Source organism: Heterocephalus glaber, unplaced genomic scaffold (genome assembly GCF_053883595.1).
Source record: "Heterocephalus glaber isolate CG9 unplaced genomic scaffold, H.glaber_assembly_v1.0 deba00001479, whole genome shotgun sequence".
Lineage (NCBI taxonomy): Eukaryota > Metazoa > Chordata > Mammalia > Rodentia > Bathyergidae > Heterocephalus > Heterocephalus glaber.
Genome location: NW_028258316.1, coordinates 6,725,310 through 6,797,398, shown reverse-complemented (window position 1 = coordinate 6,797,398; position 72,089 = coordinate 6,725,310). Strand labels below are relative to the sequence as shown.

At 41.4% G+C, this 72,089-nt stretch overlaps 1 protein-coding gene and 2 pseudogenes across 8 annotated transcripts; 2 read left to right on the top strand and 1 right to left on the bottom strand.

The window, feature by feature from the left end:
- The first annotated feature begins 3,966 nt into the window (after positions 1-3,966).
- LOC101708649 (pre-mRNA-splicing factor SPF27 pseudogene) lies at positions 3,967-4,475 on the top strand (annotated as a pseudogene).
- Positions 4,476-34,876: 30,401 nt separating this feature from the next.
- On the bottom strand, positions 34,877-62,687 carry LOC101706847 (neutrophil gelatinase-associated lipocalin-like). 8 transcript variants are annotated; one of them, XM_004849255.4, is made up of 8 exons: positions 62,434-62,687; positions 38,671-38,824; positions 38,110-38,246; positions 36,722-36,801; positions 36,409-36,528; positions 35,954-36,055; positions 35,196-35,222; positions 34,877-35,111 (listed from the first exon to the last, which is right to left on the bottom strand). In XM_004849255.4, the coding sequence occupies exons 1-7, from the start codon at positions 62,472-62,474 to the stop codon at positions 35,203-35,205; spliced, it is 654 nt and encodes a 217-aa protein (XP_004849312.1). In that variant the 5' UTR covers positions 62,475-62,687; the 3' UTR covers positions 34,877-35,111; positions 35,196-35,202. The 8 variants fall into 8 exon arrangements, with proteins under 8 accessions (XP_004849312.1, XP_004849311.1, XP_004849313.1 ...); XM_004849254.4 differs by having other exon boundaries at positions 34,877-35,065; XM_004849256.4 differs by having other exon boundaries at positions 34,877-35,024.
- On the top strand, positions 57,393-57,945 carry LOC101706128 (calcium load-activated calcium channel pseudogene; annotated as a pseudogene).
- Positions 62,688-72,089: the final 9,402 nt, after the last annotated feature.

The following is a 72,089-nucleotide window of genomic DNA, read 5'->3' as shown; positions in this document are numbered from 1 at the left end:
CCTGCTGACTAGTCACAGTAGAAGCAGATAGTCTCTTCATCCAGGCCAGGATGACTTTCACTGTCTACATCACAGTTTATGATACAACAGGGAGCTACACCATGAGAGTAGTAATCACAGAACACAATCAGTATGCCATTGTGTTCTTCAAGGAGACTCTTGGAGACACAGATTACTGCAAGGCCAATCTCTATGGTGAGTCCTCTCTCCCTACCCTCAGGGACCTGGCTCTTGGTCACCCTTTAAGGAGGGAGCCCTTTCTCTCAAGACCTTAAAGGGTTCTCCAGTTTGAGGATCCTCGGGAAAGAGGCCATGTCATAGACAGTCCATGGGAAAGGGGTCTGAGACCTCATTCACTCATTCAACAGAGTTTATGGAGTGAGCCAAGGGTAGAGTGCACACCTGTCATCCCAGCATGTGAGAGGCTGAGGCAGAAGAATTCCAAGTTTAAGGCCAGTGTGAACTACATAGCAAGACACTGTTGCAAAATTTTTTTAAATATGAAGTATCTTTCTGTTGGACATTCACTGGCAATCTTGGCCACTGGGAGAACCAAGGAGCTGAGCCCTCCTTTCAAGAAGTACTTCGTCATCACGGCCAAGTTTCTGAGCTTCACAGAGGACAGAATCCACTTTTCTGCCCCCATAGGTAATGGCCAGCATACAAGAGAAGAAGGGGGTTTGGGATGTGTTCAGGCCTGATGCTGCTTGACCAGGAAAAGAAGACAGGAGAGAGTCTCCCCTCCTCCATTCATTGGGAAAATGGTGGTGAAAATCTGGGGTCTCTGGGTCCAAAGTGACCATGGTTCCAAATGCTCCCCATTAGAGTTTAATCCTTCCCTGCCCGGTTGATGATTTTAGGCCTAGATCTGCATTTCCCCACTCTCACTGTCCTGAGCAACCTCCTCTCCACAGTAGTTCTTGCTGTCCTGGACCAACTCCTCCATATACCTTGTATTTTCCTGTCCTGCCAACCTACCCCTTCAGCTGCAGCTTGCTTTTCCTGATGTAGGAGATGTTCTAACTTTCAAGTTCCCTAGGCTGGGAGTGGATTCCATCCAGGCCACTCAGGGCCACTGGCTGTGTGGCTGACCGGAATCTGCAGGCAAATAGGGCAGAGACCTTGGTTCAAAGTCACTGTGAGTCTCAGGCCCTCTTGGGGTCTCATCCCCATGTTCTGAATTCAGGGAAGTCCCAGATCCTCTACTGGACCAGGCAAGCCCTGAGGCACCCAGGGGAATGCAGGGGTCCTGGTAGCCAGAAGTCACAAACACACACACACACACACACACACAGACACACACACAGACACACACACACACACACACACACACACACACCTGTCTGCTCTAATGTTCTTTTTCCTCCACAGAGGAGTGCATCAATGACTGAAGAAAAGATGAGTATGGCTGGCCAGGGGCCTGATAGGAAATTAGGGTGGGGCCAACTGGGGTCTCAGGGCTACCTTTGTTCCTCCCTTCTCTAACCCAAAGCCCAGTCATCTTTACAGTGCTGTTCCCTCTTAGGTGTCTCCTGTCTCTTCACCCCCTGTTCTTCCTATCACTGCTTCTCAAGGTGCCATATGCCTGCCCACCAGCCACAATTCCTGTGAAAGAGCTGGAAGACCCTTCTTTCAGTACACCACTGCACACCTACCATCCCAATTCAGCCCACTGATGGAGCCCACTTTTCTGCCAAATAAAAACATGCAACAGGGTCTCCAACTCTGGGATTCTTTCCCCTGGCCCTTGAGAAACTGAAGAGCAAAAGGTGGGCTCACACCACCATCACTCCCAAGGCCTGCTGGCCCCAGAACCCAGCCTGACGTTAGCTTGGCAGGAGGTAGAGAGGAGAAATATCTGGAAGAGAGAGACTGAAGGGCAGGGGGAAAACAGGACTCTGATCTCAAAAACCACAGAATGTTCTCAATTCCTACTCCTAGAACTTAGCTGGGAAAGACAAGTAGGTTTACATGTTCTAGGCTTCTGGACAATAAGCTCTCTAAGAACTACAAAGAACAATTATCTCTAATGATGAAGCCATATCTCTGGAGGCACGGGCTACAGAATATCCTAAACAAATGAAACTGACCACAATCCGATGCTCTCTCCGGCACGACCAGCCAGCATAAACCAGTGAGACAAGAAGCGTGAAGCTCTGTGACCGTCCCGGGCCCTGCACGTGCCACGGTGAGGTCCAAGGTGTGGCTTGGAGCCCCACCTCCATCCGACGCTCTCCCCAGCGTGACCAGCCAGCATAAATTGTTGAGACCAGGAGCGTGAAGCTCTGTGACCGTCCCGGGCCCTGCCCATGCCGCGGTGAGGTCCTCTTAGTAGTGCAGGCGCCTCCGAGGCCCAATCCCCCGCCCCCCGCATGCCTCTGGCCTGCTGGCTTTTCTGCTGCCTGGTCCCACACTACAGAGGCACAGGGGACTATAAAGACCCTTGTCCTGAGCCCCATAAGATAGAGCAGAAGTTAGTAACAGAAAGAGGGCTTCTCAGGCTCCTCGATGAAAACTGAAGCTCAGTGGAAAAGTCAAGAGAATCCCTACAATAAAGGCACATCAGACCACTGTACTTGGTCTGCTGCTGGCTTGCTGAGACTCATTGACTCCTATATGCACATGAATTCCTACATTGCCTACTGTGACACCAGAGACATACCCTGAAGGAGACCCATAATTTTTTTTTTTTTTTTTGCTACATGCAAAAAAGAAAAAAAAATTTTTTTCTCTTATTTTTAATTCTTAATTTTTACTTTTTTCTAGTCTTCAAATTTTTACTTTTCCTTCTTTTCTTTCATCTTTTCTTTCTCCCTCTCTCTCTCAATTGTTCTCTCGCTGTCCCACATTGCTCTTCACCGCCTCATTTGTTCCTTTCTGCACTGAATTTGGATATCTCCTTTATTTTTCATTTCTTCTCTTTTTCCTTCTCTTATCATTAGGTTTGAAGGAAAGTAAATACGGCATCTAGCCTCCTTGTTGCTGTTAGGTGATTCTATTCACATCTTTGTTCTTTCACTCTGCCTTTTCCTCTTGCCTTTAACAACTTCTTAGAGTTTGTGTGATCTTTCTGTGTCTTCTGGCCTCACCATTAATCTTTCCTGATCGTTCTACCTGTCCCTCCCTCCCCAACTCCTTTTAACTCCCCTCCCCGAAGGGGAAAGATGCTATATTGAAGAGTTTATTCACTATAAACTTATGTTGGGTTGGTCCTTGGTTTTAATTTAACTCACATAGTTAAAAGCGATAGATTAATAACTGCCACAAATTGTCATTTTCTAAGCTGTGCTTGATGCTATGGTATTGCTGACTATGTCATTTGGGCTAACATGTTGTGATTGATCTAATTAGCTTTTCTTTCTGGGATAAGGAAAATAAAATAGCCTCAGAGTCATTAGAGTCTCAAAACACAAACAAAAGCTATATCTGGAAGACACTTCTGAAAAGCAATCATTCCACAAGGGTTTTCATAGCAGTGAATGCCCATATTCAGAGAGAACTCAGTTAAATAACCTAATCCAGAACCTCAAGCTCCTAGAAACAGAAGAGCATAACAAACCCAAAGCCCTCACAAGATAGGAAATTATAAAGATCAGAGCAGAAATCAATGCAATGGAGACTAAGAGAACAATTAAAAAAATCAATGAATCAAAGAGTTGGTTTTCTGAAAGAATAAATAAAACCAATAAACCTTTAGCCAACCTTATCAAAAAAAGAAAAAAGGCTCAAATCCATGCATTTAAGAATGAAAACGGTGGTCCAGACTCAAAACACAGGCAGGAGTGCATTCTGTGCCATGGCAGGTTGGTGGCCGGAGAGGTAGTGGTGGATGCGCTGCCATAAGGCTATGAGGGCCCAGGCGTGCAGGAAGCCACTGCTGCTCTGGTAGAGGAGGAAACTTGCAGATACCGACCTACCAAGAACTACCTGAGCTACTTAACAGCCCCGGGTTATAATTCTGCTTTTGAAACTGACATAATGAGAAATGAATTTGAAAGACTGGCTGCTCGACAACCAATTGAATTGCTCAATATGAAACAATTGAGGTTCCAGCCCCTTCCTCAGGTCAGAAAAATGACACTACTGCATGGCAAGAATGTGTAAACAATTCTATGGCCCAATTAGAGCACCAAGCAGTATGAATTGAGAATCTGGAGCTAATGTCACAGCATGGATGTAATGCCTGGAAAGTATATAACAAAAATCTAGTTCATATGATTGAACATGCACAAAAAGAGCTTCAGAAGTTAAGGAAACATATTCAAGATTTAAACTGGCAGCAGAAAAACATGCAACTCACAGCTGGATCTAAATTGAGAGAAATGGAGTCAAATTGGGTGTCCCTAGCCAGTAAGAATTACAAGATTGAACAGACTATTGTGCAACTAGAAAATGAAATCTATCAAATTAAGCAGCAACAGGGAGAAGCAAACAAAGAAAACAGCCAGCAAGACTTCTGAAAAGACTGACTTGCTGAGTAGAAAGGAAGGAAAGTTGGGCTCTTACAAACATCAGCCATCTAAACTATCCCTGAACCACGAAGGACAACAGCCTCTCACAAAAACCATTAGTGGGTAAATGCTTAGAAATCATAATGTATGGATTATTATAATAATTGTATTGAGAATTTTTGTGAAATAAAAGTTATCAACTTGGTTAAAAAAAAAAGAAGAATGAAAAAGGTGAAGCCACGACAGATCCAGCAGAAATCCAGAGGATCATCAATAACTACTACAAGAACCTATACTCTAATAAAATGGAAAACATGGAAGAAATGGGCAGATTCCTAGATACATACGAATTGCCAAAATTAAATGAAGAAGATATAGAAATTCTAAACACCCCAATTGCAATCAGTGAAATTGAAAATGTAATAAAATATTTACCAACAAAGAAAAGTCAAGGTCCTGATGGGTTCACTGCTGAAATTTACAAGACATTTAAAGAAGAACTATCACCATTACTCTTTAAACTCATCAGGGAAATTGAAAGGGAAGCAAGGCTTCCAAATTCCTGGAAGCAAGTGTTACTTTGATCCCAAAACCAGGGAAAGACCCAACCCAAAAAGAGAACTACAGACCAATCTCCTTAATGAACATAGATGCAAAAATCCTCCACAAGATACTGGCAAACAGAATACAGAGGGTCATCAAGAAGATCATACACCCTGACCAAGTTGGATTTATCTCAGGGATCCAAGGATGGTTCAACATTCATAAATCAATAAATGTAATACACTATATTAACAGAGTCAAGGATAAAAACAACATGATCATCTCAATAGATGCAGAAAAAGCATTTGACAAAATCCAACACCCATATGTGATAAAAACACTACAGAAAATTGGAATAGAAGGTCTTTATCTCAACCTGATTAAGGCTATCTATGAAAAACCAACAGCCAACATCATACTAAATGGTCAAAAACTGAAAACTTTCACGTTAAAATCAGGAACAAAACAAGGAGGCCCACTATCACCACTCCTGTTCAATGTTTTTCTGGAAGCATTAGCCATAGCAATTAGAAAACACAAAGAAATAAAAGGAATAAAGGTAGGAAAGGAAGAAGTGAAACTGTCATTATTTGCTGATGATATGATACTTTACATAGAAGATCCAAAAAAACTCAGTCAAAAGTCTTCTAGACCTAATTGACAGATTCAGTAGAGTAGCTGGACACAAGGTCAGCACTTAAAAAACAATAGCCTTCTTATATGCAAATAGCAGACCCATTGAGAGAGAAATTCAGGAAATAATTCCTTTTACAATAGCATCTAAAAAATATGAAATATCTAGGAATCAACCTAACAAAGGAAGCAAAAGACCTTTACACTGAAAACTGCAGCACTCTGAAGAACGAGATCGAAGAGCATATAAGAAAATGGAAAGATATCCCTTGTTCCTGGCTAGGAAGAACCAATATAGTGAAAATGGCCATACTTCCAAAACTACTATATAGATTTAATGAAATGCTGATTGAAATACCAACAATATATTTCACAGAACTAGATAAAACCATCCAAAAAATCATTTGGAAACAGAAGAAACCTAGAATAGCAAAAGCAATTCTAGGCAACAGAGACATGGCTGGTGGTATCACAATCCCCAACTTGAAACTATACTACAAAGCCACTGTGATAAAAACAGCATGGTACTGGCAAAGAAACAGACCTGAAGATCAATGGAATAGATTAGAAGATGCAGAAACAACTCCAGACATACCCAGCCACCTTATCTTTGACACATCAGGCCCTGGGATCCACTTTGGGCAGCTGATTCATTTGCTTACATTGACCCAAGCAAGGTAACTTCCCATAGTTCCTCACTCTGGCATAGCCTTTCAGGATCAAACTATCAGGGCACACTTTGTGTTTCCTTCCTGGGTAGCTATAGGCATGGGTTTCTTATTGCCATAATAACAAGTTGCCACAAACCAACAACTTCAAACAGCAACCATGTATTCTCTTTCAACCCACAGGCCAAAGTATTATCAGGATTCTGGGCTCCTTCGAGAAATTCTTCCTGGTTCTTCTCCTGAGCAAAGAATTGGTCAAAACAAGTGCAAAAGGTAGTGAGATTTTATATCTACTAAAGGTATTAAAAGTGGGGGGGGAGGGAGTATGTCCTCCAGAGTAAGGGTAAGCTTATTAAAAAGAGGAAAAGAAGTATGCTCTTCAGAGTACACAGTGGGCCACTGAAAAAGCTTAGAGTGGAAATAAGGTTAATGGTGGCTGTCTCTTGTATCCCCCATTCTGATGTCAGATCTAGGTTATCCTATCAAAAACATGCACTATCTCACACCAAAATTAAAGACACCATTCTCTGGTTGGTCCCAGGTGCAGAGCTTGGGCACATGTGTCCTGGAACTCCATGATTGACAGGTCATGCCCATTTCCCCAGCCACTGTCATGCCCAAATTTCCTGCCTCATTTCTCCCTGAGACATAGAAATCCCTACAATTATTTAGGAATTGATGAGATTGTGGTGGTCTCTGTCTTCAAATAGCCACTTCCAGCTGAAAGGGCCTGTATGCCCTACTACTGAGTATTATGTTCTAACTACCTGGGCTTAGAAAAACCTGTCAGGAGACAATGATAAAGGAGTCAGTACCTATATGTGAAGAACTGGTGAGCCGCCTGTTCAACAGTAGAAAGTTTGGTGAATTTATCAGGAGAGTCACAGGCTGTTGTCTGGATCATCAGCCTTTAATGAATAAACTATACTATTAGTTTAGGGATGCAGAGAAATTATCAAGAGCCTGAGAGCCATAGCCTTAGCAAGATGCCACACATTATGGATCTAATTAAAAATAGGAATCTGAATATAATACTCATTTAAGCTGTGGTGGATTAGAAGTCATTAGTGACTATTTATCTGAACCTGGAGGGAAAACCTGGAGTTTTTCTGTTTGAAGAGAAGTTTCAGATCTTCCAGAGGTTCACATGATTAGTTTTCTCCATTTTGGTGTTCTTTTTGCTCAGACAGTTAAGATGGACCTAACTTTATCCTCAAATGGTGAATCTAGAATGACAGCAATCTTCATGGAAAGATAGACTGTCTCTAAAAGTTGTAGACTTTCCTGTTTGTGCTTAATAGATGACTGTTTATTAGTTAGCAGGCACCTTTCCCTCCAGAGTGTTACATGAGTATGTAGCACCAGAAAGGTGTATTTGGAATCTGTGTTAATGTTTAGCTTTTTACCTTTTCCTAAAACCAATGCCTAAGTAAGGGCTATAAGCTAGGTTTTTGAGCAGAGGTCCCTGGGGCAAAGTGTTTGGCCTCAATGAATTGACAATAGTATAACCTGCTTTTTTATGTTCTTTTTGGATAAAGCTACATCACTGAACTACACCTCCTCCAGCTCTTGGAGAGACAGGACATTGATGTCCTGCTTGCTTGCACAGGCGTGGGAAATCACCTGTTTGTAAGAGTGGCTAAACTCTGAGCCTGTTGGTATTGGTGAGGCAGGATTTAATGTATTTCAAGTCTTTATGGTAGCTTCAAGAATGTCTAGAAGTATGGCCTGGCATTGCCCTGTCAAAATCTGCTTTAGCCTTTGTCAGAATTGGAGAACTGTCCCCATGTTTGCCAATAGATCTCTTCCCAGTAAGGGAGTATGACACTGTGGGACAATTTAAAATGTCATTAAACATTTGACCTTCTTTGTAAATAGGAAGGCATGGAGGGGTTGAAGGGAGGGCAGAGGAATGGGGGAAAAATAAGAGCCAAGATACATCATGTACAGATACAAGCAACCACTGATAAATGTAAAAGTATTGTATAGCTAAAATGTACCAATAAAAGAATTTAAGCAAAAAAAAAACATGACCTAGGTCTGCGGATGCCCTACCGGGGTTGTGAGTCATGTGGAACATGCCAAATCAGCCTGCTGCAGACAGGCAGGTCTGAGCACTCCCTACCGAGGTCACAAGTTGCATGGAACATGCTGAATCAGCCCAAGCCCTGGCAGCAATCCACTGGACACACCAACCCCCTGCTCCTCTGGCCTCTTCTTTGTACAGCCACCTGGTTCCACACTACAAAGACACAGAGGACACTGGACCACCAGACCATGGTACTGGGTAAGTTGGTGTCATCCTCACCTCCCATCAGGACTGGGTCTATCTTTAGGGGAAGGGCAGCTGGAACCTTCAATACAACTCTGCAGAGTTCAACCCTACAGGAGGACAGGGAGCTCAACTTGGGACTTGCAGCCAGAAATCTGCCTGAATCTAATGGGTCTCCAACTACCTTGCTGAGACCCATTGACTTATACCTACACACTGCTACCCACATTGCCTATTGTGACAGTAGAGACATACCCTGAAAGAGGCCCTACATCTTCACTGTTTTTTTATTCCCAAAATTAGTATTATTAGCTTGTTTTTTTCTCTTTTCTTTTGCTCCTCTTATCTATAATTCTTTTTCCTACTATTTGCAAATATTTGTTTTTCTCTCCTTTTTTTCTTATCTTCTTTCTTTTCTCTTTCCTTTCTGTCTTACACTCACTGTCTTGCTCTCCCACATTCTTCCTCTTCCCTTTTTGTCCCTGTTTTGGTTCTCATTTGGAGTTTTTCTTTATTTTACTATTATTCTCTTTTTCCTTCTCACCTGTGTCCTCTGGCCACACTGCTAACCTTCCCCTATCCTTCTTCCCATCTGTCCCTCCCTCCCCAACCCCTTCTAACTCCCCATCTCAAAGGGTAAAGTTGTTATATTGAAGAGTTTATTCACTATATGTTGGGTTGTTCCTCGATCTTGATTTAATTCACACAGCTAAAGGTGATAGATTAATAACTACCACAAAATGTCATTTTTGAAGATGTACTTGATGCAATGGTGTTGCTGATTGTATCACTTGGGCTAAGGTGCTGTTATTGATCTAGTCAATGAACCTTCCTAGTATAAGGAAAATGAGATAGCCTTAGAGTCATTAGAGACTCAATACTTAAAGACCAGCTATATCTGGAAGACACCTCTGAGAAGCAATCATTCCATTAAGTGTTCTAATTACAAGCAACAAAGATACATACAATAAGCAATTTCAAACTATCAACCCAGGACATATAAACCAAGGACAGTACCAAAAAAAAAAAAATGAGAAGACATTTAAGTGAGGCACAAACTTAGACTTCCACCCCACCAAGGGTAAATCCTGGGGAAAATGAAATAGAAAAGTCCCATAACCAACCACCTGGATACCCGGAACTGATAGCAGGGGAAGTAACAAAACAGGTGAATGAGGCTCTAGAAAACTTCAAAGCAGAAATAATCTCCCAGATATCTACAGAGATGGTGAGCAGAGTGAAAGACCTGATTAGAGGATCTAGAACAGAAACAGATAAAAAAAATAGATGAGCTCAGACACATGCTGGAAGCCACAAATACCCAGCATAAGAAAGAAATGGAAACTATGATCACCCAGCATAAGAAAGAAATGGAATCCATGAAACAGATTCAAACAGATATTCAGGAGATCAAAAACTCCATTGAAAGTATCCACAGCTGATTAAGGGAATCTGAAGATAGAATATCAGATATAGAAGACAGAAACATGGTTAGAGACCATGAAAATAGAGATTTCTTAAAAATAGTAAGGAACCACGAGAAATCAATCCAACAACTGCTACATGATGAAAAGAAGAATAATATAAGACTGATAGGAGTCCATGAGAAAACAGGAGAAAGCACAATTGACATAAAAAACTGTTCACAGAATAGTGGAAAACTTCCCAGACAGAGGTAGAGAATTGGACATACAGATAAGTGAGGCATATAGAACTCCAACTAGCCATGATCAAAAAAAATCTACATCTAGACATATAATAGTCAAGATCCCAGAAATCCAATAGAAAAACAAAATCCTACAAGCAGTTAGAGAAAAGAAACAAATCACCTACAAAGGAAAGCACATCAGAATCACAGCAGACTTCTCAACACAAACCCTCAAATCAAGGAGAGCCCGGAGTGAAGTATTTCAAGCCCTAAAAGAAACTAACTTCCAACCTAGACTGTTGTATCCTGCAAAATTATCTTTCAAAATTGATGGGGAAATTAGATACTTTCATGACAAAGAGCACTCAAGAAATTTCATGAACACCAGACCAGCACTACAAGCAATTCTAAACAATATCCTAGAAAAAAGCAATGAAGGTCACAACTCCATGAGGCCCAACAGAGGAAGCCACCAGGCAAGGAAAGACACTAAAGGGAAAGGGGGAAAAATAAGAAATAAAAGCCAACAACAGTAAAACATCATGACAAGGATGAGTCAATATCTCTCAATTATAACTATCAATGTTAATGGCCTTAATTCACCAGTCAAAAGAAATAGACTGGCAGAATGGATTAAAAAGGAAAATGCAACAATATGATGCATACAAGAAACACACCTAACTCAAAAAGAAACTCATAGACTGAAAGTAAAAGGATGGAAAACAGTTCTCCATGCCACAGGAACCCAGAAGAAAGCAGGGGTAGCAATCTTATTTACAGACAAAGTAGATTTCAAACCAAAGCTAATTAAGAGGGACAAAGATGGTCACTACATCCTTGTGAAGGGAACAATCCAACAGGAAGAGATGACAATCCTAAATATATATGCACCAAATACGAACGCCCCCAACTATACAAAACAAATATTAATAGACATGAAAAACCAAATAAACACCAACACAGTTGTAGTGGGGGACCTCAATACCCCACTATCACAAATAGACAGATCATCTAGACAAAAAATTAACAATGAAATTTTAGAACTGAACCAAGCTATTGAACAAATGGACTTAATAGATGTTTACAGAGTGTTTCACCCCACAAAATCAGAATAAACATACTTTTTGGCTCCACATGGGTCATTCTCCAGAATAGACCACATGCTAGCTCATAGGAATGTCTAAGTAAATGAAAAAGAATTGAAGTTACCCCCTGTATATTATCAGACCATAGTGCAATAAAATTGGAGATCAATAACATAAAAAACCACAAAACCCCAACAAACACATGGAAACTGAATAACACCCTCTTGAATAACCAATGGGTCACAGAAGTAATTAAAGAAGAAATTAAACAGTTTCTACAAGTAAATGAAAATGCTAGTACAACGTACAGGAATCTGTGGGACACAATGAAAGCAGTTCTATGAGGGAAATTCATAGCAGTGAATGCCCATATTATGAAAACAGACAAAGCTCAGATAAATAACCTAATGCAGAACCTCAAGCTCTTAGAAAAAAGAAGAGCAAAACAAATCCAAAGTTCGTACAAGAGAGGAAATTATAAAGATCAGGGCAGAAATCAATGCAATGGAGACTAAGAGAACAATGCAAAAAAATCAATCAATCGAAGAGTTGGTTTTTTAAAAGAATAAATAAAATCAATAAACTTTTAGCCAACCTTATCAAAAAAAGGAAAGAAAAGGCACAAATACATGCAATTAAGAATGAAAAAGGTGAAGTCACAACAGATCCAACAGAAATCCAGAGAATCATCAATACCTACTTCGAAAACCTCTACTCCAATAAAATGGAAAACACAGAAGAAATGAGCAGATTCCTAGATACATACGAATTGTCAAAGTTAAATGAAGAAAATATAGAAATACTAAACACCCCAATTACAATCAGTGAAATTGAAAATGTAATAAAATATTTACCAACAAAGAAAAGCCCAGGTCTGGATGGCTTCACTGCTGAATTTTACAAGACGTTTAAAAAAGAACTAACACCATTACTCTTTAAACTCATCAAGGAAATTGAAAGGGAAGCAATACTTCCAAATTCATTCCTGGAAGCAAGTGTTACTTTGATTCCTAGATCTTAATATTGTAATTTATACAATGTATAACTGATATTGTGTAACAGGAAGAAAAGGTCTAAAGGAGCAGGGGAAGTGGGAGGGGTAGGGGAAAGGAAAAAAGGGGAAAGAAAAAATATGAGAAAAGGAAAAAAATGGAAACAAAGTCTTTGCAAATAGGGAAGGGTGGAGGGGGTGAAGGGAGGGCAGGGGAAGGAGAAAAAAATAAGAACCAAGATACTCAAGTAATGGTACAAGATCCCAATGATGAATGTAATTGTGTTTTATACCTAAAATGTACAAATAAACAAAGAGAAAAAAAGAGAAATCAACCAACAACAAATGCTGGCAGAGATGTGGAGGAAAAGGAAACCTTCTCCTCTCTTGATAGGAGTGAAGGCTGGTGTAGTCACTGTGAAATCAGTGTGGAAATTCCTCAAAAAACTAGAATTAGAGGTCTATTTGACCCAGCTATTCCTCTTCTGGGTATCTTACCACAAGAATTGAAAGCATGAACACTTATGTGCCACCTGAGGCTGCTCTACCATGCTGCTAACCTCGCAGCTGACAGCGCTGGTCCCCATGAGCTTCAGTGTTACTAGCTGAGGAGGCTCTACTCCGGATGGAAATCACAAGTAGCTCCAGAGACAAGCTCAGCAGGTCCCAGCACCCGAAAGGAAGCTAACCCACCTCCATCCCAGGCTCCTAGGGCAGAGAAGGTGAGCTGGTCCCAGCACCTGGAAGGAAGCTCCCCCACCACCATCCCAAGCTCCTAAGGCAGAGAAGCTGAGCTGGTCCCAGAACCCAGAAGGAAGCTGCCCTACTGCCATCCCAAGCTCCTAGGGCAGAGAAGGTGAGCCACATGGGCGCCAGAGGCACCCCCTCCCTTGGAAATGAGAAGACACATGAACAAGCCTCAAAAACAGACTTCTGGATCACCTACAGCAACCCCAAAGGGAAGCAAGATGGAACAATCTGATACTCAACCACCTGGGCTCTCTGAACTGGCAACAATAGAGGATCTGGGAAAAATGAAATCAGAAATAATTACTCAGATAACAGCAAAGATTTTGCTCATGATGCAAGACATGATTAATAAATCTAGAGAGGACACAGATTTTAAAAAATAGAGGATCTGAGGAACATGATGGAATCCCAACATAAGAAACAAATGGAATCCATAAAATACATACAAACAGATTTCCAAGAGATTAAAAACTCCATTGAAAGTCTGAACAGAATGAACCAAAGTGAAGATAGAATTTCAGATATAGAAGATAAGATTGCAATTAGTGAGGAGGAAAAGAAAAATTGTTTTAAAATTGTAAGGGAACACGAGAAATCAATCCAGCAGCTGCTAGATGATGCAAAGAAGAATAACATAAGACTGATTGGAGTCAATGAAGAAAGAGGAGAGAGTGCAGATGACGTAAAAAGAACCGTTCACAGAAGTGATGGCAGAAAACTTCCCAAGGAGGGGAAAAGAACTTGACATACAGATAAGTGAGACATATAGGACTCCAGCTAGCCTTGATAAAAAAAAAATCTACATAAAGGCATATAATAGTTAGGATTCCAGAAATCCAAGAGAAGAATAAAATTCTACAAGCAGTGAGAGAAAAGAAACAAATCATATACAAAGGAAAGCCCATCAGAATCACAGCAGACTTCTCCATGCAAACCCTCAAGGCAAGAAGAGCTTGGAGTGATGTACTTCAAGCCCTAAAAGAAAACAGCCTCCAACCCAGATTGATGTACCCTGCAAAACTATCTTTCAAAATTGATGGAGAAAAAAGATACTTTCATGACAAAGAGCACATCAGGAACTTCATGAATACCAAACTGGCACTCCAAAAAACTTCAGACAATACCCTAGGGAAAGACAATGAGGATCACAACCCCAGGAAACCCAGCAGAATGAATCCAATGGGCTTGACAAATTAAATGCAAGGAGGAGATTCCAACAAAAGGAAAAAGTCATGACAAGGCTGTTAAAACTTTTAACTTCATCTCCCTAATGAGTGTATAATTCGATCTTATTATTGTACTGATTAGTATTTTTCTGATTCTAGAGTTGCACACCATTCCTTGTGCTATACTGGCTATTTATCATCTTATGTTTACATTTTAATTGGGTTGTCTATTAATGAGCTCTAAGAATTCTTTATATATTCTGGTCATAGGTTATATATATTGTAAATATGGTCTGTTTAAGAACTACTTTTCATTTTAATGATGTCATTTAAAGTTCTAAATTTTGATGGAATCCCATTTATCAATTTTTTCATTTATACATCTTGGTTTTTGTATCCTAGGTAGTTCTTGCCTACCCTGAATTCATAAATATTTTCCCTTATAATTTCTTCTTAAAGTTTTATACTTTTAGGCTTTCTTATTTAGGTTCATCGATCCCTTCAAGTTATTTTCATGTTTGGAAAAAAAGGGTTGAGGTTAATTTTTTATATATGGATACCAGGTGTTCTAGTGCTGTTTGCTGAAAACACTGTCTCTTCCTCAGCTCTTGAATTGAGTTTATATTCTATCAAATGCTAATGTTAAATAATATTTCAAAACTCAGTGGACCGTATATGTGTGGTTCTACTTCTAGATTCTCTGTTTTATTCAAATGATCTATGTGTCTTTCCTTACACCAACACTGCCTTGATTACTGTAGCTTTAGAAGTCTTAAAATTAGGTACTAAATATCTTACAACACTGTTTTTGTTTTTGTTTTTAACTTTTCTAGGTCCTTTGTACTCCTACATAACTTTAAAATTTCAATATCCAGTTCTTCATTTATAGCAAGTATACACATACCTGAATTTTTATATATACCTTGTGTTTTCTAATCCTGCTAAATTCAAGTACAAGTTCTAGGGGCTCCTAGAGATTTCTTAGTATTTTCTCTGTAGATGATCATTTCATCTACATATAAAGATTTTGCTTCTGCGGTGCCAATCCTATCCTAGTTGTGTCATTTTATTGCCAGACTATTTTGGTGGGGACTAGGTTTCAAAGTTTAATGGACAGATAATGAGTAAGCATATCTGCCCTTGTCCCCCACCTGAAGGAAAAAGAATTGTATCTTCTCCATTTATATAAGGCATTCTCGCTGGAAGTATGGAGTACATGTCTTTAATCTGTTGAGAAGTTTCTGTTCTACTTCTAGGCTCCTGATAGCTTTTACCATGAACAGCTGTAGAATTTGATCGAATACTTTTTCTCCAACTAGTGATAGGATCATATGGTTTTTCCCTTTCCTCTGTTAAAATGATGACTTTTGGGGGTGGATCTTCCAATGCTGAGCCAACACTGCCATCCCTATAACAAAACCACTTTCTACATCCTCCCAGATCTGACTTCCAATAGTTTGTTTTGTTAAACAAATTTCTATCCATGTTCATACTTTTTTCTTTTATTATCTTTATCCAGTTTTAGGATTAGCACAATGTTGAGTTCCTAAAATGAGGGGAGAAGTGTTCCTTCTTTTTTCTGCTTTTATTCTTTGATATAATTTAGCAGTTAAAATGTTTATGAGCCTGCTGTTGTCACATAGGTAAGTTTTCAAGCTAGGAATATACTTTCTTTAATAGGTGCTATTCAAATTTTTTATTTCCTCCAGAGTTAGTTTCATTAATTTGTCTTCCAAGGTACTTCTTAGAAGTTGTCAAATTTATTTCAAAAAAGATTTTTGTAATATGCTTTCTATATCCTTTTAAATTCTGTAAAATCTGTGGTAATGTCTCCTAGATCTTAATATTGTAATTTATAAAATGTATAACTGATACTGTGTAACAGGAAGAAAAGGTCTAAAAGACCAGGGGAATTGGGAGGGGTAGGGGAAGGGGAAAAAGGGAAAGGAAAAAATATGAAAAGAGGAAAAAAAATGGAAACAAGGTCTTTGCAAACAGGGAAGGGTGGAGGGAGTGAAGGGAGGGCAAGGGAAGGGGAAAAAAATAAGAACCAAGATAATCATGTAAAGGTACAAGATCCCAATGATGAATGTAACTGTATTTTATACTAAAAATGTACCAATAAACTTAATGGGAAAAAAAAAGAATTGAAAGCACCACACCACAGTGATATATGCACACTCATGTTTATAGCAACACAGTTTTTAATCGCTAAATCTTGGAGCCAAATGCCTATGAACCAATGAATGAATAAAAAAGATGTGGTTTTTCTATACAATGGAATACTGATCAACCATAAAGGGGGATAAACTTGAGACATGTGTAGGTAAATGAGACCTTGAGACTGTTCTCTTAAGTGAAATAAATCAGACACATATGTGTAAATATCTCATTTTCTGTCTGGTGTGAGAAACTGAAAGTATTAATAAGGACCAAAATGTATAATAGATATTGTGAAATAGGAAGAAATTGTTCAGAATAGTACTGAGTGTCAGATACTTAGTTAATAATTAAAATGTTTTATGCAAAAAATAAAAGGTATTGTCCCTTTAGGAGATGAGCGATGCATTAGCAATTGAAAATATATTCTTTTAAGATCATGATATACAGTATATTTGCCATTGTTATTCTCTAATTATTTTGTTATGAAATTTTGTTTTTCATAGAGATGATTTTATATCTTCTTTATTAATATCTACTTGTATTACATTAAAATAAAAAATGAAAAAGATTTCTTAAAACCATGTTTTCTTTATCAATTCTTTTTCATGCACCTATGGACTGTTTCCAAGATTTAGCTATTACTAATTGTGCTGCTATAAACATGGGTATGCATATATCACTGAGATGTGATGCTTTAAACTCTTTTGGGAAGATACATAGAAGGGGAATAGCTGGGTCAAATGGAACCTTGAGTTTTAGTTTTTTGAGGAATCTCCATGCTGATTTCCACAGTGGTTTTACCAATATAGACTCCCACCAACAGTGGAGAAGGGTTCCTTATTGCCCACAACCTCACCACCATTTGTTATTAGTTGATTTCATGCCGATAGCAATTCTTTCTTGAGTGAGATGAGATCTCAGGTTGTTTTAATTTGCATTTCTCAAATGATCAGTGATGTTGAACATTTTTTCATATATTTATTTTTATCTTCTTTTTTACTCATTAAGTTAATTGCTACATTTTACATGTACAATATAATGACATTCATCATTGGGAATTTGTACCTTCCCATGATATATTTTGGTTCTTATTTTTTCCCCATCTGCTGCCCTCCCTTCAAGACCTCTACTACTCCCTATTTACAAAGACTTTGCTTCTGTTTTTTCCTTTTCTCATATTTATTCTTTTTCCTTCCTTCCTTTCCCCTACCCCTTCCCCAATTTCCTCCTCCTTTGGACCTTATTTTCTATTTCATACTACCTCTTATACATTTTGATCATTATTTACACTTTCAGCTTCTCACACCAGAGAAACTATTCAGTATTTATGCATGTATGTCCTATTTATTTCACTTACAAGTATGGCCTTAATGTGCATTCATTTAGCTATAAATGCCTCTAGTTTCTCATTCTTTATGGCTGAGTAGTACTCCATTTTTTAAAAAACACATTTTCTTTATCCATTCTCCAGTTGATGGGCAATTGAGCTTTTTCCAAGTTTTAGCTATTGCAAACTGCTGCTATGAACATGGGTGCACATCTATCACTGTGGTATGATTCTTTTCATTCTTTTGGGAAGACACCCAACAGGGGAATAGTTGGGACAAATGGGACCTCTAATCCTAGTTTTTTGAGCTATCTCCATACTGATTTCCACAGTGGTTGCACCAGTCTACACTCCTACCAACAGTGGAGAAGGGTTCCTCTTTCCCCACAGCCCCACCACCATTTGTTATTGGTTAATTACTTGATAGCAGCTATTCTTTCTGGAGTGATGTAGAATATCAGCATTGTTTTCATTCACATCTCTTGAATGACCAATGATGTTGAACATCTTTTCCATATGTTTGTTTGCTGTTTCTACTTCTCTGTCTGAGAAATGTCTGTTCATTTCAAAGGCCCATTTTTAGATTAGATCTTTAAATTTGGGAGATCTGATTTTTTTAAGTTCTTTATATATTCGAAGTAGTAGACCTTTGTTTGAGGAACACCTGGTAAAAATTTGTTCCCACATTGTGGGTTTTCTCTTCACTCTGAGGGTGGTTTCTCTTGCTATGTAGAAGTTTTTAATAAGATGAGATCACAGTTGTTGATTCCTTCTGCTTGTTCATGTGAAACTGATGTTTTGTTCATGAAATCTTTTCCTACACCAATGTTTTCAAGAGTTCTACCTAACCACTTTTCCAGCCGGTTTAATGTTTCTGTTTTAATATTTAGATCTTTATCGAAGTGGATTAAAGATATAAATATTAAGACAGAAACACTAAACTTTTTTTTCTTATTTTTTCTCCATTCCTAGCACTCCCTTCACCCCCTCCACCCTTCCCTGTTTACAAAGAGTTTATTTCCATATTTTCCATTTCTCACCAATTTTCCTTTCCCTTCTTTCCTTTCCCCTGCCCCTACCCCTCCCACTACCCCTACCCCTTTGGACCTTTTCTTCCTATTTTACATTATCGTTTATTCATTCTAATCATTGGTACATTTTAGGTATACAATATAATGACTTTCATCATTGGAAATTTGCACCTTTACATAGTCTCTCTGGTTCTTATTTTTCACCCTTGCCCAGCTCTCCCTTCAACCCCTCCATTCCTCCCTATTTACAAAGATTTTGTTCCTATTTTTCCATTTTCTCATATTAATCCCATTCCTTTCTATCCTTTCCCCAGGCCTCCCACTTCCTTCCCCTTTGCCCCTTTTCTTCCTATTTCACATGACCTATTATACATTTAGTCCTTATTTACACTTTCAGTTTCTCACACCAGAGAAACTATTTGGTATTTACACATGTGTGTCCTATTTATTTTGCTTAAGAGTATTGCCTCAATGTGCATCCACTTAGCTATAAATGTCTCTAATTTCTCATTTTTTATGGCTGAGTAGTACTCCATTTTATTAAAAAAGCCACATTTTCTTTATCCTGTCTCCAGTTGATGGGCATTTGGGCTGTTTCCAAGTTTTAGCTATTACAAACTGTGCTGCTATGAACATGGGTGCACATATATCACTGTGGTATGATTCTTTTAATTCTTTGGGGAAGATCCCCAGCAGTGGAATAGCGGGGTCAAATGGGACTTCCAGTCCTAGTTCTTTGAGGTATCTCCATACTGATTTCCATAGTGCTTGCACCAGTCTACACTCCCACCAGCAGTGGAGCAGGGTTCCTCTTTCCCCACAGCCCCGCCAGCATTGGTTATCGGTTGATTTCATGATAGCAGCCATTCTTTCTGGAGTGAAGTGGAATCTCAGTGTTGTTTTCATTTGCATCTCTCGAATGACCAATGATGTTGAACATTTTTTCATGTATTTATTTGCTATTTCTACTTCTTTGTCTGAGAAATGTCTGTTCGTTTCAGATGTCCATTTTTGGATTGAGTCTTTAAATTTGGGAGGTCTGATCTTTGTAAGTTCTTTATAGATTCGAGATAGTAGACCTTTGTCTGAGGAAGAGCAGGTGAAGATTTTTTCCCACATTGTGGGTTGTCTCTTCACACTGCTGCTGGTTGCTCTTGCTGTGCAGAAGCCTTTTAATAAGAAGAGATCCCATTTGTTGATTGTTTGTGCTAGTTCATGGGCAACTGAGGTTTTGTTCATAAAATCTTTTCCTACACCAATGTCTTCAAGGGTTCTACCTAACCTCTGTTCCAACTGTTTCAGAGTTTCTATTTTAATATTTAGATCTTTAATCCATTTTGATTTTAGTTTAGTGCATGGTGAGAGATACAGGTCTAGTTTTAATCTTTGGCAAGTTGAAGCCCAATTTTTCCAGCACCATTTATTAAAGAGGCTATCTTTTCTCCAGTGAGGGTGTTTGGCTCCTTTGTTGAAGATGAGATGGCTGAGTGTGTCTGGCGTTGTTTCTGCATCTTCTAATCTGTTCCACTGGTCCTCAAGTCTGTTTCTTTGCCAGTACCATGCTGTTTTTATCACAGTAGCTTTGTAGTAGAGTTGCAGGTTGGGGATTGTGATACCCCCTGCCATGTCTCTGTTACCTAGAATTGCTTTTGCTATTCTGGGTCTCTTCTTGTTCCAAATGAATTTTTGTATTGTTTTCGCAAGGTCTGTGAAGTATGCTGCTGGAATTTCAATTGGGATTGCATTAAATATATAGCACAGTTTTGGAAGTATGGCCATTTTTACTATCTTGGTTCTTCCTACCCATGAGCAAGGGGCACCTCCATTTTCTGATATCCTCTTCAATCACTTTTTTCAGAGTGCTATACTATTCAGAGTAGAGGTCTTTGATTTCTTTCTTTAGGTTGTTTCCTAGGTATTCCATGTTCTTGGATGCTATTGTGAAAGGAGTTCTTTCTCCAGTTACTCTCAGTGAGTATGTTATTAACTTATAGGAAGACCACTGATGTTTGTATGTTGACCTTGTATCCAGCAACTCTAATGTTTCCAGGACTATATTGAACAGAAGTGGTGATAATGGATATCCTTGTCTTATTCCTGATTATAGTGTGAAGGATTTCAGTTTTTGACCATTTAGTATGATATTGACTATTGGTTTTTCATAGATAGCTTTTATCAGATTGAGGTAGAGACCATCTATTCCAATTTTCTGGAGGGTTTTATCATGAATGTGTATTGGACTTTGTAAAATGCTCTTTCTGAATCTATTGAGATGATCATATGGTTTTTGTCCTTGGCTCTGTTGATATAGTGTATTGCATTTATTTATTTGGTTGTGTTGAACCATCCCTGCATCCCTGGGATGAATCCCACTTCGTCAGGGTGTATGATCTTCTTGATGATCTTCTCCATTCTATTGGCCAGGATCTTATTAAGAATTTTTGGGCTGAGGATTTAGCTCAGTGGTCTTGCTTCCTGCTGCGCAAGCACAAGGACCCAAGTTCAATCCTCGGTACCAAAAAAAGAATTTTTGCATCTATGTTCATTAGTGAGATTGGCCTACAGTTCTCTTTTTTGGTTGGGTCTTTCTCTGCTTTGGGGATCGAGGTGATGCTTGCTTCCAGGAATGAATTTGGGAGTATGGCTTCCCTTTCAGTTTCCTTGAAGGGTTTAAACAGTAGTGGCAGTAGTTCCTCTCTAAATGTCTTGGAGAATTCAGCAGTGAAGCCATCAGGACCTGGGCTTTTCTTCATTGGTAAGTTTTTAGTTACATTATCAATTTCATTGATTGATATTGAGTTGTTTAGAATTTTTATGTCCTCTTCATTCAACTTTGGTAATTCATACATACCTAGGAATCTGTCCATTTCTTCTGTATTTTCCATCTTATTGACATATAGGTTCTCAAAGGAGGTATTGATGATCCTCTGGATTTCTGCTGAGCCCATTGTAATTTCATCCTTTTCATTCCTAATTGCATGGATTTCAGTCTTTTCTTTACTTTTATTGATAAGGTTGGCTAAGTGTTTATTGATTTTGGTTTGTGTTTTTTTTTTTTTTGAAGAACCAACTCTTTTCTTCATTGATTTTTTTGTATTATTCTTAGTCTCCATGGCATTGATTTCTCCTCTGATCTTTATAATTTCCTCCCTTGTATGAGCTTTGGGCTTGTCCTGCTCTTCTTTTTCTAGAAGCTTGAGATTCAGCATCAGGTTGTTTATTTGAGCTCGTTTTGTTTTCCTAATATGAGTATACACAGCTATGAATTTCCCTCATAAGACTGCTTTCATTGTGTCCCATAGATTCCGATATGTTGTATTGGCATTTTCTTTTAATTGTAGAAACTGTCTGATTTCTTCTTTAATTTCCTCTGTGACCCATTAGTTACTCAGAAGTGTGTTGTTCAATTTCCATGTGTTTATGAAATTCTTGTGGTTTCTTTTGCTATTGATCTCTGATTTCATCACACTATGGTCTGATAACATACAGGGGATAACTTCAGTTCCTTTGCACTTACCTCAACATGTTCTATGAGTGAGTGTGTGGTCTCTTTTGGAGAATGACCCATGTGCAGCTGAAAAGAGTGTGTATTCTGATTTTGTGGGGTGGAACATCTGTAAACACCTGTTAAGTTCATTTGTTCAAGAACTTTGTTGGAGTTCTATTTTGTTCTCTACTTTTGCCTAGTTGATCTATCTGTTTGTAACAGTGGGGTATTTAAATTGATCACTACTATTGTATTAGTGCTTATTTGATTTTTTATGTCCATTAGTATTTCGTATTAGTATATAGTTGGGTGCACTAGTATTTGGTGCATATATATTTATGATTGTCATCTCTTCCTCTTGGATTGTTCCCTTTACAAGCATGTAAGTGCTTTGTTAGTGACCTTTCTTAATTAGTGTTGGTTTGAAATCCATTTGATCTACTAATAGGCTGGCTACTCCTGATTTTTTTCCAGGTTCCTGTCACATGGAGTATTATTTTCCACACTTTAACTTTCAAGTCTGTTTCTTTTTTATTTAAGTGTACTTTCTGTAATCAGAATCTTGTTGGATCTTGCTTCTTGACCCATTCTTCCAGTCTATTTCTTTTGATTGGTGAATTGAGACCATTAACATTGATGGTTATAACTCATATGTATTGACTTATTCTTGTGATATTTTCTTGTAGTTGGATTCTCCCCCTTTACATTTAATTTCTTGTCACATCCAACAGATTCATTCTGCTGGGCTTCCTGGGGTTGTGATCCTCATTTTCTTTTCCTAGGATGTTTTTTAAATTTTTTTGGAGTGCTGGTTTGGTATTCATGAAGTTTCTCAGGTGCTCTTGGTCATGAAAGTATCTTGTTTTTCCATCAATTTTGAAAGATAGTTTGGCATGGTACATCAATCTGGATTGGAGGTTGTTTTCTTTTAGGGCTTGAAATAATTCACTCCAGGCTCTTCTTGCCTGGAGGGTTTGTGTTGAGGAGTCTGCTGTGATTCTGATGGGCTTTCTTTTGTATGTGATTTGTTTCTTTTCTCTAACTGCAGGTAGGATTTTGTTCTTCTGTTGGATATGTGGAATCTTGACTAGTATATGCCTAGCTGTGGTCTTTTTTTTGATCATGGCTAGTTGAGGTCTTATTGCTTCACTTATCTGTATGTCAAATTCTTTTCCCCTGCTTGGGAAGTTTTTTGCCATTACTTCTGTGAACAGGTTTTTTTTTCTGTCATTTGCACTCTCTCCTGTTTCTTCATTGACTCCAATAAATCTTATGTTATTCTTGTTTTCATCATCTAGCAGCTGCTAGATTTATTTCTCATGGTTCCTTACTATTGTTAAGAAATTTTCATTTCCTGATCACTAATGGTAATACTGTCTTCTATATCTGAGATTCTATCCTCACATTGCCTCATTCTGCTGTATAAATTTTCAATTTAGTTGGGGGTTTTTTTGGTACCAGGGATCAAACTTGGGTCCTTGTGCTTGTGGGGCAGGCAGCAGAACCACTGAGCTAAATCCCCGGCCCTTCAATTTAGTTTTTAATCTTTTGTATATCTGTTTGCATATGTTTTATGGATTCCATTTGTTTCCTATGCTGAGATTCCATCATGTTCCTCAGCTCCTCTATTTTTTTTATCTGTGTCTGCTCTAGAGCTACTAATCATGTCTTTCACTATGGACACATCCTCTGTTTTTATCTGAGAAATTATTTCTTATTTCATTTTTTCCAGATCCTCTTTTGTTGCCAGTTCAGGGAGTCCAGGTGTTTTGGTATCAAATCATTCCATCTCACTTCCCCTTGAGATTGCCTTAGGTGATCTGGAAGTCTGGTCAGGGCACTTGTTTATGTGTTTTCTCATTTCAACAGATGCAGCTTCTGTGTCTTTGCTGAGGTGACTTTTTGCTTCCCCAGTGGGCTTCAATTCTCAGCAAGCCTCAGAGAGGCCTGCTCTTTGCTGCTCACCAGTGCACCACTTCCTGGATTCATATTTGTCCCCTTCTGTATCCCTGTGCTGTGCTGTTGTCTGGGTGGGGTTTTGGCTGGGGCCTGGGCACACTTGGGATGGGATCTGGGTGAGCCTCTAGCTGAGGCCTGCCCACCTGCATTGCTGTTGTCTTTGAGGGCCTTTGGCTTTGGGCTGTGCACCCAAATCATTGGTCTCTGGGCAGGCTTCTGGTTTAGGTCTGTGTGCACTAACCAGTGGTGTCTGGGAAGGCCTCTGGCTGTTGCCTGCAGTACTGAACAGCTCTTTTCTAGGCAGGCCTTTGGCTGGAGCCTGTGGGCCCAAGCTGCTGGTGTCTGAGCGAGGCCCTGGCTGGGACCTGTACACCCACATTGCTCTAGTCCACAAGGGCTTCTCACTGGATCATGTAAACTTACTGATGGTATCTAGGTGGGCTGTCTAAAATATTCTTTAAGTATTTTCTGGAGTTGTCATTTGATATTCATAGATTTGTTCTTTTTTTCTGGTACCATGGATCAAACTCAGGATCTTAGGCTTCCAAGGCAAGTGTGGTGCCACTGAGCTAAATCCTCAGCCCAGTTCATTTGTTCTTTTTCATAAAATGTCATTATTTCTCCATCTGTTTTAAAGAACAATTTTGCCCATATGTTAATATGGGTTATTAATTTGCTTTTATGGCTTGGATTATCCCATTTCAAGCTCTTTTGGATGTTAAAATATCTGTTGAAAAGTCTGCTGTAATTCTAATGTGTTTACCCTTATATGTGATTTTTTTTGCTTTACTCTGGCTGCTTTTAAAATTCTGATTTTTTATTGACCATTTGACTCTTCAAGTGTAAGCTGTCATGCAGAGATTTTTTATCATAGCTTGATGATGTTCTGCAAGTTATGCTTATTTGTGTGTTTCTTTTCTCATACTGAAAAATACTATTATGATTTCTAGAAATCAATTAATTATCCCATGTATGGCATCTTCTAGTTTCTCTCTAATTCCAATTAACCTTAAGTTGGTCTTCTTAATGTTGTGTAGTAACTCTTCTATTAATTTTTTCTTTTCTTGGGGCTTCTCTGAGTAATTTGTCATAATTTATAATTTTGTCCTCAATTTTATCAACCCTGTCTTCAGATTGGTTATGCCTCAAATTTATGCATTCTATACAGTTTTTTATATCCCATATTTTTCTCTGATTCCTTCCATACTTTCTCTATCTTTGGTAAATTTCTCATTCATGTTTTGAACTATTTTGGTCAACACATTCAATTTTTAAATTTGTCTCCCTCAAATCCACATGAGTTATTTTGTATGATAAGTCCATACATTTTGGGGTCACGTTCTCTTTGCACATGCCAAGTTTCTTAAACTTTTTTAAAATCCATCTGTAAAGTTTTGTTACCTGGTGTTTGCTTTCCTCTCCATTTGTGCTCCTTGCCTTGGGAGTGTTTGGTGACTTGAGGGTTTTGTTGCCTTAAATTTCTATGCTCCTGCATGTATGTATATCTGTTTTATTCCCTTTTAACCATTTGTGTGTGTGTGTGAGTGTGTGTGTGTGTGTGTGTGTGTGTGTGTGTGTACTGAAGGGTTGCATACAAGCAGAATGAGGAAAGCTTGTAATTTATGTAAAGATCTTTTTCTTAAGATATCAGAGCTGGGGATTTAGCTCAGTGGCACCACACCTACCTTGCAAGTTGAAGGTCCTGAGTTCAATCCCTGGTACTGAAAAAAAAAAAAAAAGATAAAGAATTCACATGATGTGTTTTCAACGTAAATTGTCCAGGTAATATTTACCCTTTCACCCATTTAATTTATGTGGTTTGCACTCTATCCCTGTTTGAGGAAAGAATTACTTCTGTTACAACAGCATCAACATATCTGATTATGCATTGCTTATATGTGATAGACTTTGCATTTACAGTACCTTATCAGTACTCTTTGCAGCCTATATTAAGTTGTTGTTAGCAGTTATTGTGTGATGTGGAAAAAAAAGTAGAGGAGAGAGATTGAAATATGGCTGAAAGAGAAGTGTAAGTCTGTAGTATGGGGAGTAGATGGGGGAATGTAACTGATGAATTAATATGGGTTAAAGTTCTGTTGGAAGTCTTTTATTTGGATGAAAGTGTTAGTTTTGTGAGTTTGAAGAAGATATTTCTTCTGGTAAAAAGGAGATATAGCAGGAGGAAAGTGTACTTTGTGATTGGAGAAGCCTGTAGGTTGTCAGAATCAGTTTATAAATTTTGCACCTGTGAAGTGGAAAAAAGACAAGAGAAGATGGGCATAAATAAGAATGAAGGAAAGGGATAGACTATAGAGGACAGAGGTTGAATACAAGAGAAAATAGGAATAATGGAGAGAACAGAATATACTAAAAGAAAAACATTATGGGAATAATTTAAAAGGTTGGAGAAACAACAAAGGGGAAACAAAATTGTATTGCTATGGGAGCTTGTGTTGAAGTGATTACCCTAGGGAGATGAGAAGAAGAAGAGAAAATAAACACTAACTAAATTCAAGTGCAAAAAGAAAAACACACCACACTAAAAAACCCAAAGCAGACAGAGGAGGCTTCCAGGTCAATGTGCCACTGCTCCCAGTCTAGAGTGGGAGGCTTCTGGGTCAATGTGCCACTGCTCCCAGCACAGAGGAGGCTTTCAGGTCCACATGCCACCACTCGCAGTGCAGAGTAGGCTTTCAGGTCAATGAGTCACAGCTCCCAGAGCAGAAGAGGCTTCTGGGTCAATGTGCCACAGCTCCTAGTGCAGAGGAGGCTTTCAGGTCAATGTGCCAGAGCTCCCAGCACAGAGGAGGGTTCTGGGTCAACATGCCACAGCTACCAGCATAGAGTAGGAGGCTTCCAGGCCAACCTACCAGGGCTCCCAGAATAGAGGAGGTGATCCACCTGGGAACCAGCAGCACTCCCCCCACACACACCATCAAAATGAGAAGACAGGTAAACAAGCCTCAGAACCAGACTTCCAGATCACCTACAGCAACGCCAAAAGGAAACAAGATGGAACACTCTGATACTCAACCACTTGGACTGTCCAAACTAGCAACAAAAGAGGAACTGGAAAAAATGAAATCAGAAATAATTTCTCAGATAACAGCAGAGATGGTGCCCATAGTGCAAGACATGATTAATAAATCTAGACAGGACACAGATTTTAAAAATAGAGGAACTGGGCCAGGGATTTAGCCCAGTGGTTTCGGCTGCCTTCTGCACAAGTGCATGGACCCAAGTTTGATGCCCAGTACCAAAAAAACAAAAAAAAAAAAACAAAAAAAAAAATAGAGGAACTGAGGAACATGATGGAATCTCAACATAGGAAACAAATGGAATCCATAAAACAGATACAAACAGATTTCCAGTAGATGAAAAACTCCATTGAAAGTCTATGCAGCAGAATGAGCAAATGTGAGGGCAGAATTTCAGATATAGAAGATAAGATTGCAATTAGTGACAGGAAAAGAAAAATTGCTTTAAAAATTGTAAGGGAACATGAGAAATCAATCCAGCAGCTGCTAGATGATGCAAAGAAGAATAACGTAAGACTAATTGGAGTCAATGAAGAAACAGGAGAGAGTACAGATGACATGAAAAAACCATTCACAGAAGTAACGGCAGAAAACTTCCCAAGCAGGGGAAAACAATTTGACATAGTGATAAGTGAGGCATATAAGATTCCAACTACCCTTGATCCAAAAAAATCTACACAAAGGCATATAATAGTTAGGATTCCAGAAACCCAACAGAACAACAAAGTTCTACAAGCAGTTAAAGAAAAGAAACAAATCACATACAAAGGAAAGCCCATCAGAATCACAGGAGACTTCTCAATGCAAACCCTCAAGGCAAAAAGAGCTTGGAGTGACATATTTCAAGCCCTAAAGGAAAACAGCCTCCAACTGAGATTGATGTATCCTGCAAAACTATCTTTCAAAACTGATGGTAAAATAAGATACTTTCATAACAAAGAGCACCTTAGGAAATTAATGAATACCAAACCAGCACTCCAAAAAATTTTAGACAAAATCCTAGGAAATGAAAATGAGGATCACAACCACAGAAAGCCCAGCAGAATGAATCCGTTGAGCATGACAAGAAATTAAAAGCAAAGGGGATAATCCAACAAAAAGAAAAAGTCATGAAAATGATAACTCAATACTTATCAGTTATAACCATCAATGTTAATGGTCCCAACTCACCATCAAAAGAAATAGACTGGCAGAATGGGTCAAAAAGCAAGACCCAACAATATACTGCACACAAGAAACACACAATTCAAAAAGAAACTCATAGACTGAAAGTTAAAGGGTGGAAAACAATACTACACGTGAAAGGAACCTGGAAAAAAGCAGGAGTAGCTATCCTCTTTAAAGACCAAGTGGATTTCAAACTCACACTGATTAAGAGAGACAAAGAAGGACACTACATCTTTGCAAAGAAAACAATGTAACAGGACATGACAATCATAAATATCTATGCACCAAACACTAGTGCACCCAACTATATAAAACAAAGACTAACGGACATGAAAAATCATATAAACACTAACACAATAGTAGTGGGGGACCTCAATAATCCATTGTCACAAATAGATCAACTAGACAAAAATTAAGTAATGAAATACTAGAACTCAATCAAACTCTTGAACAAATGAACTTAAAAGATGTTTACAGAGTGTTCTACCCACAAAAATAGAATACACATTCTTTTCAGCTGCACACAGGTCCTTCTCCAAAATAGACAACATACTCACTGTTAGAACATATTTAGGTAAGTGCAAAGGAATTGATGTTATCCCCTTATATTATCAGACCATAATGCGATGAAATTAGAGATCCATAGCAATAGAAACCACAAAATTTTCATAAACACATGGCAATTGAACACACTTCTGAATAACCAGTGGGTCACAGAGGAAATCAAACAAGAAATCAGAAAATTGCTTCAATTAAATGACAATGACAATACAACATGTTGAAATCTATGGGACACAATAAAAGGAGTCTTACAAGTGAAATTCATAGCAGTGAATACTCATATTAGGAAAACAGAGGAAGCCCAATTAACCTGATGCTGAACCTCAAGTTTCTAGAAACCAGAACAAACCCAAAGCCCATAGAAGGGAGGAAATTATAAAGATCAGGGAAAAAACAACAAGGCAATGGAGACTGAGAGAACAATACAAAAAATCAATGAAGCCAAGAGTTTGTTCCTCAAAAGAATAAACAAAATTGACAACCCTTAGCCCACCTTATCAGGAAAAGGAAAGAAAAGGCCGAAATTCATCCAATTAGGAATGAAAAGGATGAAATTACAACGGACAAAGAAGAAATCCAGAAGATCATCAATACCTACTTTGAGAACATATACGCCAATAAAATGGAAAACACAGATGAAATGGACAGATTCCTACAGAAGTATGAATTATCAAAGTTGAATGAAGAAGACCTAAAAATTCTAAACAACCCAATATCAACCAATGAAATTGAAAACGCAATTAAAAACTTGCCAACTAAAAGCCCAGGTCCTGAAAGCATGACCGTTGAATTCTCCAAGACATTTAGAGAGGAACTACTGCCACTACTGTTTGAACTCCTCAATGAAATTCAAAGGGAAGCCATACTCCCCCAATTTATTCCTGGAAGCAAGCAGCACCTTGATCCCTAAAGCAGAGAAAGACCCAACTGAAAAAGAGAACTATAGGCCAATCTCACTAATGAACATAGATGCAAAAATCCTTACTAAGATACCGGCAAATAGAATGCAGAAGATCATCAAGAAGATCATACATCCTGATCAATTGGGATTCATCCCAGGGATGCAGGGATGGTTCAACATATGCAAATCAATCAATGTAATACACTGTATCAACAGAGCCAAGGACAAAAACCATACGATCATCTCAATAGATGCAAAAGAGCATTTGACAAAATCCAATATGCATTTATGTCAAAAAAAAAACCCTACAAAAAATTGTAATAGAAAGTCTCTACCTCAAGCTGATAAAAGCCATCTATGAAAAACCAACAGCCAATATCATACTAAATGGTCAAAAACTGAAATCACTCACACTAAAATCAGGAACAAGACGAAGATGTCCAATATCACGACTCCTGTTCAATATAGTTCTGGAAACATTAGCCATGGCAATTAGACAAGAGAAAGAAATAAAAGGAATAAAAATAGGAAATGAAGAAGTCAAATTGTCATTATTTTCAGATGAGATGATACTCTATATAGAAGACCTCAAGAACTGCACCAAAAGTCTTCTAGACTTAATAACCAAATTCAGTAGAGTAGCTGGTTACAAAGTCAACACACAAAAATCAATAGCTTTCCTCTACATGAACAACAGAGTCACTGAGAGAGAAATAGGGCAAACAATTCCTTTCACAGTAGCATCCAAAAAACTGAAATACCTAAGAATCAACCTAACAAAAGAAATTAAAGACCTCTTCTCTGAAAACTATAGCACTCTGAAAAGACAGATTTAAGATGATATCAGAAAATGGAAATATATCCCTTGCTCCAGGGTAGGAAGGATCAATATAGTGAAAATGGACATACTTCCAAAACTGCTATATAGATTCAATGCAATCCCAATTGAAATTGCAGCAGCATACTTCACAGACCTTGAGAAAACAATCCAAAAATTCATTTGGAACAAGAAGAGTGCCAGGATAGCAAAAGCAATTCTAGGTAACAGAGACATGGCAGGGGGTATTACAACCCCGAACTTCAAACTATACTACAAAGCTACTTTCATAAAAACAGCATGGTACTGGCAAAGAAACAGACCTGAGGACCATTGGAACAGATCAGAAGATGCAGAAACAACTCCAGACACACTCAGCCACCTCATCTTTGATGAAAGAGCCAAATCCCTTCACTGGCAGAAAGATAACCTCTTTAATAAACGGTACTAGAGAAATTGGGTTTCAACTTGCCAAAGACTACAACTAGACCTATATCTCTCACCATGCACTAAACTAAAATCTAAATGGATTTAAGATCTAAATATTAAAATAGAAATGCCGAACCAGCTGGAACAGAGGTTAGGTAGAACTCTTGAAGACATTGGTGTAGGAAAAGATTTTATGAACAAAACCTCAGTTGCCCGTGAACTAGCATGATCAACAAGTGGGATCTCTTCTTATTAAAAATCTTCTGCACAGCAAGAGAAACCACCAGCAGTGTGAACAGACAACCCACAATGTGGGAAAAAATTTTCACCATCTGTCCCTCAGACAAAGGTCTCCTATCTAGAATCTATAAAGAACTTTAAAAAATCAGACCTCCCAAATTTAAAGACCCAATCCAAAAGTGGGCATCTGAAATGAACAGACATTTCTCAAAGAAGTAAAAGCAGCAAATAAATATATGAAAAAATGTTCAACATCACTGGTCATTTGAGAGATGAAGATGAAAACAACACTGAGATTCCACCTCACCCCACACACAATGGCTGCTATCAAGAAATCAACCAATAACAAATGCCGGTGGGGGTGTGGAGAGAAAGGAACCCTTCTCCATTTCTGGTGGGAGTGTAGACTGGTGCAAGCACTGTGGAAATCAGTATGGAGATACTGCAAAGAACTAGGACTGGAAGTCCCATTTGACCCAGCTATTCCCCTGCTGGGTATCTTCCCCCAAAGAATTAAAAGAATCATATCACAGTGACATACGTGTGCCGATGTTCATAGCAGAGCAGTTTGTAATAGCTAAAACTTGAAAACAGCCCAAACGTCCGTCGAATGGAGACTAGATAAAGAAAATGTGGGGTTTTTTATAAAATGGAGTACTGCTCAGCCATAAAAAAATGAGAAATTAGAGACATTTATAGCTAAATGGATCCACATTGAGGCGATACTCTTGAGTGAATTAAATAGGACCTACATGTGTAAATACCAAATAGTTTCTCTAGTGTGAGAAAATGAAAGTGTAAATAAGGACTAAAAGGTATAATAGATAATGTGAAATAGGAAGAAAAGGGGCAACGGGGAAGGGGAAGTGGGAGGGGTAGGGGAAAGGAAAGAAGGGAATGGAATTAATATGAGAAAATTTAAAAATGGAAACAAAGTCTTTGTAAATAGGGAGGGATGGAGGGGTTGAAGGGAGGGTGGTGAAGGGGCAAAAAATAAGAACCAAGAGAGATTATGTAAAGGTGCAAATTTCCAATGATGAATGTCATTATATTGTATACCTAAAGTGTACCAATAAAGAAAAACCCAAAGCACAAGAAATATCTAACAGGAATGCAGTTCAAGTACTCCAACAAGAGAATGTACATGATATTCACATGTGATTACTTTTCCCAAAATCTTGAGTGTTCATATAATTCCATTCTTGCTTGGTTGCCATCTGATTGTCACACTAAAATCACCTCTTTCCTTTGCACTTCAAAACCTACAGAAACCCAATCTCAGGAATTCTCTCCAGCAGTTGACAGGCAGAATCTGACATTTTTGCTGGACTTGGCTTAGGGTCATTCTATCATCTCCCCCAAGGCTTGATCTTAATCTGCTGAAAGATAAAATAGGTAAAACTCTTGAGTCACAAGCACAGGCAAGGACATTCTGAACAGAACTCGAGTTGCACAGGATATAGTACCAAGAATCAACAAATGAAATTATATCAAATTAAAAGGCTTCTGCACAGCAAAAGAAGCAACCAACAGGGTAAAAAGACACCCTATAGCATGGGAGAAATATTTGTCCACTATTCCTTGGACAGAGAAGTAGTATCTAGAATATATGAAGACAAAGAACAGACCCCCCCAAATAAAAGACCCAATAAAAAAATAAGCAACATTAAATGAATAGACACTTCACAGAAGAAGTGCCAATGGCCAATAAATACCTGAAAAACTGTTCAACATCTCTGGCCATAAGAGAAATGCAAATAAAAACTATATTGAGATACCATATAACTCCAGAAAGAATGGCTATCATCAAGAAATCAAGCAACAACACATGTTGGCCAGGATGTTGGAAAAACAAAATCTTCTGTATTATTGCTGGGAATGTAAACAGTACAGTATGGAAATCAGTGTGAAGATTCATCAAAAGACTAAAATTAGAAATTCCATTTGACTCAGCTATTCCCCCCTTGTTATCTTCCCAACAAGTTAAAGTCATCATATTACAGTGGTACATGCATACCATGTTTATAGCAGCACAACTTTTAATAACTAGATCTTACAAATGGCATATATGTGCACTGACAGATGAATGAATAAAGAAACTTGGTATTTTTGCACAATGGAGATAGATATATAAGAATTATATCTCTTTCAAATGGACGAGGGGGCAAAAGATGAAGGAAAAGGGGAGGGAGGAGGGGGAAAGTGGATGGAAAAAAGAATTGAAAGGGACAAATGTTCATGAAAATAGAGTTTTTGCAAATGGAAAGAGGACCAAGAGTTGAGAGCAGGGAGGGAGCAGATGGGTAGGGTTGAGAACATTTTAAAAAGAAGAATTAAGATATATTATGTACATGTGCCAATTCCCATCAATGAATATAATCATTATGTACTAAATATACTAATAAAGAAAAGAACCAAATATCCAAGCACTGTAAAAATAAAAAGAATTTCAGAGAGATGTGTATGTATTTCAGGTCAGTTGAGTCTTCAAATCCTAATGGGAAGACCCCAGCAGGAAAAGGAGTTTGTGGGTGCTTCACTGCATCTTTGAAGAAAGAGGAAGATGTTAGATGAGGAGTCAGAAGCCTACTCAATACTCGGGAAAGGCAGTGAAGTGGCTCCTTCCCTAGGGACCTAGGGAGCACAGATCTTCAGATACTCTCTCGCCCAGTGACACGGATTCAAACTTTGACCTCCAGAGTTGGAAATGAACACATGTATGCTGCTCTAAGCTGGTGGTTTGTGGCAAATTATTACACTGTCACAGAAAACTCATGCATCCAGGAAGGAAACCGGAAGACTCATTTGTTCCCTGAGTATTTGGTGCCTTGCTTTGGCCAAGTAAGACATGGGATCAGGTACCAAAGTGGTAAGCCAAGGGCCAAGGATGCAGCGTGAAGCTTCTGTGCCCTTGTGCACTTAGTGGGGCTTTGGCCACGAGTCCCCAGTTTCCCCTCTCATCCTGGAACCTCTCTGGGCCAGGCAACAAATTTACAATGAATTCTACGTACACCTCTTCATGGTCTACGTGTCTTAACAGGTTTCATCAAAGCAATGAAGAACCGAGGAGCAAGGTAGTGAGGGGCTGGTTCCTTGCTCCATCAGAACTTGGGTTCACCCAGTGAAGTGGCATCAACTCCATGATGAAAATGAAATCATAATTAAGAATAACTGAGTTGGGTTAACTCCCAGTTGTTTAGGAGATTCTACTGCCCATGCCTCCTCAGACATGGCTTCATCGCTAGAGGTGGGTGCTCTTGGTGGTTTATAGAGAGCTTATCATGGGAACCCAGGAGGCTAGAGCACATCCACCCACTTGTCTTTCCCACATTAGGAACTGGGAACTCTGTGGGTTTTGGTACCACTTCCCTATTTCCCATCCAGCATTCAGGTCCTCTCCTTCCAGATGTTTCTGCTTTTTACCTCTTGTCCAACTAATCAGGCAGGGTAGTGGGGACATCAGGCCCTGAGAGTGATGCTGGTGTGAGCCCACCCTCTTCCCTTCCCCTCTCATGGGCCAGAGTCAAGGAGCCCAGACTGAGAGACAACTTGGTTGCATATGTTTATTTAGCCCAGAAAGCAGGGCTCCATCAGGGAGGTGGCTTTTGGGGTGATGAGTGGGCAGCGTTGCACTGTAAGAAGCATCTTCTAACTCTCTCCACGGCATTGTTGCTGATGTGGCAGCCAAATTTAGGCACTGGTGACAGTAAGAACAGGAGGAGGAGACACAGGAGGCCCCTAAGAGGGCGGATCAAGGTAAAGATGACTGGTCTTCAGGGTTGGGCTAGGAGAGGAACAAAGGAAACCCCAAGACAAGTAGCCCACCCTGCCCTGGCCTCCCATCAACTCCCTGGCCAGCCATACTCACTGTCTACTCAGCCATCAATGCACTCCCCTGTGGGGAGAGAGAACATAAGAGCAAGCAGGTGCATGCACACACGAGCACGTGCACATGCGTGTGTGTGTGTGTGTGTGTGTGTGTGTGTGTTTCATCTCTGGCTGCCATGACCCATGAACTACTTCTGACTGCTTCTGGCTGCCTCAGGCTCAGCCTGGCTGAGCTGCAGATGATCTGATTTGGAGCTTCCCTGATTCAAGGCCTGGAGATGGGATTTCCCAAAAAAGCTGAGACTCACAGAGCCTTGGTACTAAGGTCTCTGGCCTGTTTACATGCCAGTCCTGTAGCCCCACAGCCTGTGTCCCAGATGGCCTTGCTGAAATCTCTGCCCAGGCCAGGCCCCCTAAAAAGTAAGAACATCTTCCTTGTTAGGAATTAAGAAGACCCACGGGAAAGGGGAGGTGGCCAGGAAAGCAAGACACAATGTAGGGGCAGGAGGTGGCTCATGCAGAAGAACCAAGGTATGGAGAGGTGATGGCCCAGGGCAGTAAGACTGGTGAAAAATGGACCTGGGCTTGAAATTGTCATCTGACCTGTCTTTGGCTAAACTCTCAGGGAGCCACTTGGGGCCAGAATCCCTGGGGAACTACAGACCCTTGATTGGTCATTACCACCCCTCCGGTGACTGGACTGGGAGATTGACTCTTTCCTGTCCCCTGTTGTTGATTGGGCAGCATCAGGCCTGGAGAATCTCATGTCCCCTCCTCCTTCCCCCATCTGATCATTACCAATTGGGACAGAGAAGGCAATGTTGTCCTTAGTGAAGTCCAAAGAAGTGGTAAATTTGATGAAGCGCTCCTTCAATTTGTGCCTCAGCTTCTTGGTTCTCCCTGTGGTCCAGATGGTTGGTGAGTGACCAAGAGAAAGATACTTTCTAATTTTTTTAAAGTTTTAGGGGACAGGGTCTTGCTATATACTTCAGACTGGCCTTAAATTCATAATTCTGCCTCAGCCTCCGAGAGCTGTTGAGAGGCATGCACTGCCACTACTGGCTCACCCCATAAATACTTTTGAATGAGTGAATGAGGCCTCAGAACCCTTTTCAATGTAGGGTCTGTGAAAAAGACCTCTTCATTTAGGGGGTCTCAAAGTGGGGAAGACTTTGGAGTCTTGAGGTACAAGGCTCCCCTCCCTTATGTATTGCCAGGAACCAGGTCCCTGAGAGGATGGAGTGAGGACTCACCGTAGAGGGTCATCTTGTAGTACCACTTGAATCTGACAATCTTCTCCACATAAACCATGGCAAAATGACTGTAGTTGGTGGCTGCCACTCTCACGATGTAGCTCATGACTCCACGGTAACCTGCATTGTGGATGATGAAGGTCATTCCTGTCCTGGCTAGGATGAAGGGACTGTCCCCATCCTACTAAATAAGTCAACACAGGTGGCTCCTCACAGGACAGCATCTGTGTGGAGAAGCAGGGTGGCCTGTGGCCTTCTGGAAGGACTCTGCAAGCTGAATCCCAATCCCAGGGTCCCCTTACTCAGGACTCACTTGTCAAGTTGCCCAAAGTGAACTGGCCGGGTTGGAAGCCAGGGAAAAGAGTTTCCACAGAGTGTTCACAGACCTCGTCCCTGTGTGAACAAGAAATGGTGGAGGCTGAGAAGGGAGTTGTCACAGGCTTAGTCCCCATGAGCTTGTGGAAATGGGGCCAAGACTGCAGCAGGATTCTGAGGCCCTAGTTCAGCCCATCCCATGTCAGCTTGTCCCCCACCATGGCAGGGAACTTGCATGGCCCAGCCCATATCCAGGATTTTCCCACTGAGCCTCTGAATGGTGTGTTGCAGAGGCTACTTGGGCCTCCCTCTGGGCCTCACAGTCTCCTCTGCTGCCTTCCCCTGGGGGAAGGCAAACCTTTCCTAGTTTTGCCTTGCTGCTTCTCTTTTGCATCACCTGACAATTTATTTTGAGCTTCACTATGCTCCACTACAAGCAGTGCCCTAGCGCTGGAGCCACAACCTGATTTTCATGAGTGTACCCCACCCCTGCAACCCATAGCCAAGCCTTCAGTCCTCCCTTGCTGTGACCCTCAATTTTCACGTGCTCTAACTACAATCCGCCCAGTGGCCAGAGCCAGAATTCACTGAAACTAAAAGATACTGGGTTTCCCCTCCTAGTCCTCATCTGCCCCCCTCTGCCATCACCCAACCAGAAGTGCCTAGCCACAACTTTGTATTTTTTTTTCCAAACTCCCTTGCGGCATCTGCACCCAGATTCTGGCCCTTGCAAGAGCTGAAGATGAGGCCATGCCTTGGGCAGGTTGCCCCAGCTAGGAGCTTGTGAATGTTCCCCTCCCAGCTCATCATCAGCTCCCATTTGGTGACCACAGTGATGATTGGTTGGCAACTCTGTTGCCTCCTAATGTGAGGCTCTGTAACCCAGAGTCCACCAGCCCCTGGTGTGACCCTTGTATCTCCTGTTTTGATGATGTGGTGTTTATAATGGAGATTGAACCCAGGGCCATTGCCCCTAGCTATATCACCAGCAATTTTTTAAAAGATTTTTTTTGAGACAAGTCTCCCCTAATTGTCCATGGTTGCTTCAAATTTGTGGTCTTCTGGTCTGTTTCTGGAGCTGAGAATGCTAGGTTTACAGGGAGGTTGGCTCCTTTAGAGTCACTTCCCTCCACACCCTAGATGGAGGACTTGATTGGAAAGCCACAGAGATCCAGTGTCCCTCCTCCTGCTCTGGGACACCCTACTCTCTGTCTTGTTTCTACTGACTGTATGTGTTTGTGCTGGAGCACCCATGCATGTTGATGGGAAAGACAGAGAAAGATTGGGTGCAGAGTGGTGAGATGAATGACATTGTCCCATAACTCAGGTCACCCCTTAACTATGACATCAGACTGCCTTTCAGACCCTCAGGAGGTAGTGGCTCACCTGAGCATTGAGGTGTTCACATTGAAGCTGTGGTCGTCTTGCAGCTCGTAGTTGACACTGTACATTGTTAACTGACTTCCGTTTCCATTCTGAATTGTGTTGTCTGCCACTCCCAAGGAGTACCACTTCCCCTGGAACTGCAAGGGGCTGGTGACAGGCAGAACCCAGAGATGTCCCCAGAAGCACCCCTTCTGTGCTGTCCCTGTTTGTACCTCTGGGAAGCCCTCTGGGCAGCTGGATGCAGGGATGGCCTGCAGTGAGAATTGGACATGAACTTGGGGCATCCAGGGTTAGGATAGACTCTGGGTATCTAGATAGCCCTGAATTTTCATGATGGCTTGGCCCTGGGCAAGTGGAATGTGCACCTTCCAGAGCCTCAGTTTTCCTGGCCGAGGAGACAGACAGAAGATGTCCCCACCTGGTATGCACTGGCCCTTGTCTCCCTGAGTCCTGCTCCTCCCACCAAACACTGCCTCTGAGTCCTTTAGCCTCTCCTCCCCTGTCCTCCCACTGTTCCTGTGTCACGGACTCATCCTGCAGCTGCTCTTCCCAAGATCTCACCTGGTCATCCTGGAAGTCTGGCTGGAAGGGAACCTTGTTCAAAGGTGGGATCTTGATCATGTCTGGAAAAAAGGCCTTTGTCTGCAGGCCCCCCAGCAGGATGAGGCCCAGACACAGGAGACCCAAGGCCATGGCCTGAGAGAAGCTACTGATTCTGGAAGGTGTAGAAGGAGGAAGATGAATGCTGAGGTGGCCAACCAGGAGGAACTATATATACGACACCTGGTTGCAGCCCCCTCTATGGTGGGCTGATCCGTTCTTTGCTAAATCCAGGAAGTGTGAGTCAATTGCCAGCAATTCCTTCAGAAACACGTGGCAAGATATCAGCACTCCCCCTGCCCAGTCAGGATTATGCAAGGTAGAGACAGGAGAAGGAGACAGATGACAAGAGGGACACACCCAGAGCTCCAGGGTGACAGGGACAGCGTTCATTGTGAGCGCTTGCTGTGCCTCTTCCCTTCCTCTGTCCATCCCTTGGGTCAGAAGCTTCAGTCTGGAGAAGCTGTCATCTCTGCCCCTGTGTACACAGAGTGAGACTCTGTGCTGAGGTCCCCTTGCCATAACCCAAAGAACAAAGAATGGGCCAGACCTGGTGGTGCAAGCCTGTGGTCTCAGCACTTAGGAGTCTGAGCCAGGCAGATTGCTGCACATTTGAGTCCAGCCTGGACTACACAGGGAGTTCAATCCAGTCCTCAATGACAGATTGAGAACCTGCTTGAAGAATCCAAAGTGATAGTAGGAGGAGAAGGAGAAGGATAGGGGAAGAGGTAGGGAAAGGGAAATAATAGTGATGATGATGGAGGAGGAGAAGGAGGAGGAGGAGGACGAGGAGGACGAGGACAAGGAAAAGGAGATGACTAGAAGGAGAAATAATGCAGAGTGATCTGCTACTTGAATAGGCCCTGTGCTGCTTCCTTGTTCTTGTAAAGGTCATGGCAGTCTGGAGTAGCTGACAACGGGCATTGTGGACAGAGAAGATCAGAATGCCTGCTCTGAGCCCAGCTCCTGGCCCTCACAGAAGCCCCAGGATACATCCTTGAGCCCAGACATGCCTTGAGTGCCTCTTCCCTCATACATTTCCAACCAGTTTGCAGGAGCACTCAGGAGAGAAAGGTTGTGGTATGAGCTCAGTTGCAGCCTCAGGGACTTTGCCACTCCTGTGAGCCCAGCAGGTAGAGGCTTGGAGCCAGGCGCATGAGCCATGCATGTGGCTGCTTAACAGAGCTAAATCCTGAGGCTGCAATTGAACTCATACTACTACCTAGACTGAGGGACCAAGTGAGGCAGGCAGCCACCCAGGGCAAAGTGAGCTGCACTCTGCTGTTATGTACTCCAGGTGCTTTGGGTCGTTGTTTACGAAGATTTGGCCTTGTCCTTGAAATGTCATTCAGATCAGCCCTTGGCCTCTGGACACATCCTTGGGCTGTGGAGCTCAGCGGCTCACGCTAGAGTTTCAGAAATGTCCCTGATCTGACTAACTATAGAATTGTCGGAGGGGTGGGCTTTTTCCACACTGGGGGCCCAGCCAGCATCCTGGGGTAGCAGTGATGTGTCCCAGGTCCTGTGCAGAGTCCCCCTGAGATGGCTCACTCATGAGTGCAGCCACTTCCAGCATGCAAAACCTGGGGCTGGACTGAGGATTTGCTGGCTTTTTATGGGACTAAGAGGGCCTGCAATGGTTCTACCCACCTGCTTCTTGGACCTAGCCTGGGCTTTTGGTGGTGGGCCCTATGGGCTGAGTCTTTAAAGGAGTTCCTGTGCTTTTGAGCAGGGTGTGGCCTCAGTCCCCACACCATAGAGCCCTCAGTGCACCCCCACCCCAACTCTGCTGGGTGATGAGAAGGCAAGAAGTGAACCTGAGCTAACCTGTGGCCACCAGAGCCTGGCCCCCTCCCAGCCCCCCTCTCTTCTCCCAGCCCTAGTGTCTACACCTCCACTACTCTCTATGTGGTTGAAAAGTATCATCCGCCACCATAGGTGCACATGTCTCTAATCCCTGCACTCTGGGAAGCTGAGGCAGGAGGATTGCAAGTTACACCGAAGCCTGGGTAACTTAGCAAGACTCTGTCTCAAAATGAAAAAATAAACGAGCACTCGCTCTCCCTGATGGAATAGGAGAAAGGCTAGGTTCATATGTTTCTGGAAAAAATACTTAAGACTTCTTGCTGTGCCGTTCATGTTAGATTTGCATGCTCTGTGAAATGAACTTAAAAATTACTTTTTTATTTGAATTAGATTAATACTTAAATATCTTCTTTAAAGAATAATCAATTTATTTCAAAAATTAGAAAAATGGGTAAATATTTTAAGCCTCAGAGTTGATAAGATGTTCCCTTGGTTTTCCCATAAAGAAAATAATTTTTTATCTTTCATATTTTGTAGAGTGAAAACTTCTTCTCTATTACAGTACATATTTTTGACTCCTATAGTGTCAAGATAGAAGGAATTAAAAATATACGTACAATGTAGATCTTAGCCTTTTCAAAGTATCTCAAATCTGTCTCGCTGGTTATGCTAGATTAAGTATCTGGTTCTGGTTCATCTGTCTGAATGATCAATAGCACTAAATAACCATTGCAATACACCAGGCCTTATCCTTAGAAGGAAAAATTTAGCATGTGTTTAAATTTGTAAACGTTTCATGACACAAGCGGAATTTGAAAGAAGTGTACGTTATAACATTGGAACTCAGTGCTACATTAAGTAGTCCTTTGGAAGTAGGAAAATGTTTATATTGGAAGACAATGTAGAGGATTTTAAAAATGTAGGGATTTGAGAAGACTTTTTGATTTAAAATGGTAAATTATCCTTTAAACTGGGAGCACTTTCTTTCAACAAAGGATTTTTTGTGTGAAAAATGTATATCTTCTGTGCCTTAATTTTTATTTTAAATTTAATAAAACGGTTTCTTTAAAAAAAGTTGGACAGTTCAATGTGAAGGGCATAGGTTCATTTTCTAGTACGGGGGGGGCAAAAGCAAAACATAGAGCCAGGGGTGGTGGTGCATGATTGTAATTCCAGCACTTGGGAGACTGAGGCAGGAGTATTGCTGCAATTTCGAGGCCAGCCTGGGCTACACAGCAAGACCCTGTCTCAAAAAACAAAAAACAAAATAAAGAACAAGAGCGAGGCAAGGAGCATCACAATCCTTGACTTCAAGTTATACTACAAAGCTACAGGGATAAAAACAGCATGGGGGGAAAACCCAGAAATGTGCATCAGTGGAACAGAATAGAGTATTCAGAAACAACTCCATCCACTCTCAGCTACCTTATCTTTCAAAAAAATCACCAAATCCTTTCACTGCAGAAAAGATAGCCTCCTTAACAGATGATGCTGGGAAAACTGGCTATCCACATGCCAGTAATTCAACCTATGCCCATATCTCTCACCATGAACTGAACTAAGATAAAAATAGATCAAAGATCGAAACATTGTAACAGAAAGCTTAATGTGCTAGAAGACAAAATAAGTAAAACACTTGGAAACATAGGTGTAGGCAAAAGCTTTCTGAATGGAACTCTGGTTACACAAGTAACAATACAAAGAATCAATAAATGGGATTACATCAAGTTAAAAAGCCTCTGCACAGCAAAAGAAACCACCAACAGAGTAAATAGATAACCTATGGAATGGGAAAAAATTTTGCCAGCTATTATTCACAAAGGATTAATATCTAGAATATAAAAAGAATTCAAAAAATTAGACATGCCAAATTTAAAGACCCAATTAAAAATGGGCATCTGAAATGAATAGACACTTCTCAGAAGAAGTCCAAATGGTCAGTAAATATATAAAAAAATGTTCGACCTCACTGATCATTTGAGTAATGCAAATTAAAGTAACACTGAGATTCCATCTCACTCTAGGAAGAATGGCTGTCATGAAGAAATCAACCAATAACAAATGCTGGTAAGGTTTCAAGGAAAAGACATTCTTCATTATTGGTGGGAGTGTAAATTGGTATAACCACTATGGAAATCAGTATGGAGATTCCTCAAAAATTTAAAAATAGAAATTCCATTTGACCCAGTTAGTCCACTTCTAAGTATCTTCCAAGAAGAGTTAAAACATTATACCACAATGATATATGCATACTCACATTTATAGAAGCACAATTCTTAATAGCTAAATCTTTTTCTTAATAGCTAAATCTTGAAAGCAGCCAATATGACCATCAACAGATGAATGGATAAAGAAAACGTGGTATGTATAGACAAGGGAGTATTAATCTGCCATAAAGAATGATAAACTTGAGACATTTGTAGGTAAATGTATGCACCTGAAGGCATAATGGTAAGTGAAGTAAATCTGACACACAAGCTTATATATCACATGGTTTCTCTTATATGAGAAACTCAGTAAGTAAGTAAAGTTTGAAATAAAAGACAGATCGAGAGAGAAGGAGAGAGAAAGTTATTGTAATCCAGCATGGACAATGCATCTAAAAGTGTATGATGATTTAATATAATTGTCGTATCTTTTATATATCATTGCCCTATTGATCTGGTTGTTAATCTGTACCTGTTAATTAACGTTATAAGGACTTATAAGGTAAATAAAAGGATCTGATTCTGGTAAAAAGTTGAGGTGGAAGGGGAGGGGTATAAACAGTACTGAGAGGACATATAATGTATCAATTCCTCACAATGAATATAATCATGTACTGCAGCATGTACCAAAAAAAATTTTTTAAAGAACACACTCCTTAAAAATAGAACTTGTTAGGGCCGGGGTTTAGCTCGGTGGTTCCGGAGCCTGCCTCACAAGCACAAGGTACTGAGTTTGATCCCTGGTACCAAAAAAAATAGAACTTGTTATAAATATCAAGAAAGTAAATGAGAAGTATACAAACGACAAAGAAGAGTCTCCTACATTCTACAATAACAGTGCTGTAGGCGGAATCAGATATAGCTCAGGTTAGGAACTCAACTACTGAAGCCCTTTTGTGGCTGAAGAGAGGTCTCAAGTTTCTAAAGGGGATTTTGACAGAGTGAAAAATTGGGAAAAGAATACCCAGATATCCCTGGATAATGTGCATGATAAAACATTATGGCCATACACTTATAGGTACTTCCCAGAATTTTTTCAATAGTCAAGGGGGCAGCTCCACCCTATGAAGATTTTGTGGCTGCATTAACCACAAAGAAAGATGACAACCGGAAAGAAGCATTCAGCACTAGGATGCAGAGCTGTCTCAGCCTTTACTTTGCTGCCATGGAAAAGCAGCTGGTCATGCTGGACACTTCGTATGAAGTCTTTGGGCCAGAGTCTGATGAGATGGTGTGACAGCCTCTCCTACCTTTAGGGAATAATGTTTGCTAAAGTGTTGCACTGCTGTACTAAATTTTGGGCAGCAGTTTCCACTCTGTCCAACCCCTTTCCTTCGGGGTGTGAAAAAAGTAGGTAAATTCAGTATTTTATATATAATTTTTTAATGTGTGTTTAAAAATCAAGGTTCTATACATTTCAGTTCAATGAGACTACTAGAAACAAAATTATAACTGTTACAGCCTTGACTAGGAAGTAATAAAAGCAGATTTGGGGCTGGGGATTTAGCTCAGTGGTTCTGCCGCCTGCCTTGCAAGTGCAAGGTCCTGAGTTCGATACCCAGTACAAAAAAAAAAGCAGATTTGACAAATAGATTTGTTCGTATTGTGTTTTATATTGTTTTCTTTTAGTTTTTAGCTTTAATTCATCAACCAAAGCCAAGCTGCCTATTTATTCTGTGTCAAGGAATAAAATTCATAGCCAGTGTTGAAACATTTTAGGATTAAGTTGAACACTAGAGGGAGGGCAAGCTCCTATGTTGAAGGAATTGCGATGTAGTTTGGTAATCCTTGACATTCTTCAGGGGATTTGCTCTGTGGCTCTGTCAGTGAGAAAAGCTGTGTAGGGAAGAGGTGTGGGCATTGTTGCAACCATGCTGTTGTGGGACAATGTGGACAAGAACTGCCACCCTCTTGACAGGTGAGAGATTGTGGCTTAGGATGAGTGTTGTGCCCTAACCCCTGCTGGAGGACAGGTTGGGAGAAGTGGGACAGGTCATTTGGGATGACACCTATCTTGAGATGACACCCACTCTTTCCCACATTTCCCTTGCTTTATCTCAATTGGACCTCAAAAAAAAACCATGGGACTCAAGGAGATGCTTATTCCACTTCCAAAAGAGTGAGTAATACATGTGACAGCAGATGAATACAGTAAGTTCTTTCCACTGGTCAGAAGTCCCAAGGGAGAGTCTTCTTACTTCAATGACCTGGGTAGGGCTTGCTATGGCAAAACCTGCCCTCCTGATGCTATCTTTTATGAAACTGTTGCCATCAGTGAACCATGTGTTAAACATCCCTGTCAATCAGTGCTCTGTCATATTAGGGTGACTGGCATAATTTTGGGTGATAGTTTGCTCATACTCATGTTCTGTTGGCTAGTTGGGAGGGTTGGGAGGAGGGTGGCTGAGTTTAGAACAGCGCAAAACTGATGAGAGACATCTGAATTTTCATTAGAATGGCCTGATATTCACTGGTCATTCAAGAGATGCAGATGAAAACAACACTGAGATTTCACCTCACCCCAGAAAGAATGGCTGCTGTCAAGAAATCAACCAATAACAAATGCTGGCAGGGGTGTGGGGAAAGAGGAACCCTTCTCCATTGTTGGTGGGAGTGCAGACTGGTGCAACCACTGTGGAATTCAGTATGGAGATAACTCAAAGAACTAGGACTAGAGGTCCCATTTGACCGAGCTATCCCCCTGCTGGGTATCTTCCCAAAAGAATTTTAAAAATCATACCATAGCGATATATGTTCACCCATGTTATCTCTTTTTTGGTTAGGTCCTGCTCTGATTTTGGTATCAGGGTAATAATTGCTTCCAGGAATGATTTTGGAGTATTGCTTCTCTTTCTATTTCATTAAAGAGTTTGAGGAGAACTGATAGAAGCCATCTATGAAAAACCAACAGCCAATATCATACTAAATGGTCAAAAACTGAAATCCTTCACACTAAAATCAGGAACAAGACAAGGATGTCCACTATCACCACTCTTGTTCAATATAGTTCTGGAAACATTAGGCACGGCAATTAGACAAGAGAAAGAAATAAAAGGAGTAAAGATAGGAAATGAAGAAGTCAAATTGTCATTATTTGCAGATGACATGATACTCTATATAGAAGACCCCAAGAACTCCACCAAAAGTCTTCTAGACTTAATAACCAAATTCAGTCAAGTAGCTAGTTACAAGGTCAACACACAAAAATCAATAGCTTTCCTCTACACCAATGACAGACTCACTGAGAGAGAAATAGGGCAAATAATTCCTTTCACAGTAGCATCCAAAAAACTGAAATACCTAGGAATCAACCTAACAAAAGAAATCAAAGACCTCTTCTCTAAAAACTATAGCACTCTGAAAAGAGAGATTGAAGATGATGTCAGAAAATGGACAGACATCCCCTGCTCCTGGGTAGGAAGGATTAATATAGTGAAAATGGCCATACTTCCAAAACTGCTATATAGATTTAATGCAATTCCAATTGAGATCCCAGCAGCATACTTCATAGACCTCGAGAAAACAATCCAAAAATTCATTTGGAACAAGAAGAGACCCAGAAGAGCAAAAGCAATTCTAGGTAACAGAGACATGGCAGGGGGTATCACAATACCCAACCTGCAACTATACTACAAAGCCACTGTGATAAAAAAAAAAAAGCATGGTACTGGCAAAGAAACAGACCTGAGGACCAGTGGAACAGATTAGAAGATGCAGAAACAACGCCAGGCACACTCGGCCATCTCATCTTCGATAAAGGAGCCAAACACCCTCACTGGAGGAAAGATAGCCTCTTTAATAAATGGTGCTGGAAAAATTGGGCTTCAACTTGCCAAAGATTAAAACTAGACCTGTATCTCTCACCATGCACTAAACTAAAATCAAAATAGATTAAAGATCTAAATATTAAAATAGAAACTCTGAACCAGTTGGAACAGAGGTTAGGTAGAACCCTTGAAGACATCGGTGTAGGAAAAGATTTTATGAACAAAAGCTCAGTTGCCCGTGAACTAGCACAAACAATCAACAAATGGGATCTCTTCTTATTAAAAGGCTTCTGCACAGCAAGAGAAACCACCAGCAGTGTGAAGAGACAACCCACAATGTGGGAAAAAATCTTCACCTGCTCTTCCTCAGACAAAGGTCTACTATCTCAAATCTATAAAGAACTTCAAAAGATCAGACCTCCCAAATTTAAAGACCCAATCCAAAAATGGGCATCTGAAATGAACAGACATTTCTCAGACAAAGAAGTAGAAATAGCAAATAAATACATGAAAAAATGTTCAACATCACTGGTCATTCGAGAGATGCAAATGAAAACAACACTGAGATTCCACTTCACTCCAGAAAGAATGGCTGCTATCATGAAATCAACCGATAACCAATGCTGGCGGGGCTGTGGGGAAAGAGGAACCCTGCTCCACTGCTGGTGGGAGTGTAGACTGGTGCAAGCACTGTGGAAATCAGTATGGAGATACCTCAAATAACTAGGACTGGAAGCCCCATTTGACCCTGCTATTCCCCTGCTGGGGATCTTCCCCAAAGAATTGAAAGAATCATACCACAGTGATATATGTGCACCTATGTTCACAGCAGCACAGTTTGTAATAGCTAAAACTTGGAAACAGCCCAAATGCCCATCAACTGGGGAATGGATAAAGAAAATGTGTTTTTTTTATAAAATAGAGTACTACTCAGCCATAAAAAATGAGAAATTAGAGACATTTATAGCTAAGTGGATGCACATTGAGACGATACTCTTAAGTGAAATAAATAGGACACATGTGTAAATACCAAATAGTTTCTCTGGTGTGAGAAACTGAAAGTGTAAATAAGGACTAAATGTATAATAGGTAATGTGAAATAGGAAGAAAAGGGGCAAAGGGGAAGGAAGTGGGAGGGCTAGGGGAAAGGATAGAAGGGAATGGGATTAATATGAGAAAATGGGAAAATAGGAACAAAATCTTTGTAAATAGGGAGGACTGGAGGGGTTGAAGGGAGGGCTGGGCAAGGGTGAAAAATAAGAACCAGAGAGACTATGTAAAGGTGCAAATTTCCAATGATGAAAGTCATTATATTGTATACCTAAAATGTACCAATGATTAGAATGAATAAACGATAATGTAAAATAGGAAGAAAAGGTCCAAAGGGGTAGGGGTAGTGGGAGGGGTAGGGGAAAGGAAAGAAGGGAAATGAAAAATGATGAGAAATGGAAAAAACGGAAATAAAGTCTTCGTAAATAGGGAAGGGTGGAAGGCTAGGAATGAGGAAAAAATAAGAACCAAGATGCATTATGTAAAGGTACAATTCCCAATGAGAAATGTAATTGTGTTGCATACCTAAAATGTACCAATAAAAGAATTTAATTTTTTAAAAAAAGAGTTAGAGGAGAACTCGCATTAGATCTTCTCTAAATTTCTTGTAGAATTCAGCAGTGGAACCACCAAGACCTAGACTTTTCTTTCTGGGTAAGTTACATTTTCTATTTCAATGGCTGATATTGGGTTATTCTGAATTTTAATATCTTCTTGATTCAGCTTTGGCAACTCATATGTATCTAGGAATCTATTTCTTCTGTGTTTTCCATCTTATTAGAGTATATGTTCTTGAAGCAGGTATTGATGATCTTCTGGATTTCCACAGGATCCATTGTGATTTCACCCTTTTCATTGCTACTTGTATGAATTTGAGTTTTTTCTTTCCTGTTTTGATAAGATTGGCTAAGGGTTTATTGATTTTATTAAATCTTTCAAAGAACTGTCTCTTTGATTCATTGATTCTTTGTATTGTTTTCTTAGTCTCAATTGCATTACTTTCTGGTCTCTGCCTTATAATCTCCTCCCTCCTACAAGCTTTGAGCATGACTTGTTCTTCTTTTTCTAGGAGTTTGAGGTTCAACATTTATTTAAGGTTATTTATTTGAACTCATTCTATTTTTCTAATGTGAGAATTCACTGCTACAAACTTCCCTCCTAAGACTGATTTTATTGCATCCCCATAAGTTTCAGTATGTTGTGTTGGTATTATCATTTAATTGTAGAAACTGTAATTTCTCCTTTAATTTCATCTGTAATCCATTGGTTATTCAGGAGGGTGTTATTTTATTTCCATGTGTTTATGGAGTTTTTTTGTTTGTTTGTTTTGCTGTTGATTTCCAATTTCATTTCACTATGGTCAGATAATATCTGTGGTATAATTTCAATTCCCTTCTATTTACCTAAGTATGCTCTATGGGCTAGAATGTGGTCTGTTTTGGAGAACATCCCATGTGTAGCTCAGAAGAATCTGTGTGTTCTGATGTTTTGTGGTGAAGCATTCTGTAGACATCTACTAAGTCCGTTTGTTCACAAATTTGATTCAGTTCTGATATTTCTTTGTTGATTTTTTTATCTAGTTGACCTATTTGTGACAGTGGGGTATTAATGTTTCCCATTACAATTGTGGTGGTGCTTATTTAATTTTTTATATCTGTTAATATTTGTTTTATATAATTTGGCTCACCTATATTTGGTGTATATATATTTATAAATGTGATTTCCTCTTCTTGAAGAATTCCTTTAACAAGTATGTAGTGACCTTCTTTGTCTCTTTTGATCAATCTTGGCTTGAAGCTCATATTGTCTTCAAATAGAACAGCTAACCCTGCTTTTTTCTGGGTTCCTGTCATATGGAACATTGTTTTCCATCCTTTGACTGTCCTGGATGTTTTTCCTGGGTAGGGGCTATAGGTAAGAACTGGTCAGTCACTGTGCTTTTTTTGAGATCAGCTTCTTATTTCCCATCTGGTCTCAAGCCCTCTCCTTCCACGATGGGTTCTGGGGACAGCAGGCCCTGGGAGTGATGGTGGTGTGAGCCCTCCTCAAGGGTCAGGGGACAAGGAGCACAGACTTAGAGATCGGGGGACATGTGTTTATTTAGCAGAAAGGAGAGCTCCATCAGTGGGGTGATTTGGGGGATGATGTGTGGGCAGCACTGCACTATAAGAAGGATCTTCCAGCTCTCTCATAGGCACTATTATGGCTGGTGGGACAGCCAGATGCCTCCTTTGGCAGAAGTGACAGGAAGAACATAGGGTGGAGAAACAGGAGGCACCTGAGAAGGGAATGAAGAGTAAAGATGGCTGTGGTTCAGGTTGGAGGAATGGGAGAAACAAAGGCAGCCTCACCCTGCCCTGGCCTCCCATCAGCCCCCTGCCCAGCCATACTCACTGCCCATTCAACTATCAATGCACTCCTCTGTGCGGAGAAAGACCATCAGAGCAGGCAGGTGTGGGAGTGCGTGTGTGTGTGTGTGTGTGTGTGTGTGTGTGCACGCATCTGTGACCTCTGGCTGCCACCACTCCTGTCCTGTCCCTGGCTGCCTCAGGCCCCGCCTGGCCCAGCTGCAGAAGATCTTGGGCTTTCCTGAATTCAGAGCCTGGGAATAGGATCCCCAGAGGGGCTGGCCTGTTTACCTACTGAATCCTGCAGCCCCTCAGCCACTGGCTCTGGGTGGCCTGGCTGGAGATTACTGCCTAGAAGAGTCCACATGAAAGGAAGGACAACTCCCTTGTCAGTATGACCAAGCTCCATGGGGAAGGGGGAGGTGGGCAGGGTAGCAAGACACAATGCGTGGAAAGGAGGTGGCCCAGGGCTGAAGACCCAAGGCACAGAGAGGAGCTAGCCCAGGAAACCAAGAACCAAGTTATGGAGAGGAGTAGGCCTATGGCAGTGATATTGGGGAAATTCTGACCTGGGCCTGAAATTGTCCTCTGGCCCAGCCTTGGCTAAACTATCAGAGGGACCACTTAGTGCCAAGGGACCCTGGGGAACCACAGGCCCCAGAGTGATCACTACCACCCATTTAGTGACTGAACAGAGGACTGAGCCTCTCTTCCCTGAGGGGGCAGCATCAAGCCTAGAGAATCCCATCCCCCTCCCCTCTCCCCAGATGGTCATTACCAGTGGGGACAGGGAATATGATGTTGTCATCAGTGAGGCTCAGAGACTTGGCAAGTTTAATAAAGTGCTCCTTCAGTTCAGGGCTCAGCTCCTTGGTTCTCCCAGTAGCCAAGATGATTGGTGAGTGACTAACAGAAAAACACTTTATAATTTTGAAAGAAAGTTTTTATAAGATGAGGAGTTGCTATGTAGTTCAGGCTGATCTTAAACACACAATCCTCCTACCTCAGCCTCCCAAGTACCAGATGACAGGTGTGCACTGCCATTGCCAGCTCACTCCATGAATACTATTGAACCGGTGAACAAGGCCTCAGACCCCTTTCCCATGGAGGGTGTATGGAAAGACCTCCTCCCTGAGGGGGCTCAAAATGGACAACTTTGAGGTCTTGGGGTATAGGGGATGGAGTGAGGACCCACAATAAAGAGTGGTCTTGAAGCACTGGCCTCTGAGGAGCTGAGCCATGGGCCGCCAGTAGTACCGCCCCTCCAGGCCTCCTCCCTCTAGACTCCAGGCTGCACCACTACCTGGATACACACTGCAGGGGCACAGGGAGTCATAAAGGCGATTGTCCTGATCTCCAGAAGATAGAGCAGAAGTGAACAACAGAGAGAGGGCCTCTCTGAGGCTCCTCAATGAAAATTGAAGCCCACTGGAAAAGTGAAGAAAATCTCTGCAATAAAGGCACACCAGACCATCATAGTTGGTAAGTTGGAGGGATCAGCACCTCCCATCGGAACCTGGACTATCTTCAGAGGAAAGGCAGCTGGAAACTGGAGTAGAACCTTGCAGAGTTCAATCCAGCAGGAGGTCAGGGAGCTCAACCTGGGCCTTGCAGCCAGAAATCTGCCTGAATCTCAGGGGTCTGCTGCTAGCTTGCTGAGACTAAATGACTTAGATCTGCACACTGCTGCCCACATTGTCTACTGTGACAGCAGAGACATACCCTGAAGGAGGCCCTCTATTTTTATTTTTTCAGTTATTTTTTCTCTTATTTTTAATTTTTTTCAAATTTGTTTTTTCCCTTCCCTTTTTTCTTCTCTCTCTCTCCTCTGTCTCCCACCCCCCTGTCTTCGACCTTGCTTCATCTTGTTTCCTTTTTGTTCCTATTCTTGTCCAAATTCAGAATTCTTTTTTCTTTCTTTTTCTTCCTTCTCTTTTTCCTTCTCTTGATTGTCATTAGTTCTATAGGAAAGTGAATACAGTTTCTAGATTCCCTATTGCTGTTACTTTGTTCTGTTCTTGTCTTTGTTCTTTTCTTCTGACTTTTCCTATTGTGCTAAACACTTTCCCAGAGGTTGCCTGATCTTCCTATGTCTTCTGGCCTCATTTCTAACCTTTCCCTCTCCTTCTACCTATCAATTCCTCCCTCCCCAACTCCTTCTAAGTCCTAATCCCAAAGGGTAAAGTTACTATATTGAAGAGTTTCTTCACTACAAATATATTTTGGTGGAGGGGTTGAAGGGAGGGCAAGGGAAGGGGGAAAAAAATAAGAACCAAGAGAATGTGTAAAGGTGCATATCTCCAATGATGAATGCCATTATATTGTACACCTAAAATGTACCAATAAAAGGACATACAAAATAAAAAATAATAAAATATATATGAGCCTGTTGTCATATAGGTAGGTTTTCAAGCTAGGAATATATTTTCCTTAATAGATGTTATTCAAATTTTATATTTCCTCCAGAGTTAGTTTCATTAATTTGTCTTCCAAGGTACTTCTTAGAAGTTGTCAAATTTATTTCAAAAAAGATTTTTGTGATATGCTTTCTATACCCTTTTAAATTCTGTAAAATCTGTGGTAATGTCTTCTAGATCTTGTTATTATAATTTTAAAAATGTATAATTGATATTGTATAACAGCAAATGGGAGGGGTGGGGGAAAGGAAAGAAGGGAAAAGAAAAATATATATTTTGGGGGGCCGGTCCTCAATTTTTGCTTAATTCACACTGTTAAAGGTGATAGATTAATAGCTACCACAAATTGTCATTCTCTAAGATGTGCTTGATGATATTGTTGCTGATTGTATCACCTGGGCTAAGGTATTGTGATTGAACTAATCAGTTGTCCTTCCTGGTATACTGAAAATGAGATTGCCTAAGAGTCATTAGAGACTCAAAACCTACAGACCAGCTATATCTGAAAGACACCTCTGAGCAACAATCATTCAATAAAGGTTCTAAATACAAGCAACAAAGATATTTACAATAAGAAATATTGAAGTATCAACCCAGGAATTAAACCAAAAACAGCACCAACAACAAAAATAGAAATGAGAAGACACCTAGGCAAGAAGCAAACCTAGACTGCCAGCTCACCAAAGGCAAATTCTGGGAGAAACAAGGTGGGAAAATCTGATAACCACCTGGACACACTGAACTGATAGTGCAGAAAGTAATAAAACAGATGAACAAGGCTCTAGAAAAATTCAAAACAGAAATAATTTCCCAGATAACTACAGAGATGGAGAGCAAAATGAAAGACATGATTAAAGATTCTAGCATAGAAAAAAATAGATGCGATCAGGACAAAGATGGAAGCCACGAATGCCTGGCATAAGAAAGAAATGGAATCCATGAAACAGATTCAAACAGATATCCAGGAGATTAAAAATTCTATTGAAAGTATTCACAGCAAAATATGCCAATGTGAATACAGAATATCAGATATAGAAGACAGGATTGTGGTTAGTGACCATGAAAAGAGAAATCTCTTAAAAATAGTAAGGGATCAAAAGAATTAAAAGAATCATACCACAGTGATATAGCCACACCTGTGTTTATAGTGACACAGTTTGTAATAGCCAAAGCTTGGAAACAGCCCAATTGCCCATCAACTGGAGATTGGATAAAGAAGATGTGGTTTTTTAATAAAATGGAGTACTACTCAGCCATAAAGAATGAGAAACTAGAGACATTTATAGATAAGTGGATGCAAATTGAGGCCATATTCTTAAGTGAAATAAATAGGACACACATGTGCAAATACCAAATAGTTTCTCTGGTATGAAAAACTAAAAGTGTACATAAGGATCAAAATGTATAATTGATATTGTGAAATAGGAAGAAAAGGTCTAAAGGAGTAGGGGAAGTGGGAGGAGTAGGAGAAAGGAAAGAAGGGAAAAGAAAAAACATGAAAAAAGTAAAAACATGGAAGCAAAGTCTTTGTAAATAGGGAAGGGTGGAGGGGGTGATGAGAGGGCAGGGGAATGGGGAAAAATAAGAACCAGGATACATCATGTAAAGGTACAAGTTCCCAATGATGAATGTAACTTTATTATATACCTAAAATGTACCAGTAAACTTAATGGAAAAAAATAGTAAGGGACCATGAGAAATCTATCCAGCAGCTGCTAGATGGCACAAAGAAGAATAACATAAGATTGATGGGAGTCCATGAAAAAGCAGGAGAAAGTACAAATGACATAAAAAACTGTTCACAGAATTACTGACAGAAAACTTCCCAGATAGAGTAAAAGAATTTGATATACAGATAAGTGAGGTATATAGGACTCCAACTAGCCATGATCAAAAAAAAATCTACACCTAGACATATAATAGTCAAGACCCTGGAAACCCAACAGAAAAAAAACACTACAAGTAGTTAGAGAAAAAAAGCACATACAAAGAAAACCCCATAAGAATCACAATAGACTTTTCAACACAAACCCTCTAGTCAAGGAGAGCCTGGAGTGAGGTATTTCAAGCCCTAAAAATAAAACAACCACCAACCTAGATTGATGTAACCTGCAAAACTGCCTTTCAAAATTGATGGGGAAATAAGATACTTCCATGGCACAGAACACCTGAGAAACTTCATGAATACTAAACCAGCACTCCAAACAATTCTAAACAATATCCTATAAAAACACAATGAAGGTCACAACTCCAACAAGGCCCAACAGAGCAAATCTATCAGGCAAGGCAAGAAATTTAAGGGAGAAGGGGAAAAAAAAATTTTTAAAAAGAGCCAACAACAGGAAAATAACACGATAATGATAAGTCAATACATATCAGTTATAACCATCAATGTTAATGGCCTCAATTCACCAATCAAAAGAAATAGACTGGAAGAATGGATTAAGAAGCAAAATCCAACAATATGCTGTATACAAGAAACACACCTAACTCAAAAAGAAATTCATAGCCTGAAAGTAAAAGGATAAAAAACAGTTCTCCATGCAACAGGAATGTGGAAAATAGCAGGGGTAGCTATCTTATTTGCAGACAAAGCAGATTTCAAACCAAAACTAATTAAGAGAGACAAAGAAGGTCACTACATCCTTGTAAAGGGAACAATCCAAGAGGAAGAGATGACAATCATAAATATATATGCATTAGCTGGGGATTTAGCTCAGTGTTTTCGCCTCCTGCTGTGCAAGCACAAGGACCTGAGTTCGATCCCAGATACCCAAAGAAAAACATTAATTATATATATATATATATATATATATATATATATATATATATATATACATGCATCACATACTAATGCCCCCAACTATACAAAACAAATATCGATGGACATGAAAGACCACATAAGCACTAATACAATGGTAGTGTGGGCTCTCCATACCCCACTGTCACAAATAGACATATCACCTAGACAAAAAAATCAACAACAAAATACTAGAACTGAACCAAGCCTTTGAACAAATGGACTTAATAGATGTCTACAGAGTGTTCCACCCCACCAAATCAGAATATACATTCTTTTCAGCTGCACATGGGTCATTCTCCAAAATAGACCACATGCTAGCTCATAGAACATGTCTAAGTAAATGCAAAGGAAATGAAGTTTGCCCCTGTATATTATCAGACTATAATACAATTAAATTGAAGATTAATAGCATAAGAAACCACAAGAACTCCACAAACACATGGAAATTGAATAACACTCTCCTGCACAACCAATGGGTTACAGAGAATATTAAAGAAGAAATCAGACAGTTTCTACAATTAAATTATAATGCCAATACAATATACAGGAACCTAGGGGACACAATGAAAGCAGTTCTATGAGGGAAATTCATAGCATTGAATGCCCGTACTAGGAAAACAGAGTGAGCTCAAATAAACAAAGTAATGCTGAGCTCAAGCTCCTAGAAAAAGAAGAGCAAGACAAACCCAAAGCTCGTACAAGGGAGGACATTATAAAGATCAGAGCAAAAATCAATGCAATGGAGACTAAGAGAATGATACAAAAAAATGAATCGAAGAGTTGGTTTTTCAAAGAAATGAATAAAATCAATAAACCCTTACCCAACCTTATAAAAAAGGAAACAAAAGGCTCAAATCCATGCAATTATGAATGAAAAAGGTGAAGTCACAACAGATCCAGCAGAAATCCAGAAGATCATCAATGACTACTTCAAGAACCTGTACTCTAATAAAATGGAAAACACAGAAGAAATGGACAGATTGCTAGATACATATGAATTTCCAAAATTGAATGAAGAAGATATAAAAATTCTAAACATGCTAGGGATATAGCTCAGTGTTGCCACAGCCTATCTCGCAAGCACAAGGTCCTGAGTTTGATCCCCAATACCAAAAAGAAAAAAAAATTTAAACACCCCAATTACAATCAGTGAAATTGAAAACATAATTAAAATTTTACCAACAAAGAAAAGCCCAGGTCCTGATGGCTTCACTGCTGAATTATACAAGACATTTAGAGAACTATTGCCACTACTCTTTAAATTCTTCAATGAAATTGAAAGGGCAACAATACTTCCAAATTCATTCCTGGAAGCAAGTGTTACTTTGATTCCAAAAGCAGAGAAAGACCCAACCAAAAAAGAAAACTACAGGCCAATCTGCCTAATGAACATAGATTCAAAAATCCTCAATGAGATAGTGGCAAACAGAATACAGAAGATCATCAAGAAGATCATACACCCTGACCAAGTGGAATTCATCCCAGGGATGCAAGGGTGGTTCAACATATGCAAATCAATAAATATAATACACTATATTAATAGAGCCAAAGACAAAAACCGTATGTTCATCTCAATAGATGCAGAAAAAGCACTCAACAAAAACCAACAGCCAATAATGATAAAAAAAAAAAAACCTTTCAGAAAATTGGAATAGATGGTCTTTATCTCAACCTGATACAGGATATCTATGAAAAACCAACAGCCAACATGATACTAAATGGTCAAAACTGAAAACCTTCACGCTAAAATGAGGAACAAGACAAGGATATCCACTATCACCACTCCTGTTCAATATAGTTCTGGAAACACTAGCCACAGCAATTAGATAAGAGAAAGAAATAAAAGAAATAAAGATAGAAAACGAAAAAGTTAAACTGTCATTATTTGCTGACCACATGATACTCTACATAGAAGACACAAAAAACTCCGCCAAAAGACTTCTAGACTTAATTGACAGATTTGGTAGAGTATCAGGTTACAAGGTCAACACTCAAAAATAAATAGCCTTCTTGTAGACAAATAACAAACTCACTGAGAGAGATACTAGGGAAACAATCACTCTCATAATAGCATCCAAAAAAAAGGAAATATCTAGGAATCAATCTAACGAAGGAAACTACATTGAAACTACATTGAAAACTACAGCACTTTGAAAAAAGAGATCAAAGGGGATATAAGAAAATGGAAAGACAAGGATCCAGGAGGAAGTCATTTACTCTTATCTTTTCCTGGCTCTTGAGCACTTCCCCCCAGGTGGGTGGGAGTGCAGGGACGGAGATGCAAGATGAGCACCATGTTTGCAGACACTCTCCTCATCGTTTTGATCTCCATGTGCATACCTCTCCTGGAGGAGGGCATTACCTAGGTCCTAGTTTACAGAACAGACAAGTACAAGAGACTGAAGACAGAAGTGGAAAAGCAGAGTAAAAAACTGGAAAAGAAGAAGGAAACAATAACAGAGTCAGCTGGTCAGCAACAAAAAAAGAAAATAGGCAAGAAGAGAAACTGAATAAACAGATCTTTCAGTGGTTCAGATGAAATCCATGTTTGCAGTTGGCTTTTGTTTCATTGGCCTCATGGGAATGTTCAATTCCATATTTGATGGCAGAGTGGTGGCAAAGCTCCCTTTCACCCCTCTTTCTTAGATGCAAGGCCTGTCTCATCAAAACCTGCTGGGAGATGACACCAGACTGTTCCTTCATCTTCCTCTATATTCTCTGTATTATATCAATTCTACAAAACATCCAGAAGATTCTTGGCCTGCCCCTTCAAGAGCTGCCACCAAGCAGGCAGGTGGATTTCTTGGCCCTCCACCTCCTTTTGGAAAGTTCTCTTGAACTCAGAGAGACGCTTTTAATTCCTGTCATTCTTTCTAAACATTCATGTCAGACTGGCAACTATTTTATAGCAAGAGCTGTAGAGCCATCATCTCATTTTGAGTTGTTTCTCAACTTTTTTGTTGTTGTTGTTGTTACAGGGGATCAAACTTGGGTCCTTGCACTTGCAAGGCAGGTGGTGGAACCGCTGAGCTAAATCCCTGGCCTTGTTTCTCAACTTTTTTAATATGATTAGGCACCTAACAAACAGGATAGTACTTTTTGTCATAATTTTTTTTAAATCACTACACTGATAAGTCAAGTTCAGGTGATTTTTTATGTAGTGAAAAAACAAATCTCTTTCTTGCTTTGCTTACATTAATATTTTCTGAGGGAGCAACTCTCAAGGCTGTGTGTGTGCCATCTACCGTGGAACCTGACTCTCCATGAACAATGGAGAGCTAGAAGAAAAATTTAATCTGTGTAACTGAACTTAATTGGAACTGTTTGTTGTGTTTTTAAAGCCAAATCACTTAATATCAATAAAGAAGCCAAATTTCTGACCAAAAAGAAAGAAAGAAAATGGAAAGATATCCCTTGTTCCTGGATAGGAAGAACCAATATAGTGAAAATGGCCATACTTCCAAAACTGCTATATAGATTCAATGCAATTCCGATTGAAATCCCAACAGTATATTTGACAGAACTAGAGAAAACAATCCAAAACTTCATCTGGAACAAGAAGAGACCTAGAATAGCAAAAGCAATTTTAGGTAACAGGGACATGACAGGGGGTATCATAATCCCCAACATGAAACTATACTACAAAGCCACTGTGATAAAAACATCATGGCACTGGCAAAGAAACAGACCCAAGGATCAGTAGAATACATTAGAAGATGCAGAAACAACTCCAGACATACTCAGCTACCTCATCTTTGACAAAGAAGCCAACCATCCTCACTGGAGGAAAGAAAGATAGCCTCTTTAATAAATGGTGTTGGAAAAACTGGATTTCAACCTGCCAAAGATTAAAACTAGACCCCTATCTTTTACCATGCACTAAACTAAAATTGAAGTGGATTAAAGATCTAAATATTAAAACGAAACACTAAACTTGCTGGAAGATAAGTTAGGTAGAACTCTTGAAGACATTGGCACAGGAAAAGACTTTATGAACAAAACCTCAGTAGCACAGGAACTAGTGCAAAGAATCAACAACTGGGATCTCATCTTATTAAAAAGCTTCTGCCCTGCAAGAGAAACCACCAACAGAGCTAAGAGACAACCTACAATGTGGGAAAAATTTTATCAGCTGTTCCTCAGACAAAGGACTACTATCTAGAATATATAAAGAACTTAAAAAATCAGACTCCCCAAATATAAAGATCCAATTCAAAAGTGGGCATCTGAAGTGAACAGACATTTCTCAGACAAAGAAGTAAACCCAGCAAATAAACATATGAAAAAAATGTTCAACATTACTGGTCATTCGAGAGATGCAGATGAAAACAACACTGAGATTCCATCTCACCCCAGAAAGAATGGCTGCTATCAAGAAATCAACCAATAACAAATGCTGGTGGGGTTGTGGGGAGAAAGAAACCCTTCTCCATTGTTGGTGGGAGTGCAGACTGGTGCAATCACTGTGGAAATCAATGTGGAGACACCTCAAAAAGCTAGGATTAGAGGTCCCATTTCACCCAGCTATTCCTCTGCTGAGTATCTTCTCAAAAAAATTAAAAGAATCATACCACAGTGATATATGCATACCCATGTTTATAGTGGCACAGTTTGTAATAGTTAAATCTTGGAAACAGCCTAATTGCCCATCAACTGGAGACTGGATAAAGAAGATGTAGTTTTTTAATAAAATGGAGTACTACTCAGCCATAAAGAATGAGAAACTAGAGACATTTATAGCTAAGTGGATGTACATTGAGGCCATACTCTTAAGTAAAATAAATAGGACACACATATGTAAATACCAAATACTTCCTCTGGTGTGAGAAACTGAAAGTATAAATAAGGATCAAAATGTATAATTGATAATGTGAAATAGGAAGAAAAGGTCTAAAGGAGTAGTGGAAGTAGGAGAGGTAGGGGAAGGGAAAGGAATAAAAATATGAGAAAAGGAAAAATATGGAAACAAAGTCTTTTTAAATAGGGAGGGGTGGAGGGTGTGAAGGGAGGGCAGGGGAAGGGGGAAAAATAAGAATCAAGTTAAATCATATAAAGGTACAAGTTCCCAATGATGAATGTAACTGCATTGTATACCTAAAATGTACCAATAAACTTAATGGAAAAAGAAAATAGTGGCCTTGAAGTACATTCTGTACTTGAACACCTTCTGGAAGAACATCAAAGCAAATTCATTGTAGTTGGTGGCTGCCACTTTCATGGTGTAGCTCTGAACTCCGATGTACCCTGTAGTGTGGATGGTGAGCATCATCTTTGCCCTGGCCTGGTTGAAGGGACTGTCCCCATCCTCCAAGACTGGTCAACAGGACCTTCTTCTCACAGAACTGCATGTGTGTGGAAAAGTAGAGAGGTCTGCCCTTCTGGGAGGACTCTACCCCCCAAATCCCAGCTCCAGGGCCCTCCTCACTCAGGACTCATGTGGCATGTTGCCCAGGGTGAACTGGCCGGGCTGGTCATTTGGAACAACAGTTCTGATGCAGTGATCCCAGACCTTGCCACTATGGGAGGGAGAGAGGGATAAGGTTTGAGGAAAGAGTAGACAAAGGCCTGGGCTGCATGAAGTGTGCCAATGCTGCAGCAGGATTCTGAGGCCCCAATCTGAAGCCACTATGGTGGAGACCCAACCTGGCCTGCTTCATGGCCTTGGCCTTCCTCTCTGAGCCTCTTCCTGGTCTGCTGTGGCGCTGCTTGACCCTCCCCTCAGCATTCACTGTCCCCTCTGCTGCCTCCCCAGAGCAGCCTGTCCCACACACAGACCCCAGGCACTGAGCCCTGCTCTTATCTTGCTGCTCCCCTTTTCCATCTCTTCTGCAATTTCCTCTGAGCGTCCCGTAGATTCCAAGCCAATCTCTTCTCTAGCCCTTGGGCCACAATTGACCTCTCTATATGTGCCCAACTCCTGCACTCCAGTGCCAAGGCTCCCAATTCTGCCTTCCTTGTGCCCCTTGATCTTCAAAAGCTCCAACTCCAATCCATCCAGGGGCCAGAGCCAGAACACACTGAAGGAGGATGAGTCCTGGCTTTCCCTTCTTTGAGTCCTCATCTGCCCCACCTCTGACATCTCCTGCGTAGGACTTTCCAGCCTCATCTTCATGATTGTCCCCCCACCTCCCCTCTGGAATCTGAGCCCTGATCCTAGCCCTTGCGGGAGCCCCAGGCCAACACTGACTCAGGGTGAGATGCCCCTGAGACTGGCCTGGGAGCACTCCCCTCCAGGCTGTTCATCAGCCTCTACTCAGGTGGCCATGCTGATGCCTGGCTGCTTTGCAGCTTCCTAGGGTGAGGCTCTCTGACTCAGAGTACTCCAACCTCTGCTGAGATCCCCGTGCCTCCTTTTTTCTGGTGGTAGTGGTTGTAGTGGGGATTGATCCCAGGACCTTTGCCCTTAGCTGCATCCCCAGCACTTTTTAGGTTTTTAATTTTGAGACAGGGTCTCACCAAGTTACCCATGCTGGCTTCAAATTTGTGGTCCTCCTGTCTTAGCCTCCTAAACTGAGCATGTTAGGATCACAGGGAGGCTGGATCCTTTAAGGTCACTTCCCTACAATCCCTAGATGGAGGGCTTGGGTGGGATCCCAGGTTGGGTCCAGTATGCTCCTCTAGCTCTTGGATGCCTTCCTTTGTCATGTTTCTACTGCCTGTGTGTGTTTGTGCTGTCGGTAGTGAGTAAGAAGAGAGGAGAGAGGAATGACAGCATTCCTCAGTCTTGGTCACTCCTTGGCTATGACATTGCTCTGCCTCTCAGATCCCCAGGCAATAGGTGCTTTTCCTGAGCAGTGTGGTGGCAACGTTGTAGCTGTGGTCATCTTTGAGCTCATAGATGATGCTGTACTTTTTGTAACTGTCTTTGGCTTTTCCATTCTGACTTGTATTCTCTGCCAACCTACCATGTACCACTTCCCCTGGAACTGGAAGACAGTGATGACAGGCAGAGCCCTGGAATGGCCCCAGAGTCACCCCTCTCATGCTGTTCCTGCTGGGACCTCTGGGCAGCAGGGCCCAGGATGGGCCTACAATGAGAATCAGGCAGGAGCTGGGACCATCCAGTGCCAGGATGGACTCTTGATGACCATTTAGCCCTGAACTGTCACAATGAATTGACCCTAGGCAAGTGGCTGATGGGCCTTGTGGAGTCTGAGTTTTCCTGTCTAGAGAGAGACTGAAGATGGCATGTACCAGCTATGGTCTCCCTGAGTCCTGCTCCTCCTACTCAACACTGCCCCTGAGTCCCTTGGCCTCTTCTTCCCTCTACCCCCACCATCCCTGTCCCCAATCCCCTCCCTACAGTGCCCCTTCCAGAGTCCTTACCTGGTCTTCCTGGAAGCCTGCCTACTGTAGGGGAGCCTCATTCAGATTTGGTCCCATGTTCAGGGTCAGGGTGATGTCCTCCTGGGCTTGTGTCTGCAAGTCCCCCAGCAGGTTGAGTCCCAGACACAGGAGTCCCAGGGCCATCACTTCAGAGCAGCTGCTGAACCTTGGAGGTATGGAAGGGGGAAGATGAGTACTGAGTGGGGCAGCCAGGGGAAACTATTTATAGGCCACCTTGGTGCAGCCTCCTCTATGGTGTGTTGATTCATCCTTTGCTAAATCCAGGAAAGGTTACTCAATTGCCAGCAATTCCTTCAGAAACATGTGGCAAGATATCTGCACCTTTGCCCCCGGGTCAGGATTATGCAAGGTAGAGAGAGGAGGAGGAGATAGGTGATAAGACAGATATTTGCAGTGCCCCAACTGTGAGAGGGACAAGAGCTCTCTCTGAGAGCCTTTTCCCTTCCTCTGATTGTCTCCGGGTGAGCAGCTCAGGTCTGGACAAACCATCATCTCTGTCCCTCTGAGCACAATGTACATGGTGAGGTGTCTTTGCTATACATGCAAAGAGCAAAGAATGCACCGGGCATGGTAGTACAAGACTGTAATCCCTGCATTAGGAGTCTGAGGCAGAAGACATGTTTGAGGCCAGACTGGGCTACACACTAGTTTAAGTCCAGCCTGAACTACTGAGTGAGACCCTGTCTGCAGAAAAAAAAAAGAAGAAGTAGAAGTACAGGGAATGGAGGGCCAGGGATTTAGCTCAGTGGTGCCACTTCCTGAGTCACAAGTGCAAGGTCCCAAGTTTGATCCCCAGTACAAAAAAAAACAAAGAAGTATAGGGAATGGGAGCAGGGACGTTACCAGAACCCCTGCAGTGGATCCTGGTCTCCTGTGAGCCATGAGAGCATAAGGCTAATTAGACAATAAAGACAGGAAATGAGACCTAGAAAAAAGCTGGTTCTTGGGACTGATCAGTGCTGCTTTAAGCAACAAAAACAAAGGCCCCCAAGCTCATCTAGTATTTATTGAGAATAACCATGGGAAGGACTAGGGAGCTGGGTATGCTTTGAAGGCATCTAGTGATACTGCTGAACACCTGGCATGATGGCGCCAGGCAGGGCCACAAGGGAGGAAGCACTCCTTATCTTGCTTGGCTAGAACAAACAGGTATACTGGGACTGGGTGCAAAGCAAGCAACCCATCAGGTCAGTGAGAAGCCATAATTCAGGGGAAAGGCTTTTAACTGGGGTCGCGCTCACCTCAGCTGCACGTAACTCAGCAGAGCCCTGCCACTTCACAGATCAGTTCTTAGGTCTCTGGGGCTACCAGTGGGAAGGAGCTAGACTTGCCCAGTCCACCATCTTTCATGCCCCTTTGAGTCACACAGAGCTCCAGTCTGACTCCTCATATAAAACAACATAGCCAAATCATGGAAAGCAAGAGGCAGGGGCCACTTGTATCCTGCTAGTACTGGGCAGGGATGTCTGCTGAATAGAAGAATTAAAAATAATGCAGAGGCACAGAGTGCTCTGCTCTAACAGGCCCTGTGCAGCTTCCTTGTTCTTGTAAAGGTTGGGGCAGATGGGGCAGCTGACAGTGGACATTCTGAGCATACTAGGCCAGATCCTGCCCCTCACAGAAACCCCCAGGCACTGGTGCAGGACTTGTGGACCCAGACCTTGTGCTGAAGGGACTCTCATCCCCTGCTCCCTTTCCATGACTCTCAGCATCACTTCTCATGGGTGGCATGCTCTGTGGTGATGTGATGAGCAGGCAGGACAGAAGTCACAGAGTACAAGACAGGACCTGAGTCCCTCAGGTGAGCATTGTCCTGCCCAGGGTCCCTGCAGCCCCAACTGTCCCTCTTCAGGATCTCAGCATGTGTCTTCTGGGACTTGAGTCACTCTTGGCTTCTCTCTCTCTATTTACATCCCCGGTGCCCCTCCCTTCCTGGTTCACCTCCTCCCGGGTGTGCTGAGTCCCCCTGCTCCATGCTATGTCCTCCCATACTGCTCCCCTGATTCAGATCACCTCCTCTCCACTCATTGAAGACCTCCTGCCTTGGAGCACCTCCTCCCCACAGCCACAGGTCCCCTGCAGCCACACCCTTGTCCTCTCAAGGGCAGCCTTCCTCATGGTGCTTTTCCTACCATCAACATCCCCTGCAATCTGGATCACTGAGTCTCCAAATCATGAAATTACTACAACACATTGTTGCACACTAGTGGCTCAAAACCATACCTTCCAAATGCCAGAAGCCCAAAATCTGAAATTCCTTTTATGCAGAAATCAAGATGTGGGCAGGGCCTTTCTCTCTCCACAAGCTCCGAGGTTGGACTTTGTCTCCTTCAGCTTCCTGGGCTTGTGGCTCTGTCGCAGTGAGTGACAGCAGGCACCATGGAGAATGAAAAAGACTGCTCAGAGACAAAATTTCCTTTAATCCACTGAGAGGACTTAAGGGCTATTGCTCACTGGAGAGCACCCAGCCATTAGGGAGACTCTGAGAGAAGAAAAAGCTCCCAAGTCAAGAACTCTCTAGATTTTATTTAGAATCTCAGTATTAGAGAAAAAAGTAGGAGAACATTCAGTTTGGGCACAGAGCTGTCTCAGGGCTAGGCAGTTTCTCCTGGGCAAAGGGGAAGGACATGGCCAGACACAACATTCTTTACTAATCAAACTTCTTGTTATTTAATCATTCAATTTTCACACAGCCTGTGTGCTTTTGCCCCATAGTTTCATCATTCTCTCCTCGCAGAGCCTATGTGCTTTTTGGCTGCAGTTTGTTTGTGTGCTTTTGTCCCACATTTTAATCATTCACTGCTCATAGGAGTCAATGATAAAACTGAATGATTAAACTGTGGGACAAAAGCACATAGGCTCTATGTGCTCATAGGTGACCAAGGCTAAGGAATGCAGTCATTCATCTCATCACTCAATCCCCAGTCAATCTTCCTCCCTCACTACCATCTCCATGCATGGGTGGTTCCAGCACAAACACACACAGGCCGCAGAAATAAGACTGAGAGGAGGACTAGGGACACTAGATTCCCCCAGGACCCCACCCAAAGCCTCCATCTAGAGTTTGTAGGGAAGTAACCATAGGGAGCCTGTAATCTTATCAGGTCAGCCCTGGAGGCTGGAGCAAGAGAATCACAATTTGAAGATAGCATGGACAACTTGGCCATATTCTGCTTCAAAATTAAAAAGGACTGGAGATGCAGTTAAATGCAAAGTTCCTATGTTGAATCTCCCTAAAACCATCACCAGAAAGAAAAGAGGTATGGGGGTCTCAGGAGGGGCCAGGGGATTCTGGGTCAGAAAGCCTTCCCTTAGGAGGCAGAAAATCATCCAACCAGCAGCTTGGGTGCCTGAGGAGGGCCTGATGAGCACCTGAGAGGGAGCACTCTAGGCCAGTTCCATGGGACATCTCACTCCAAGCCATGCTCTGATCTGGGGTCTTGCAAGGGCCAAGATCTGGGTTGGGGGCAGCTATAGCCATGGAGGTGGCTCTGGCCACCGGGTCAATTGGAGTTGGAGTAGTTGAAGATTGAAAGGCTGAAGGATGGCAGGTTTGGGGAGCATGGGTGCAGGGGTGCAGGGGTGGAACAGACTTAGAGAAGGTGAGGCCCAAGGGCTAGGGCAGTGCTTGGCATGGAGCAGACTGGAACCTCAGAGGAAATTGCCAGGAGACATGAGAAGGGCAAGAAGCAAGATAAGAGCAGGGCTCATTACCTGGGGTCTATGTGTGGGACAGGCTGCCCTGGGGAGGAAGTGGAGGACACAGTGAGTGCTGGAGGGAGGGTCAGGTGGCACCCACAGCAGACCAGGCACAGATTCATAGGGAAAGGACCATGGGCAGGGTTGGCAGAGCCCTGCCAGAGTGCTGGACAGGTTTTCTTGGGCTTGGATGGGGGCCTCAGAAATCTGCTGAAGCCCTAGGTCCTCTTTGTCTGGCTCAGGGAGTTAAAGTTGTGTCATCTCCCTGCTCAGCATCTACCATCTCTCTCTCCCACAGTGGTGATGCCTGTGAGCACTTGATTGGAAATCTTGTCCTGAGTGTGGATCCTGGCCAGTTCACCATGAACAATACAATAGGTGAGTCCAGAGTGAAGGGGGACCTGAGGTTGAGACTTAGGGGCAGAGTCCTCCAGAAGAGCACAGCCCTCCCATCCCTCCACATAGCTGTTCTGTGGGGAGAAGCTCCTGTTTACTGATCATAGCAGAAGCAGACAGTCTCTCCATCCCAGGCAAGGCAGGGATGAACTTCACTGTCCACATTTCAGTTTACAATGGAACAGGGAGCTACATCATGAAAGTCGTGATCACTAACTACCGTCAGTATGCCATGGTGTTCTTCAAGGAGACTCTTGGAGACATGGATTACTTCAAGGTCAACCTCTATTGTGAGTCCTCCCTCACTACCCCCAAGGACCTGGCTCTTGGTCATCCTTTAGGGAGGGATCCCTTTCTCCCAAGACCTCAAAGGCTTCTCCAGTTTGAAGACCTTCAGGGAAGAGGTCATGCCACAGACAGTCGTGGGAAAGAGGTCTGAGACCTCATTCACTCATTCAACAGAGTTTATGGAGTAAGCTAAGTACAGAGTGCATGCCTGTCATCCCAGCAGTTGGGAGGCTGAGGCAGAAGAATTGCAAGTTTAAGTCCAGTGTGAACTACATAGCAAGACCCTGTCAAAAAGAAAACAAAAATTTTAAATATGAAATATCTTTCTGTTGGACATTCACTGGCAATCTTGGCCACAGGGAGAACCAAGGAGCTGAGCCCTCCTTTCAAGAAGTACTTCGTCATCGTGGCCAAGATTCTGAATTTCACTGAGGACAGTGTTCACTTTTCTGCTCCCATCAGTAATGCCCAGCTGGGGAGAGAGGAGGGAAGTGTGGGGTGTGTTCAGACCTGATGCTGCTGACCCGGGAAAGAAGACAGGAGAGAGTCAGTCCCCTCCTCCACTCATTGGAAATATGGTGGTGAAAATCTGGGGTCTGTGGGTCCTCAGTGACCATGGCCTCAAATGCCCCCGTGACAACTTAATCCAAGGCTGCCCAGATGACAATTTTAGGGCTAGATCCACATTGCCCCATTCTCACTGCCCTGAGCAATCTCCTTTCCACACATTCATTCTTGGTATCATGGGCCAACTCCTCTGTACCTTAGGACTTCTATCTTGCCCACCTACCCCTTCAACTTCAGCTTGCTTCTCCTGATGTAGGAGATGTCATGACTTTCAAGTTGCCTGGGCTGGGAGGGGATTCCAGTCAGGCCACTCTGGGGCACTGGCTGTGGGGCTGACAGGAATCTTCAGGTAAATAGGGAAGAGAACTTTGTTCCAAGCCACTGTGATTCGTGATTCCCAAGCCCTCTGGGGATCTCATCCCCAGGCCCGTAATTTAGGGAAGCCTCAGATTTCCCACTGCACCCCATGAGGCCTGAGGCAGCCAAGGGAATTCAGAAGTTCTGGCAGCCAGAGGTCACGAATGCATGCACACACACACACACACACATACACACACACACACCCCTGCCTGCTCTAATGCTCTTTCCCCTCCACAGAGGAGTGCATCGATGACTGAAAGGAAGGTGAGTATGGCTGGGTAGGGGCTGAAGGAAGATTAGGGTGGGACCTTCAAGGGTTTGGGGCTGTCTTTGTTCCTTCCTCCTCTAACTCCAAAGCCCAGGCATCTTTATTCGGTTTTCCCCTCTCAGGTGCATTCTATCCCTTCACTCCCTGTTCTTCCTGTCACTGCTGTTCAAGGTCCCATCTGCCTGCCCCACCAACCACAATTCCTTTGAGAGGGCTGGAAGACCCTTTTTACAGTGCACCACTGCACACCTATCATCCCAATTCAGCCCATTGATGGAGCCCTTTTCTGCTAAATAAAAACTTGCAACAAGTTCTCCAAGTCTGAGATTCTTTCCCTTAGCCCTTGAGAAATGGAAAGGCAAAAGGTGAGCTCACACCATCATCACTCCCAGGGCCTGCTCTCCCCAGTATATAGCCTGATGTTAGCTTGGCAGGAGGTGGAGAGGAGAGATATCTGGAAGAAGAGAGCCTGAAGGCAAGAGCAAATAGAACTCTGGTCTCAAAAACCAAGAGAGTTACCAGTTCCTATCTCTAGAATTTAGCTGGGAAAGACAAGTAGGTGTATGTGCTCTAGGCTTCTGGGGGCCAACAATAAGCTCTCAGTGAACTACAAAGAGCCCCCACCTCTAATGATGAAGCCATGTCTCAGGCGGCATGGGCTACAGAATATCCTAAACAAATAAATGTGACCCTACCTCAATTATGCAGAATTATAATCACATTTACATTTACATTGTTTTAACATTCCTTCCCTATGGCCTTTGGGACCAGTGTCACTGACAGAGCAAAGAATAGGCCCTCGTTTAGTTGGTCTTTGGTGCTTCATGCCCTTGATGAAAACTTCAGTTAAGATACATAGGCCATGAAAAAAGTGTAGGCAGGATTTATTGTAAATTTATTATCTGACCCAGGAAAGTTCCAGAGTGGCACCTGTGGACTGTTAAGCAAAAGCCCCAGTAGCTGCCCTCAGGGAAACAAGGTTCAACATGCACGCCAAGCCCTTGGGATCTACTTTGGGCAGCTGATTCATTTTCTCACATTAGCCCAAGCAAGGTAACTTCACGTGGTTCCTTGCTCTGGCATAGCCTTTCAAGATCAAACTATCAGGGCTCAAAGAGAACTTTGTATTTGCCTCCTGTGTGGCTAGAGACATGGGTTTTGTATTGTCACAGTAACAAGTTGCCACAAACCAACAGCTTCAAACAGCATCCATGTGTTCTCTTTCAGACCCACAGGCCAAAGTGTTATAAGAGTTCTATGGTGCTGTAGGCTCCTCCTAGAAATTCTTCCTTGTTCTTGTCCTGAACAAAGAATTGGTCAAAACAAATGCAAAAGGTAATGAGGTTTTATATCTACTAAAGGTATTAAAAGTAGAAAAAGAAGTATGCCCTGCATGGTAAGTGTAAGCTAGTTAAAAATAGGAAAAGAAGGGCTGGGGATTTAGCTCAGTGGTTCCACCACCTGCCTCTCAAGCGCAAGGTCCTGGGTTCAATCCCCAGTACAAAAAAAGAAAAAATAGGAAAAGAAGTATGCTCTTCAAAGTGCAGCATGGCCACTGAAAGAACTAAGAATGGCAATGAGGTTAATGGTGGCTGTCTTACTGTCTCTCATTTTGATGTCAGATCTAGGTTATCTTATCAAAAACATCCATGACTTCACACCAGAAATGAAAATACCATTCTCTGGTTGTTCCCAGGGGCAGGGCTTGGGCACATGTATACTAGAACTCCACGACTGACAGGTCACACCCATTTTCCCAGTCACTTTGCCATGCCCCAGTCTCCTGCCTCATTTCTCCCTGAGAGACAGAAATCCCCATAATTATTTAGGGATTGATAAGAGTCTAGCTTTATCCTTGAAAGGTGAATCTAGAATTACAGAGACTTGTGTGGAAATATAGACTGTCTGTAAAAGTTGTAGACTTTCCTGCTTATGCTTTATAAATGACTGTTTAATAGTTAGCAGGCACTTTTCTTTCCAGAGTATTACATGAGTATGTAACACCAGAAAGGTGTATTTGGAATCTGCGTCAATATTTAGCTTTTTACCTTTTTCTAAAATTGATGTGAAGTAAATACTATTAGCTTGACTTTTTGAGCAGAGGTCCCTGGGGGAAAGAGTTTGGCCTCAATGAACTGACAACAGCATAACCTGTCTTTTGATGTTCTTTTTGGGCAAAGCTACATCAGTGAACCACACCTCCTCCAGGTTTTGGAGGGGCAAGACACTGGTGTCCTGCTTGCTTGCACAGTTATGGGAAATCACCAGTTTTCAAGAGTGGCTAACCTCTGAGCCTGTTGCCATCGATGAGGCAGGATTAAAAGTATTGCAGGTCTTTATGGTAGCTTCAGAGATGTCTAGAAACATGGCCTGTCATTGCCCAAACAGTTAAAATCTGCTTTGGCCTTTGTCAGAATTGTCCCCAAGTTTGCTAGTAAATCTCTTCGTAGTAAGGGAGTAGGACACTGTGGGACAATTTTAAAAGTGGTTGAACATTTGACCTTCAAATTGACATGGTAGAACAGGTATAAAGAAGCTTCAAATAGGGATCCCCTCAACCACAGTTATGGCTATGGATCTAGAGGAGAGTTTTCCAGGGAAGGAAGTTAAAACAGAATAAGCCACTGTTGTATCTGTGTGGACTTGAAATTGTGACCCATGATGTCCAGGGTCTTCTGGAGTTCCTCACAGGAGATGGAAATGTCCATGAACAGGTGCACTGCAGATGGCTCTGGGCAGTTCAGTCCTCTTCATCAGAGTAGGAGGTAAGGTTGTAGCTTGACTATCCCTTCTCTGGGAGAGAGGACAGTCAATTCTCCAGTGCCATCAGTCAGGCATATTGGCCACCTGACATAGCAGGTACAGTCACATGCCCTGGGTCCAGTTTCCTTGCATTTGAAGAAGAGACTTTTTCCCTGATTGACCTTGAGTTTTCCCTTGTTTTGACTTGCATATGCTTAAAGCATTGTCAACTGTGATAGTCATAATTTTAGACTTTCTCAATCCATCTCCTTTTGGGTTTTGGGGGGAGGGTCTCACTATGTAGTCCAGTCCAACATTGAACTCACTAGGTACCTCAGGCTGGCCTCAAATTCACAGCAGTTCTCCTGCCTCAGCCTTCCAAGTGCTGGGATTAGAGGTGTATGCCACTACACCCAGCTTTCAGCCCTTCTCCTTTAATCCTCCTCAAGATACATATCGTTTAACTCAGAAAAGGCCATATCCAGCATGGAGGTCTGAGGTACAGCAAGTGGCCGAGACAATTTGGATATTTTGGCATGAGAGCTCAAAAGCAAGGGTCAAAGTTTGAAGCCCATCTGCAAAACTAGAAGAATCTTCTGAAAATTGGCCTGTTTTTTGCATTGTTGAGTATCTGCCCCTGAAAAAAGGAACCTGGACTCCAGTTGCCCCTCTACTCTTCCCCCAGGGGCAGAATGAGAAGTCCTCTGGGATAAGAGCTGTCAAAGTACATGGAAGTGATTGATCTATTGACATGAGGATTGTCAGGAGGACATAGAGAAGATCTCTGAGTGTGCTTGTTTTTATTAAACAGGTGATGTAGACATGACCCCCTGAGAGACAGGTGGGCACACTGTGGGCAACTTGGCCCACTACTGGGATTTAAAAGCCCCAGTTTGGGCATCACACTTTGTAGAACAGTGCCCTTCCAAGGTTGTTTTCTAAAATATGTGAGTCCCATCTATAAAACCCTGACACAATCACTAACCTTTTGAGACTGATGTGCATCTGCCTTTAGTTTGCTCTACACATTTGGTCTCAAAGCCAAGAGTGGTCAGAGGGCAGATTTAGAGCCATGGCCCTGAGTACTACACTAAGACCTGTTGGCTGGGTGCTGGTGCTGGCCCAATTCAGAACGATGCTGAGTAAATTTCCTGCACCTCTCACTCTTTACTGAATTATTTTCCTTGATTTCCTCTTTGTGTTTGAAAAAAGATTATATGATTTGATACTTACAAGAGAATGGTGAATTCTGGAAATTTGAATTAAATCGAGTGTTTCTTCAACCTTCTGTGCATAAGAATCATTTGGGAAGTGC

Coding starts and splice junctions, on each gene's coding strand:
- LOC101706847 (XM_004849255.4), bottom strand. CDS start 62,474: ATGAGGCTCCCCTACAGTAGGCAGGCTTCCAGGAAGACCAG. Junction 36,529..36,721: donor CACTTTGGGCAACTTGACAA/GTGAGTCCTGAG, acceptor TCCACAATGCAG/GTTACCGTGGAGTCATGAGC. Junction 35,223..35,953: donor TGCCTTCTCTGTCCCAATTG/GTAATGATCAGA, acceptor CTCTCCCCACAG/GGGAGTGCATTGATGGCTGA.